We start from the raw sequence: 62,704 nt of genomic DNA on the forward strand, positions 1-62,704 counted from the left end.
ACCATTAGACCATGAAAGTATCACACTCACAAGCAAATAGTTTATGAGCATTAGAAATGAAAGTATCTAGGAGTATCAAACTATCAATGACAACCTTTTGATTGCCTCCAAGCTATGATGTTTGGTCAAGAAAAATTGTGAAATGAAGGGTAATTTCAGTTAAATTTTCTATTTATAACTATTTGAATAAATATAACACACAAAAATGTCAATTACTTTTATATTTGGGACTTTGAAATTTAATGAAAGTTGACATAAATTGGGATTTTGATTAAGGTTCTTATCTGTCAAGTTTGGATTTTCATAAACATAGAAGAGTCCTATGCATTCTTTAAGAAAAGCAGGTAAACAAAAAAAGAGAACAAACCAATGGTTTTATCAATAGATGGATTCATGTGAGCTTCAAGTCATGTCGTTAGTGATGTAATTTATCTTCTTTGGTTTTGTGATATCTCTAACAAGTCACGTATGAGATAAAGGCCAATGACTTAACCAAATCAAATCAAACTCAACTACATCTCTAATCAACATCAAAGATAAGGTTATTTGCAAGTATAAGAATCTAATGAAAAATCAAGAATTAATATGGCGCTTTATATTTTCATTTCATGTACTGGAAAATGTATAGCAAATAAACATAGCAAGATGATGTGCACTTATGAAACATATGAATATGAAGAGAAATAGAACAAGTGTAAAAATATATCATTTTTCTCATAATCCATCTTTTCACTCAACCGGTGACTGATTATAACTACTACCTATAGACATCTTTTACTCAAGTGGCCTTTTTTATTTTTATTTGTACCTTTTATTTTTATTGAAAAAATAATTAAATGCAACAACATGGAATTAAACCAAAAACACAGTTTTCCCAAATGAAAATTAATCACATTGACAGTAAAATCCCCACTGAAAGTTGAATAGATTGGCAATTAGATCACACTTTGAGACATCATACATGTCCTACCAATGCCTTTTTTAGAATTTTCTAAAACAAATGAGCATATTCAAATATATTAAAGTATATGCAAAACACAAAGAACTGTAAGACCTGATTTCAATCTTACAACTTTGCATTGGATGCTAGAGTATCAGGCAAAATAATTACAGCATGTGGTCAACGGACTTTAAGTGGATGGGTGTCATTCCTAGATGAAAATTGTGGTTATAGGTAAGCAACAAGTGAGCAACAAGAGCGTGATCATTCAATAAACAAGAAACTGTGACTTAATGCATATCACCCGAAAAATAACTTTTCACCTAAATGGAAGCTTATTACATTAATAGTAATTAGCAATTAGCTCACTTTGAGACATCATATAATTCATAGCAATGCCTTGTTAGAATTTTCTAAAACATGAATACACATTCAAATGCATTAAAATATATGCAAAATACATAGTATTAAAACAAGACAACAACATTGCACCTGAATGAAAGTTAATTGCATAAATGGTAAAATTCTCCTTGAAAGGCGAATACACTAGGAATAAGACCACACCATCAGACATTATACTTCTAATGGTGAACATGTGCATCAATAATAGCTTTGTTAAAATTTTCTTTGAAAAAAAAGAAAGAAAAGAACACATCCATGAAAAACTTTCAAAAGAAATTAAAAAAAAATAATGGAAAAGAATGAGATGAGAACTTAGGATTCGTGCGTGGCAACTTGGGCTGGTGATGGATGGTTATGGGCAAGTCGAGAGAGAGAGAGAGAGAGTGAGTGTGTGTGTGTGTCGGGAGGGGGGAGGGAGGAAGGGGGGTGTTGGAAAGTGGAGTGTATCAGTGAATCAGTGATGGACAAGCGAACTTGAGAGTTGCGAAGATGGAAGCGGATGGGAAAGAGAGATTATTAGGGTTAGCTTTTTTTTAAAAAAAAACAAGAAGAAGTATAGTTACGATTTTTTTAATTTCAGTATTAAATAATATATATATATATAACTACTCAATTAGGCACAGAAGCACTCAAGTCAAGTATTAAGATACTCAAACTCGGCTCGCGCGACTACTCGAGCTCCAGCTCGACTCACTATGATCAACTCGAGTTCGAGTATTTTCCGAATTGAGCTCGAGTAGCTTGCGAGTAGTGATGTATCATTACACCCTTACTCCATCCGCACCCTACTTTCCCCCGTAACGAAACCCAATCCTGACCTAATCCATGCCACCGTCGCCACCGCATCCGGCTTTGTTGACATCGTCGCCATCTCCTCTGTGAGATCTGGTGGTAATCCCATTGTTTAATTGTGCTCTATTCAAATTTTTGATAGCATCATTCAATATACATTGGTCTTGTTTTGATAGAGAGTAAATAGAGGAAATGAAGAGAAGAGAAGAGAAATTTTAGTAGTGCATTTTCGTCCTTGGTGGTACGATGATGTGGTTAGAGTTTGGTGATTGTTCTCTACTGTTTAGGAATTTGAGATTCTAGATTAATGTATTTCTTTGTATCTATGATTTTCAATTGTTGAAGCATACTTTAACATGCTGTTTGTGTTGTTGAATTTGTTTCATTATGCATCCTTGAAGTTCTTGATATTATCTTTTATGATATGTGGTGCTTGTGTTGATAGAGAGTAAATAAGGGAAATAATTGAAGTGAATAGAATGGAAATTCTTATAATATATATTTCTTTTATTTATTTGTTATTTATTTCAATAAAGCAAGGGAAAAGAAACATCATTTCCTTCTCATATTATATTCTTGTCTTCTATTTTCCCAGTGTGCAATGCCATTATTTTTGTATAAAAATGTTAGAACTATTAATTTAGAATTTTGAGTTATTCATCAATGTTTGAGTTGTACATTATGATGGAAATCTAAATAAAGTACAAAGAGTACTCTGTGTTAGAAGTTGTGTTGTGCTCTAGACTGGTGACTTCAAAGTTTTGTTGAACCTAGGAAAGAAGCTACCTTGTTGCTTGTGAGTTGAGTTTTTCTTTTATGAAATAAATTTGTTTCAGAATCGCTTCATTTATTAACTTATTAAGGGTAGTTGAATCCATCTTCTGTCCTAAATTAGGGTTTGTTTCTAAGAAAGCACATTTGGCAATTTCTTTTTGGTGTATTCTGATTTATGAAACAGAATCTATTTAATGTATTTGGGTAAAGGAATGTGTTTGTTTTATGCTAAAGTAAATAGGTGTGGATTCTCCACTTGATGCATTTTCTAAGCCAAAATGTTAATTAGTTTTTTCCCCCTTTTGAATAATTTGAATAATGTGATATGATAAACATCCTAAAATAAATTATTTGTTTGTGTGATGCCATACATTTCTTTTATACTATATGTTTAAAAATAGCTTAATCGAGGTTAAAATGACAGCCATTTAAACAATATGTATGTTAATGTTTTCTTAGAGCTCAACTTCGTGCTAAAATTTAGTAGGTATTGTTTCGCTTGGATTATATCAATCTAGTAAAGTTGGTTTCCTAAAGCTTTTTAGAGGTCTATGATTATTTGTGTTTTTTTTAACACATGATTATTATTGTTGTATTTAGATTATTTTTTGCAAAAAAGGTGCAGAGGGAAGATTGCATACAATATCAAATTCTAAAGAACTATTCTGTGAGTTGATTCATTTATGATAATTTTGAATTTTTTTATTACCTTATAGTCATATTTGTCTCTTTAGAAACTGACATCTAATGTAATAAATTGAATAACTTAATTCCTCTTTTAATAGCCCACATAGCGCTAACTTTGTGAAGAAGAAATTTAAAATAAAACTTATCTTGCACATGGTTTATTTCTTACCATCAACAATTAAATACCCTAGCCCAGATGGTCCTAAGCTAACAATATAATATAGCGATAATTAATAAACTAATAAACACAATTAAATTGGTTGGTATTTCTAAATTAGGAGGAATTAAGAGGTGAATTTGGCAAAAAGAAAATGTAACCAAAACCTAAGATGCTTGTAGCTGTGGAGATTCAGAGTGTGAACTCAGTTTGTTTTTCTTAAAATATTTTCAATTTATGCATTTAATAAATATTTTTGGTTGTTTGAAGCATAGTTTTTTAGAACAATTTGCATTAAACCCATACAAATGGTTTTAGAATATTCAATTTTAATTTCATGATTGTTTTATTTCCTAGGTTATTTTTTAATTATTGATTGATGACATTTCATAGTAAGTACTTTTCTTGAGTGGTAGACATAACTCGGTTTTTATTTATTAGTTTTGTGTTTATATTAGTAATCAAATGGTCATTATAGGTGGTAGACATAACATAGACACACCAAACAATGTGCTGCTTCTTCTATTTTTTTTTTTTTGTGAAATTTGTGTTAGAATTGAAATTTATTTATTATAGATATTTAACAAATGAATGCTTATTGTTAAAATAGAAAATCAGATGGCACACGGTCATCCAACATTATTTTCTCAAGCAAGCCAATTGGGAATTAATTTCAAGGATGCCACTACAATAGATGGAAGAGAAGAAGATGCATAAGGAGATTGAGATGACCCTTAAAATGGTGCTGTTACCATTTGTTTTGTTGGAGTACCTTTACATCTATTTAAATTTTTTTGTTGATTGCTTGCAATTTTATAACTTCTAATACTTTACATATGTTTTTGGATTGTATTATGAATTTAAGTTTTTTTGGTTGTGATGAACAAGTGATTATATTATGGTTGGTTGGATTGTTAAATGCATATGGTATTATGCTCATATTATGCACAATACATGTTTAATGTGTAAAATTTGTATATATAACACATCAATAACATTTTTCCCGACTGAAAAATATATTATTTACAGATAGAATCGCAATATTTATCGACAAAACAATTAATTTTTGGTGAAAATAAAACACGTTTACCAATGGAATTCCCATAATTTAACATTCTTTATCGACGGAAACTTATCTTTTATCGACAGAAAGGTTTCATTAACGATGATCACCACCGACAAAATGAATTAAAATTTTATATTTAAATAATTATTGCTGACCGAAATATAATCATCACCAACACATATTTCCATTGGTACTTGTGTATTTTTACCAACAAAATTTATTATTACCAATCGAAGAGCAGTACCGACATGATGTTTAGTGACAGATTATTACCGACTAACATTCCATCGGTAATGAATTTCACCGACGGAAAGTCTACCATTACTGACAAAAACTTCCATCAGTAATGAGTTGTTTTCTTGTAGTGTATGTTTCTACAAATGCGCTTTTAATGTAATGCATTTGCATCTTTAATTAGAGATATTAATGATTGTTTTGTAGGCTATTTTTTTTTAAAAAAAAATATTTGCTTTGAATTTTTAAAATTTACAATAAGTCAAATACATTGTTGAATTTTTATGGAATAAGCCAAAGAATTTTGTATTGTCATTGGATGGGCATTGATAATTAGAATGCATAGTGTAGTGATGAGGGAAAGATTGATGTAGAATTGAGACGTGATGTGCTTTGTTGGTGTTGAATATCTAAGTTAAATTTTCATTTTCTTCCTATCAAAACAGTCTCTCTATCATTTACTTATTTTGTGGCAGCACTTTTTTATTTATTGAGAATCGTTTGATACGTAAAGTTTTGAGGTACAACACAACACAAGTTTTTTTTATTCTTTGTTTGATTTAAAAATTGGCTGAGAGTATAGCACAAGAAGTTATTATAGTACAAGACAAGTGGATAAAATTTTTGTACCACCAAAACCTCGGTACAAAAATTCTATCGTGATATAACACAACCAAAAGACTAAATCACCCTCAATAAAAAATAAAAATCACAATCATGACATACCACATCCCATGACACTAATTCTCTGACCTTGCACATCCTTCACTTCCTCTACAGATGCACGCCCTTCTCCATTTATATGATCCTCTTCTATCTCTCCATCTTCTTCTCTTCTCCCCTGTTTTATTTTTTTTTCCCCTCTCATCTCTCAAAAATTTTAGGCTTTCCATAGAGTTTTATCAAATAGAGATTTGATTCGTAACATCTATATATTTTCAAATAAATAAAAGTGATCATATTTAAATATTAAAAATTTAAACCATATAAAAAATATGCATAAATCTTTTTATTTTTCTATCCAAAAATTTAAATTTAAAATTTTGTTAAAAATAAATATAAATCCTTTTATATCTTTACCCATGAATCATGGATAAGATTTTCTTGAAAATATCAAATATATTAGTGAACTTATATAAAAAAATATTATATAAAAAAATGTGTGTTTATTTTTAATAAGTAATTATTTTGCATATATTTTGAAAATACACAAATATAATTATGATTTGATAAGTTTATTAATTATAAAAATTTAATTATGTTAATATTGATAATGAGAAAAACTTCAAAATTTATTTTCTCGTGAAGTTTTTTATTGCATAACAAACATATAGGATAGTAGAAAGGGTATCATAAGAATTTATAATATATTGTTTAGTATTTAGTGCAAATCAAGCGGGAACAACACAAAAAATTTTGTGTTGTCTATAGAATATCAAATATGGTACAGAACAAACAATTGTGCTGTACCACAACTCCCTGTCATGTACTACTTGTATCGCTTTTAATTGTGTATCAAATGGACCATAGTGTAATAGAGTAACATTGCTCAACTCTGTAGTTCATGAATATTTATGAATATCAAGTAATTCATGAATATTTATGGTTGTTGATGAATATTTTACATGAATAATTATTATTTTATATTTATTGGAATATATTTTGGATTTGATATTGATGATTTCATAGTAAGTTGTGCAAAGGGTTCTATTCATTATATTGTTCGAAATGTTAATGAGGATAGAGACTTGTTGTGAATCCACAAAAAAAAAGAGGAAAAATACCAAAAATAGTTTTATTAAGGAGTTTTTAATAACTAATCTCTATATACATCAAATTATTTTTTCATTCAAAACTATAAACAAAAATGCGAGTTCACTTATATAAATCTTTCATTTTGATTAATTAGACAGTTGTTTTGGTGATTAAAATAATGTTTTAATATATTTTTTAAAATAATTTTGTATATACATCAAGTTAATTCTTAAAAAATTACATAAAAATATTTTGAGGTTTAAGGTTTCACGGAAAAAAAGGGTAAATAATATTTGGGATTTATCGTAAACAGATTGTGTTTTAAAAAAAAATATTTTAATTAAGGAATTTTTAATAACTAATATCTATATACATCATATTATTTTTATTCAAAGTTATAAATAAAAATGCGAGTTCACATATAAATTTTTAATTTTTTACTAATTATACAGAATGCTTTGGTGATTAAAATAATATATTTTTTAAAATAATTTTGTATATACATCAAGTTAATTTTTAAAAAATTACATAAAAATATTTTCAAATTTAGAATTTCACAAAAAAAATAATATTTGGGACTTATCATAAACAGTTTGTGTTTTTTTATACAAAAAATATTTTTATTAAGGAATTTTTAATAACTAATATCTAAATACATCAAATTATTTTTATTGAAAATTATAAATAAAAATGCGAGTTCGCATATATAACTTTTTCATTTTGACTAATTATACAGAATGCTTTGGTGATTAAAATAATGTTTTTATATATTTTTTAAAATAATTTGTATATACATCAAGTTAATTTTTAATAAGGTTTCACAAGAAAAACGGTATATTGTAAAAAATCCAGTGTAGTTTATACAACCAACTGAAAACAAGGAGGAAAAGAAAGGCTATTAAAATAACAAAATCCTGCCTCTCCTCTAAAACACAATCAACCATCACTTAAAAACAAATGCCCCTAAAAATAACTGAAAAAACCCCTAGAATCGCTCTACGTTGGGTTAGAAGTAATTAGTGGTGGCAAAAATCAGGATCAAGATAAAATCTGGTACGAACAACTACTAATATAAATAAATAAACTTATGTTCGGACACATCCCAGTTTTAAATCCGGACAAACTTAATATGTTCAAACCTAGTTTATTTTAAAACCGGATTATCCGAATGTCCAAATTTGTCCGAATTATAAAAGTTATTTTTAAGTTCACTCAAATATTAAATTATGTAAAAATAATTTAATTCACATTAAATGCAAAAAAATAATGCCAACAATCCAAAACTCAACTCAAATCATATAAAAATCTAAGTCTTAATAGAAAAATATATATGTTTGAAGCTTTTGGAAGATTAGGCTTAAAATTGTGGGCTTTTAAAATTTTAGAAGGTATAAGGGCCCGGTTGTCCGAATTTTCATGTCTGAATCCGACCTCGATTTAAATCCGAACAACCAAGTCATGTTTGGACTTAGCCTGTATTAGCAAAACTTATGTCCAAACCTTTTTTATTCCGGGTCAGACAGACTCGGACCGGCAAGTATTACCACCTCTAGAAGCAAGGATGGGAATGATGGGAACCTCTAATGCAAACTCTTGCTTTGGATTAAACTCTCGACCTCTTATTTTGGGGAAAAAAAACCAACCCTCGAGCTCTTTTTTAGCAAGAAACCAAGCTTTAGCTTTGGTGAAAGGTTCGTTCTTTCTTGCTTATTAAGAGTGTTTCTTTAAGAGGGTTGTGCTTCTTTATATGATGTTATGATCCCAAGGTTTTCAAAAAACAACCAACATCTGTATATATGTTGGAAACAATTAAAAAAAAATAAATATAAAAAATAAAAAATAAAAAAACCCAATCACTCTGTAGCAAAAGATTTGTGTTTCTTTAATATGTTATGATAGTTCCGGTAAATAGTGTGATTTGGAGAGTCACTCAAAAACTCACTAGAATAATGAACACGCACACACAATCAAGCAAGAGAAAGAAGACACACAAGATGATAACCCAGTTCGGCACAACCTTACCTACATCTGGGGGACCAAGCCCGGAGAAACAATCCACTAAAAGAGATGATGGAATAAAGAGTACAACTCTCCCTTTCTCTCTCAAAACAAAAAAAATACCCTCTTAAGATTCCCCGATGCCCACTCTCCTCAACCTTCAACGAAGGGTCTCTCACTTGCTAACTTGGACACTTTCCAAAGTTAGATGTTGCAACACCCAGTTGCAACATTGTCCACCTTACTGAACATGACTGAGTTCTAGCGAGTTACACCCGAATCTGTGACCTTCAACCTTCTCGATTCCTTCAGTCCGCCTCGTAGAAATTGACTTGACCCGAGCTCCTCCTGCCTGCAATCGCTTCCTTCCTCACATCATTTCAGTAGGTCTCCTTTCCCGAGGAACGCGCCTACCAAGGCACATGCAACCATCTCACCAAAGATGGTCACCGAAGATCTCCTGATCTTCTTTCCAAACTTAGTCTGAGTTTGATCTTCCCAAATGATTTTCATTTGACTCATGGAAATATTGTTACTAAACTTGATCTCCTCTCATCCAAGTTTAGCCTTCAATATCTTTAAGCATGATCTTCAATCATCCATGCTTAGATCTTCAAATCTTCAATCATATCTCAAGTAATCTTCAATTAATCTTCCACATGATTTATCTCCTTCAATAGCTCCGCTATAATTAGCTCTTAGATCTCCTTTCAAATTGTGTTGTTAAATATAGTCTTGATAATCACCTTGGCTTCTCCTTGTCTAACTTAGTTTGTGTCTTCAAATAGCTTCATACCAATCTAAGCTCCATGCAATGTTCATGGTGATCTTTATTCTTGCAAACAATAGAACATTCCTCTCACTCTCTTTAAGATAGATCTTTCCTAAAAGGAGTTTTACCAAGAATATGATTTATCATCCCGGATCTTACCAAGGATAGATAAACATTCCTAAAATAAAACTTTCCTTTCTTGAAGAGATCATTCTAACTTGATGCGCTTTCCAAAATTAGTTAATCATTACATGAACCATTGAGAGGAATTTCTTCTAAACAAAGTCTCCAAACATGATCTTCTAAGCTTCATATCTTCATATGCCATGACACCAAGTTTCTGCCACATCATCATCCTAGTCACTTCTCCTTTTTGCCAAGTCATCATTGCCACGTCATCTTCTTTTGCCATGTCACCTCTAAGCTTGTCATATAATGCCAATCCATGTCGTTAGACTTAACATGTTATAATCTGTTAAGTCTGATGATGTGGATTGATACTATTTAACAAGCCAAGTTATGACATGGCAAGGGCAAGGTGATGTGGCATGTGGTGACTCATCAAAGGAAGCATTGACTAGGATGATGATGTGTCAAATGGAGATATCATGACATGTGAAGCTACAAAGTTATGAAGATCAAGGTGGAGATTTTATTTAGAAGATATTTCTCTCAATGGAACCATGTGATGATCAACTATTTTTGGAAAGTGCATCAAGTCTAAAGGATCTATTCAAGAAAGGCAAGTTTTATTTTAGGTATGATTGTCTATCCTTGGTAAGATCCGGGATGACAATTCATATCTTTAATAGAACTCCTTTTTATAAAGATCTATTTGAAGGAAGAGAAATATTCTATCATCGGCAAGAATTCAAGATCATGAAGATTGTATGAAGCTATTAGAAGACACATATTAAACTTGGTATGAAGCTATTATAAGACACAAGGTTTAGTTTGGTGTGAAGCTATTTAAAGATACAAAAGGTAAAGACATGCCAAAGAGATTATCATGACCATATTTAGCATCACAAATTGAAGAAAGATCCAAGAGTTATCTATGGCGGAACTATTTATGGAGACTTATCATGTGTGGAGATTGATTGAAGATTACAAGAGATTTGAAGATCCAAGCATGGATGATTGAAGATCATGCTTGAAGATATTGAAGGCTAAACTTGGATGAAGATGGGATCAAGTTTAGTAACAATATTTTCATGAGTCAAATGAAGATTATTTGGGAAGACCAAACTTGGGCCAAGTTTGGAAAAAAGATCAGGAGATCTTCGGTGACCATCTTTGGTGAGATGGTTGCGTGTGCCTTGGTGGGCACATCCCTCGGGAGAGGGAGACCTTCTGAAGTGATGTGAGGAAGGAAACAGATGCAGGCAGGAGGAGCTCGGATCAAGTCAGCTGCTACAAGGCGGACTGAAGGAACCGAGAGGTTAAAAGTCACAGATTCGTGTGCATCTGGTTAGAACTCAGTCATATTCAGTAAGGTGGGCCATGTTGCAACTGGGTGTTGCAATATCTAACTTTGGAAGGTGTCCAAGTTAGGAAGCCGCGGAGAATTCTAAAAGAGGCAACTGTATTAGACGTCAGTGCATCTATATAAGAGATCCTACTTGAAGGTTTAGGATGAGTCAACCAGTGAGAGACTCTTCGGTGAGAGTTGAGTGGCCGTCGGACAATCTTGAGAGGATATTCTTTGTATTGAGAGAGTGAGAGGGTGTTGTACTCCTTGTTCTTATACCTCTTTTAGTGGATTGTTTCTCCGGGCCTGACCCCCAGATGTAGGCAAGATTGTGTCGAACTGGGTTACCAATTTACTTGTCTCCTTTCTCTTACTTTGATTGTGTGTGAGTGTTTAATCTCTTGAGTGAGTTTTTGAGTGAACTTAGCACATCACACCCCACCGGAACCATCATAATCCCAAAAATTTTAATAGAACCGATAGGAAGGGAACATCTAGATATATATGTCGGAAAAATCTAAAAAAAAAAAAACACAATCACCTACACCTAATGGTGTCTGTAGAAGTATTCATGCACTTTTAGCCCAAATTAATAGTACTAGTGTAAAAAACCCATGCTTAGGATGCGGGTTTCAACCTATTAAACAAAATTGGCTTTAAAATTGTATACATAAATCATTTTTTTTTTATTTAATTAAATTATAATCTTTATATATTTAAATAGATTAAATACTTTTTTAATAAGAAAAATGGATTTTTAATTATACAAAGCACATTATTGTAAGTTCGAAAAAAATCACATATTTAAGTAGGATTTATTCATATATGAATAAACTGTAACAAAATTTATTTCTTTTTTACATTCAAATCATGCACGAGTAAAAAATCATTTATAGTCAACTTGGTATCTTGAATTTTTTTTACTGTATTATCTTGATATTATAGGAACACCATTTTGTCACTATTTATAGGAATATCTTTCTCTAATTCAATGGTTTAGGATTCACACACTAGATTTATATTCTCTACTAAAACTAAAAGTTCAAGTCACCAAATAGTGTGATGGTTCCATTGGGTTAGTGTGATAAGATAAGTCACTCAAAAACTCACTTGAAGATTGGACACACACACACTCACACACACAATCATGCAAGAGTAAGAAAAAAAAAATTGGTAACCCAGTTCGGCACAACCTTCTCTACATCTGGGGGACCAGGCCCGGAGAATCAATCCACTAAAAGAGGCTTAAGAATAAAGAGTACAACACTCTCTCACCCTCTCCAGACAAAGAATATCCCCTTAAGATTAAGCGACGCCCACTCTCCTCAACCCTCACCCAAGATTCTCACTCCGTGGCTCATCCTAAATCATCAAGCAGGATCTCTTATATAGACTCACCAACGTCCAAATAAACCTTCCTCTTTTAGAATTCTCCGCAGCTTTCTAACTTGGACACATTCTAAAGTTAGATGTTGCAACACCCAGTTACAACATGACCCACTTTACTGAACGTTACTGAGTTCTAGCTAGTTGCACCCGAATCTGCAACCTTCAACCTTCCTAGTTACTTCAGTCCACCTCATAACAGTTGACTCGACCCGAGCTCCTCCTGCCTGCAGCTGCTTCCTTTCTCACGTCACTTCAGTTGCTCACCCTCTCCCGAGGGACGTGCCTACCAAGGCACACGTAACCATCTCACCAAAGATGGTCACCGAAGATCTCCCGATCTCCTTTCCAAACTTGACCCAAGTTTGGTCTTCCCAAATGATCTTCGTTTGACTCATGGAAATATTTTTACTAAACTTGATCTCATCTTCATCCAAGTTTATCCTTTAATATCTTCAAGCATAATCTCCAATCATCCATGTTTGGATATTCAAATCTCTAATCATATCTCATGTAATCTTCAATCAATCTCCATACATGATTAGTGTCCATGAATAGTTCTGTCCATAATTAGATCTTGGATCTTTCTTTAAATAGTTTTTGCTAACCATGATCTTGATAATCACGTTGGCTTGTCCTTGCCTAACTTAGTTTGTGTCTTCAAATAGCTTCACACCAAACTAAGTTCCATACAATCTTCATGATCTTGAATTCTTGACAATAATAGAATATTCCTCTCCCTCTTTAAAATAGATCTTTCCAAAAAGGAGTTCTATCAAAGATATGATTTATCATCCCAGATCTTACCAAGGATAGATAAACATACTTTAAACAAAACTTACTCTTCTTGAAGAGATCCTTTTAACTTGATGCACTTTCCAAAAATAGTTGATCATCACATAACTTCATTGAGAGGAATATCTTCTACACATCATCTTCATCATGATCTTCTAACTCTTGTAGCTTCACATGTAATGACATCAATATTTTGTCACATCATCATCTTAGTCATTACTTCTCTTGCTGAGGCATCATAGCCACGTCACCTTCCTCTTGCCATGTCATTACTCAGCTTGTCATATAATACCAATCCATGTCATCAGACTTAACACAGTGTTCATATCAATTTTGAAATTTTCTTGTGCCTTTTGAAGAATTACATGTAATTACTTTCTTTGTACCTCAATTTTCATATTTAGTTCATTATGAACCTATAGAATCAGGGGGCAGTCAATTTTTTTTCCAATTTAATACTATTGTCTAAAAACTAATATTTTGACAAAAAAATATTTACAAATATTTTATTATTTGACCCATTAATATTTTACAAAGTAGTTTATGTAATAAATTTTTTTTTAAATGTATTATTTAGCACCTTTGTTTTTTAAAGATTAATTTATACAATATAAAAATTATATTTTTAGAAAAATTTTGTTAAAATTTATTATTTGTTAAAATATATTGTTTATTTCTTTGACTTTTTACTTTGTCGATTTTTTTAAAAAAATATATAACTGTGTCTATAGCTCTTATTTTATTTTGTTAAATTGGATGGATCAAACAGGAATGACATGCTATTTGACCAATATATATATATATCAATTTTTTTAGGGAGAACCTTCAAAATTTGTTTTTAGTTCATTGAGTTAAGCACCCTTTCATCGTTCTCCTACTAAAAAGTCATGAGTAAAATGCTATTTTAAATCAAATTAAAATGATTATGCTAACCTAATAATAACAATAAATAATTTTTGTTTTGCATTTCATTCAATATATGAAAAATATTTGTTTGAAAATACTAACAATGATATAAATAAATATTTTTGAAAATTTTTTCAAAGTCAATTTCGCTGACAAAGGTATTGTGAAATTTTCAAATATATTTAAAAAAACTTATATATATATATATAGATTCATGAAACAAAATTATTAAAATAAATAAATTAATTAATAATCTCAATAAATCTCCTCAAAAACAATAATTAAATGCTCAATGCAAAAAAATAGATTTTAATTTATTATTTTCTAATTCTTTCAAAATTTTGGGTAAAAAATATTATTAGTAATTATGTTATATTTTAAATTGAGGAATTGCATGGAGCATCCCTCCCATTTTGTCAATGGAGTAAAAAGTCTTTTGACTTTTCCATATCCCTTATAAGTCCTTCCTTTTCTATAGAAATACTTTCAAGTCCAACAGTCCACTAACGGTGTTAAAAACAGAGTAAAATGACGGGATTGCCCTCAGTTGGTTATAAAAATTTTTGAAAATGTAAAAATAGTTAAAGTAACCATCACATCACATCCCCATACTCATTTCTTCTTCTCCCGAGAAAAGAAAGGCTTTTCGTCTTCCTCCATTGAACGACCATATCGCAGCTGGCCGGCGTTCGTGTCGGTGCTACCGGAGAAAAGGAGAAAGCTTGAGAGCATCCTTGCCTTATGTTTGGACACTGAAGGGAAAAAAAGGTTCGAAGGCCGACGGTATTGGAGGCCAACACCCTTTGGTTAGTCTTATCTTGCATTTATAGTTTATTGTTTGTTAAATTGGATTATCATTGTTCATAAGCCACGAAATTCCTTGAAATCTCTTGACGAAGACATGAAATTTGAGTGTGTAGTTAGTTTGTACAATAGGTTTGTGCCCTAATTTCGAGTTGTAATGAATAAATCCATACGAATGCATGAAAACAAATGTCTTATGTCTGCAGAATCTCTCTAATAACGTTGATATCAACATGTGGAATTTATTTTAGGGCCGATGTTACAAATGTATTTGATGTTCAATTTTGCTAACAATCACATTACCGATAAGATTGTATCTCTTTAGTTGTATTATGAATGGATGATTAACATTTAGAACCAAAGAAGATGTGAATGGATCATTAACATTTAGGATTCATGCATTTTTTTATTATGAATAGGATTACTATCGGTGGTTATTGTTTACATTTACAGTTGTTACGTTCAATTACTGGGATGACAATTGCTTGCACTGTGAGTTATTGTTGATATTATGGGCAATTTATATTGTTTGGGAAAGATATAGTGGGTTATTACTTTGTTATTCAATAAGTATATGTCGCCTGACCAGTTTGTTTTGTTTGTGTGATTAGGAAGATTATGGGTGACAATTCAAGAAATCTTGTGAACAGACGTTGTTATTTAGCACCAGTTGTTGATACCATCAACCAGTTGAAGAAGATGATGACACGAAGGCATTGGGATATACTTCGAAGGACACCATTCAGCCCACCTCATGGACATTGAGCCCATAGTCCAAGAGCGCAGTGTTTTGGATGCATTAATGCGGATGTTTGATGAAAGGAGCAACACATTCCATTTGGGGGATAGTTTTTACGCAATTCAAGGCCGAAGATGTTTCATTAATATTAGGATTACAATGTGATGGCACTGCCATTGACTTCAAAAGGAAAAAGGAACATTCTGTATTTGAAGAGGAATACTTCAGTAAAGGAGTAGACCGAAACAGGGACTGCCTGGTGAGGTCATTAATGAACATGGTGGTAAAAAGAGAAAGCAAGAAAGAAGAAAGCTTTGTGAAGCTTTTATTAGTGTACATTCTAGGATTTGTCCTTTTCCCCACAACTTCATGTTCGTTACCGGCATGGTTACCCCACTATGTGGACAATCTATCAACAATAGGATAGTACGCATGGGCACAAGCTACACATAAATGGATAATGGATGATATACCTCTCGCAGCCTCTCGTGTGAAAGAGAGATGTGCCGGGAAGCAATCAAGGATAGGATACGTAAGGGGTTGTACTATGGCATTAATCATTTGGTTTTATGAAGTCACAGGTAACGGGAAGAAGATTCACTTTGGAAGGACACCACGCATTCTCTGTTATGGTGTTGGTAGTTACAAGAAACAAGCTGCTGTTAGTGCCTTGATTGATTCACTAGAGGGCAAGAAGGTATGCATAGTTTAGTATGTACTCGTGAATATTCTAATTTCGGTTTTAATATTACAATATAGTACTCATAAGTATCGGTATGAAATAAATATTTACAATTGTAATGTTGTTTCACACCAATCTGTTCACAATTTGGCAAACTTATTTACTTATTTATATAAATGTTCAGTATGTTATATAAGATGTTTATTTTATGCAAAGATTTTTTATGTATTAATTTCTAATGTACATGTTTTTGTTGATGTTTGTTATCTTCTGCTAGTTTGTTCCACTCATGGCCGACAGAGAATCTGAAATTGAACTTCTCGGATATGGAAAGGTTTAACGGAATAACTCATTGATGGTTTCAGAGACATCCGATGCTATGAAAGCACCTAAGTATATGAGGACAAGGCGAAGGAAATTAGATGGGAAAATGAAGGGGGAGCCCTCCCAGACGAAAGGTCAGCATAGTAGGCAGTCAGATAGCACACAGTTGGAGTCTGGCCAGCAATCGCTATCCTCAAGTCCATTGAGGAAGGCCACAAAAGACGAGAACTATGAAACTTTGATGGAAGAGTTGATAGCACTTCGTGCAAAGGTAAGAGTTCTTGAAAGGAAGGAAGATGTCATCAACAGGAATGAGGAGCAACCACCCCATGATGATCCGTCTGAACCCCTGGCCAAAAAGTTCAAGAAAGTGGCGTCCAAGACACGAGTACCGAAACCCCCATTGGCAGATGTATCTGAAGCGTCCCAGTATGAGAAACCAGTCTCGCGAGCTACAAGGGCAATGAAATCCTCTTGCCCAACACTTGCTCCCTCAACAAAAAATGTCAGCACTCGAAAAGGAAAGAAAAGGACAGCGACAACTCCATCACAAATGAGTGTGCTTAATGAGCAAACAACTGATGACATTGATAATGCCATAGAGTCCTTAACCCAACTGAAAAACGATGAAAAATTATTTGTAAAAGAGGGGGAGAAGGAACCATCCCCAGTAGAGGAAATACAAGATATCCCCACCAGTTTAGAAGACACTGGGTTACATATATGCCATGAGAACGTAAAAGAACCTCCAAAAGATTTCATTCCAGAAAAAAAACGACCCGCAGGTTTTGGCCGTCTGAAAAAATTACAACAAATGGCATTGAGTGTGTTTCTCAACAGCAGAATAGACGAGTAAGTACCTCAACAAAATTTCACACTGTGCTGGTTCAATTTGACACTATGCTTATTGAATTCAAAATTAAACCTTCACTATCATGGTGTATTGATCGTTTTTCAAATTTTCTCTGCAAGTTTCAATTTGTGCATGCTAGTATTACAAATAGCAATTTAGATATCATTGTAATTGTTTATTTTTATTGTTAAGTGTTTATATTTATTATATGTTGTTCATATGCTTCCTTGATATGATACTAGGACTACTGTATGGAGTAATGTATGGGGCCACACGACCCGATGTCATCTTCATGCTTTAATCGATGGTAAACTTATGGTGCCGGATTACATCATCGATGTGTTCGTCCTTATGTTACTCGATTCTTTGAAGAAATCCCCCACGAGTTCGATAGACACGCCACAATTTGTAGACCCATGGCGCTTGCTCCATCACGGCAGGGAGCATTCGAGTTGATGGTCTTGATAAAATGATGTCCCCGACTTTAGAAGATTATGGCGAGTGAAACTTGTTCTCATGTCGGTTGCTTTTGAACAAACATTACCATCTTATTGTACTCGACAAAGGCGAAGGCATATTTTTCATTATTCATCCGTCCGTAGTCCGGTTTATGATCATGCGACAAATGCCATGGTAATATTGATACCCATTTTCGAGTTTTACGGTACTTTTTTTGTAACTATGTTTTCGTGTTTTGCAGCGTTCCTTGTTTGAAGGTCGTTTGCAAATAAAATTCAATATCAATGAGGCGGCATCGTATACCCTTACCCATGTTCGTGACGCCCAGCGGAGGGAGGGCGAGTGTCGATTGTCCAGTGTACCTGATGCGCTTCATGGAACAGCTTCTGCATGGCGAGGAACTCAGTGTACCCCAATCAGATGTTGCCTATCTGCGACTAGAATACGCTGTACGCATCTTGTCAGATGGCATTACACGAAACACACCCCAGTTAGCATTGCCTATAGAAGCGTCAGAGGCAGATGCAGGAGGATGGGGGAAAAAAATGGATGATGCGCCACCACAAAGCCACCGGGGAAAATAATCGACAACCAATAACCACGCCACCCATCCCGGAGATTAATGCGGTAGCGCTGACCGTCTAGTGATTGTCTTTGAAAAAGTCAAATGCCTAACATGAAATGAATGTCCTCACTTCTCATCTTGTCTTACTTCCCTAAGAGCAGTCATTCTCGTGTTTGAATATTTACTTTAGTAAAAGCAGGTCATTCTTTGATCTTGTCTTATTAACTTATGCTATACAAATTAACGACAAAAAGTCATTTTTTTGTCTATTCTGATCATATATGCTAGCTCAAATGACTTACTCAGCTTTATACATCGCTTTCAATGCTTGCGACCAATAAAAAGCTTACTCGTATCCAACTATTGTGTTTGTTGTTTATAAATTAAATATGCAGCTCATTAATGTATGACTACGTTTATATGTGTGGTTTGTTGTTTACTTACGAGATATCAGTTCATTTTTCATTAGCTGCTAACCGAAAATACCATTTACACTTCAAAATTCGCCATCCACGGCCCGATGATTACAAATTAACATATATGGTTGGATAGAGCGATTTTTCAAAAACATGTTACCCTAGTTCATTGTTTAACAAAAAAACATGCACACCACCTAGTGTTTAGATCTGCGATTACTTCATTACATGTTGCCTGTTATGTCCGATTGAGTGTAGCGGCTATAATGTATTTCATGCACATGCCATGCTTGTGACTCAATCCGCTTGCGCCTCGGATGACCAGGCCTTTTCTTTGAGATAGGTGGTCGAATACGGAGTTGGCGAGAGTCATCCAGCAGTTTGTCATGATGCAGTGCAGGGGAATATCGATTCTTTGTATGTCAACTTGTAGGATTTGACGATTGTAGTATGGTTCGATGAAGCGATGGACATTTGTATCGGTTTGCATAATCAGCTAGCAAGCATGCTTACATGGTATTCAGTAAACCCTGCCGGTGACGACAAGAGCATGTTCGAGCACACAAATTAGCGAATTACTACGGTGGTCAACAACCTCGAGCTGATTCTCCATCCGAACAACCTATCGATAGCACCTACTTTCTTCGACTATCACTTCAATCTTCTTGTGTATCACTTTGGGCAAAAGATGAGATTCCCATTTCAAGCAACAATTACGTCGGTTGTACATCATGTTCATCATCTTAAACCTAACAACATGAACATGGGTTGTATCAATTGCACCGTGGAGCATACCATTACGATAGTAAATGTAAAATATAACAGGATTTAGGGGTAATAATGCAAGTACAAACTGTAGAACACATTGCATAATTTGTAAACACCAACTACTAATACTAAATAGTAACATGATAAACGAAAGGGAAATATAAAATACAGAATTCAAACCTCTAATAGTAAATAGATTAAGCGAAATCATAACAGTAAAGAACAATATTAAAAGCAAATGGTTGAAAAAAAACATGAATACGGGAAAGCATGTAACAACTTTGCATTCTATTATGGGTACCACCTTATTCCATCTACCATCTTACACACAGGAAGGTGTCGTGCTTCTCTTATCCATGCATTAAAAGATTCTGCGACGTTGGAGTACATTTCACCCCACCGCTGGCCTCTAAACAAGTAATTACACCAATGTGACATGTCCGATTTCTGGAACATCCAATAGTGTGCTTGTCTGATGTGGCCAATAGGGAGCGTCTGACTTCATCATATTCGAAAGAGCGTACATGCATATGCAATCTTCATAATCAAACTCCAACACTCATCTTTTTAATGACTTTCCTAGCTGCCCATTTGATTTAAGAAAATTTGCATGTAGATGTCGCAAGCAATAAGCATGCGGGGATGAAGGAAAAACCTTCGCAATAGCATTTACAAGTCCTTTCGACCCGATCCGAGATGAATGTGATTATGTTGGTGTAGTCGTCATCACCGTATATTGCATCACCCAAAGTTGATGTAAACCATGTCCGATTATCATCGGTTTCATTATCCACGATAGCAAAACGCCAAATGAAAAAAATCCTTCATTTCCATATTTGGCTGTTGCACCAAGAAGGATACCGCCATATTTTCCCAACAAGTGAGTTCCATCTAGAAAAAGCATAGGCTTACAACCCCGCTTGAAACCATCAAGAGAAGCACGAAAATAGAAAACCCATGCTTGAATCGTTCTCCATCAGTGTCAATAATAACGACGCTACCTGGGTTAGTTTCAGAAACTTTGGCTGCATACCATACCAACAGATCATAGCTTGCTATATCAACGCCATGAAGAATTCCCTTTGCTAACTCTTTACCCATCCGAGGCTTGTTTATACTGCGAGGGCGAACACCGTGGTCACGTAATATATCTCGTTGTATATCCACTGCTTCGGTATAGAGGCCGATCACGTAATTTCATTACTACCTTCCTACTAACCCATTTCTTTGATGCTCTCAGGTGAAATGGTGTGTTGATGCTCCCACCGCATGTGTGTTCATGCTTTGTCTTTGTTTTAATCTCGAATGTAGGAAGGTTTCCGTCTCTTGAGGCATGAACACGCCATTGACAATCTTCATCGAGCACATGTCACGGTCACTCTATCTTTATCGTTCTTTATGAACCGAAAGTTGAAATTGCGTTTGACGGCTAAGTCACACAATGCATCCTTAAAGTCTTTCGCATTTTCAAAAGCGATGACCAATCATAGTAAACTCGACTTATGAATCTCTTGTCGGATTACTTATTGTTAAAGGTCCTCCATGTAAAAGCTGGCGGTAGCATTGACAATGTTTCTCTAGTATGATGGAAAAAAAGTAAGTTGTTAGTTCAATAAATAAAGCAGAAACACTGTAAAAATTGAATTCTTACTACCAAAATCTTAACGAAAGCAAAAAAATCTAAACTAGAAAACCGAAAACTAACTACAATCTAAAGTGAATAAATACGAAAATGTTTTAATGTGCAAAAAAACCAGCATAACAATCACTGTATCACATGTGTACACCATTAAAAATCGAATAGAAGGACAACATCTATCGCGTAGCGTAGATTTACAAAAAAATGAAAGAATAAAAAGATATATGATATTTACGATGGTCTCGATGACCCCGGAGTTGTCTTACGTGTTACTATCCACGGTCTCTACCAACATATCAACCACGTTTATTTGAATAACCGGTGAATGTTGCACATTGTTTGAAGTCATCTTCGAACTAATGGAAGCCAGCATCTTACGCTCATCCGGAATTATATACTTAACTTTGACCGATGAAGCTTGAAGGTGCCAATACGTACATATTTCTTCCAATAATAATTCCCACCCACTCAAGATGGTTAAATCTAACACACAACCCTCTCCCTTATATTTCTAGCGATTAGTAAAAACATGTCCATTAAGCCACTGCGAGCAACAAAACAAAAAAACCTTTAGTCATAAAAGCGCCACCTTCCGAACATGGTGGTTGATAAAAAAATAAGATAATAATATGAACAAAATCTTTAGGTAGACGATATCGTTAACATACGGTATGCTCAAGATGAGATCCCTTGCAGGTGGTGTAATGTTGCATCTGGATAGCTTCTCCGGGATCTGGGGAGACGGAGGCGACGACGAAGATAGAATTGGTTCTTTACATGAAGAGGCTCAAGAATGGAAACAATATGGACCGAACACCGACTTCTTCATCAAGATACAAGTAGAAGAAGAATGCAACTTCCAAAGCAAGTTTGCAGTACAATAGCCATGCTGTGATTTGACTTGACGCCATTATTACCTCCAAACTTTTTCAAGGGTAGTTTTGGGATTAAACAAAAATATCACAGATTGGGGTGACGGAAGGGATGAACGAGTACAAAAACTATAAATGAAGGGCGGATGGGGACTTTAATTTTGTCAGAAGGACCTCAGAGGAAGTTTAAAAAGTTTCAGGGACTTAAAAATAATTTTCCCTTTTAAATTTTTCTAAGCACATTTTTTTATATTCAAATAAATTATTTAATAATAATATTTTAATCATTTTTACAATCTAAAAAAAATATGTATTTTATTTTACGTTCTAAAGTTGGACGGTTATATCTCATGCTTTATCCCAAAAAATATATATACAAAAGTGATAAATATTAATTTTTTCCACTTCCTCTAAACTAAACATATTTTATTTTAAGTCGTGTGTATAAAGAAATTTCAATTTCATTAAATAAAAATGTTTTATATATATAATGGTGGAGAGAGAAGTAGAAGCATAATAATCAGGGATATAAGGGTTAGGGATCCAAGTGAGGCTGGGAATCCCCGTTCCCCGTGAGGACCAAAAATAAATCCCCCGTGGGGTGGGGAATGGGCGGAAAATCTTTCCCCGACCCACGGGTGGGGCGGGGACCACTCTTGCCGAGATACCCGAGGGGAATCCCCACGGGGAGAAGGATTCTTTAATTTTTAAATTAAATATATATTATATATATTTAAAATAACTTATATAATTAATTTTATTTATTAAAAAATTAATTTTGATATAATATTATAATCAAATATTTGGGTTTTAAAATTTTTATTTTTGGTAATTATTAATAATGTTTTAAATTTTTAATAAAAATTAATGTTACATCAATGCAATACTTTGAGATAATTATATCAAAAAATATTTTTAAAAATTTTAATCAAAACTTTTTATTTCTTTAATAGATAAATATTTTATATTAAAATTAAGATTAAATTGATTAATTTATCATCTTTATTGAAATCTCCACCTGTAAATAGAACATCTCTTATGAAATCCCAACTTCCACAATTCCCATTCTTCAATTCTTCGTCCCATCGATTACTTCGTTAGTTTGTTGTTTTCTCATACATTAAATAATACTTATTTTGAGAAATATTTTGTTTATTTTTTTTAATTTCATATGTGATGTGTTACATGTGTAATTAGAAAAAAAACCATTTGGTGGGGTAGGGATTTCTCGACCCCGTGGTGATTCCCCGACCCCGAGGGAATCCCCGTAGAGGAGTGAGTGGGGGGATATTCTCCCCTGCGGGGAATTTTGAAGCAGGGAATCCCCGCTCCGTGGGAAGTGGGGATGGAGATAGGGATCCCATTCCCCGCCTCGCCCCGCCCCGCCCCACTCGCATCCCTAATAAGGGTGGACAGAGACAAATGCGGAAGTGCAACTATTATCGAGAGAGAGCATATATATATTAAATAATCACATACACTCTCACCATCTCTATCTTGCCATACAACTTATTTTTTCCATTCAACTTGCAAATACTTACAAATTTATATAAAAACATAAATAAAATAGATTAAATGAAAAATTGAATGATAAGATATAATGGTTAGTGCTTGGTCAATTAACTTTTACCCACAATAATCAAAGGATTAATTAATTATAAATCTATAGAATGTCAAGTCATGTTATGATTCTTGGCTACAAAGTTGGATGTTTGATGGAAATTATCTAACTTAATTAATTAAACAATTAAGCTTATATTCATTAGTTATCGATAATTCAATACTAATAATTATATGATAAATATAAATTTGGTTAATCATTACCAGACACAAAACGTGTTGTCTCCTTCACATTCAATAAATTCTTTCCAAAGCTTTCCACGTAATAGTAGGTGTTTCACCATCTCTTTACCTCTCATGTCTATTTTTGTTGCAATTAATCAACTCGTGCATCCAAAGATTATTAAATCTATGAATTTTTCTAATTAATTTTTTTAAAAATAGTTAATCACCCCCATGTATGCCACCATTCCTTTGATCGATTAGTAATTACTACATTAACACCTGTATTTTTTCACACGTTGTATGGTGATCTTTCCTTAATATTATGATATTTTTTTCTTGACCTGAAAAAGGAATTCAATACCAACGGCCTTTGGGTCAATTGGTATTGGGTTCCTTGCCTATGGCGTTCGTTTCGAGGAGGACCCGGGATCGAACCTCATAACTTGCGCAAGATGAGGACACATGGGTCGGCGTTGAGCCTTACTCTCCCTCCCCCCCCACCCCACACACACATGCACGTCCCTAGGTTTTGGTGCTTCTCGCCTTTCTAAAAAAAAAAAGCATCTCATTCAATGTTTGATCATTTCTGTAGGAGTGCTAGTGAAAATAATGGTACCAGAAATATATTTGGTGGCACAACTTCAGCATCCTCACTGCTTCCTCTTTTTGAGGATGCAAGCTTTCCTCAATCTCATGCAAGAAAAACTGAGAAGGGGGCAACTTTAGGGAGAAGTCCTGATCATGCTGAATTAGATTATTCTCTTGCACAAAGAATTAAGGGAAAAATTGCAACTCATGATACCAGTCTTGAGTTAGCTGGAAATATTCCAGTGAGGCATGGTAGATCAAATCAATTTTATCAAAGTAGAAAACATCCCATCAGGAGTTCTTGCCCATTTTCTGGAATTGCAAGCCTCAAATTTGATTTCTCGTCTTTGATGTTCCCCTGGGATCTGAAAAACAATGATAATCAAGTGAAATCTAATGTTTCTGATCATGAAAAAAAGGAACCCATCTTGGTACATGGATCTCATGGAGATAATTCTGATGTTCGAGGAATTGAAACTCATTTCAGTAAAGAATCCCTATAAATTTTAATATCTTTATTACTGGACTTGGTTTGAACTTTTGAAGTCAATGATGGAAGGTTTTATTATACTTTTTATAGTGATTTTATAGCCATTTATCATTCCTTTACTACTTTATTATTTTCATGGACATTATAGATAATGGCTTGGATTGCTTGATTTTGGTGAAAGTCTAGAACTCCATTGACTTGAATATTACTTTTCATTTTTTTATTTTAGAAGCCATCACTTCGATTTGCTATCTATTCTGTAAGTTACTCCCAAGGTTGTCAGACCCGGCTCGGGCAATGACCCGGCTAAGCCCAGGTGTCAGGGGTCAATGGGTTCAACCGGGTCGAACCGGGGTCGAACCGGGGTCACTAATTAAATATAAAAAAAATATTATAATAATTAATAATAAGAAAATATAATATTAAATCCATAATTATATTATAAAAACCTACTCAAATTTAATATTTAAATTGATAAATGACCTTATATATAGTAGAGTTTTCTAATTTTGTCATTTATTTTTACATTTTTTAAATATTTATAAATTTAATATATTAATATATAATTATCGAACTTCTCTCGGTGTTATTCATTTATTTATTTGTTTATTGGTTGATTTTGTTAAAATAAATAAGAAATTTAATTCACTAATTCTTATATCTCAATTGAGTTTTTATTTTGTTTTAAATTTTCTTATATTTTTTATTTAATTAGAATACTTTAATTTTATATTTTTATAATAAAATTACACTCATTTATTGTTTTATTTTCTTAATAAATTAAATTTTTAGAAAGTACTTACATAATACATTAATATATTTTATTTTTAAATGTTAACTTTTGTTGGTATATATATATATATTGTAATTCTATTTATTGATTATAAATTATAAATTAATATTAATAAATATACACGATTTTGTGGTTTTTAATGAGAAAATAATAATAAATTATTAAATATTGTAAAAAAAAAAATTAAACATTGTGACCCGATTGACCCGGCCGGGTCAACCGGTTCCCGGTTGAACCGCCCGGGTCACCGGGTTAACACCGGGTTTTTTAATACTCGGGTCAATGGGGTATACCCGGGCCGGCCACATGGCCAGTTCCCGGTTTTTCAGGTTGAACCGGCCGGGCCGGTCCGGGTCTGACAACATTGGTTACTCCTTAATGTCCATCTCCACTGTGACACTAAGTTGTGAGACATGTAGGTCATCATTCAAAAAGGAACTTCTTGCTTTGTTATTTTCCTAGAAAATAACCAGTCAGCTGGACTTTTCTTGCATTTGGCTGTTAGAGCTATCAGTGAACCATCTTTAAGAGGTCCATGCTGTGTAGGAAATTCCTAGACTGCTACATGTGGATTGTTAATGATCTTTCCATTTACATATAAATCTTTTTTTTTCTTCAAATTTTCAGTGTACCCTATGATAAAACTATAAGATCAGCAATCAGAGTGAAAGTTCCTGATTCAGATGAGGAATTCTTACTTCACCCTGTAAGGGTGAGAAGTAATGATCGGTCTGCTCAAAGTGTGGTGAGTATAGCATTTTGGAAGCAGTTATCTTTGTTTTAGTTGAGAGTATCTTTCAGCTTAAATTAGGACCTAATTATAGAACTTCATAAAAAGCACATAGTTTTATATATAAATTTATTCACAATGGGTGCCAAAAGAACATTATCATGTAAAAATCTTTATTCTCTGTTCCCTGGTTTTAAAAAGTAAAACTTTTTTTAAATGAGACTTTTTGTCACTGGGATGGTGTTTGGCAATCTGAAACATTCATGATTTTGGTCATTAGATTCTTGGCGACATTTGGGTATTACTTATCTGTTACACATTGGATACACAACAATTTGATTTTATCCTGGCTTCGCAACATTATTTCTTGTGTTCTTTTCTCTCAAGATGTCAACAAAGTCTACTTGTTGAGAACCTCATATAAGTTTTGTAATGTTTTGTGAGCTAGTTTTGATGTTTTTATTTGATACTTTGTTCAAGCAACTGTATGAATGTTTAAATAGGACAAGCAGCAAAGGTGGGAAAGCCCTCAAAACTTTCCAGGTTTTTATATCATTAATTATTTCTTATTATTAATTATTTTTTCCAATGTGATCTTGAGTGCCATGTTCCTTTTAAAAAAGTTAAAAAGAAAGTGTTTTTTATTATTCTGATCTTTTTCAAATTCTAAAACCTGCGAAACTTTGCAAAGAAGGCTGCCGAAACTGTTATTTTGGTGATTGATGAGGAAGGAGTAGAGTCCTTGATTGCAGAACTTCTTAAAGGAGTTGGAGATAGCCAGGTTAACTCAAATTGGTCTAAGTAATATATTGTTGTTGTTTATTTTCCCATTAATCTACTCATATGGACTTCTTGCTGCAGATGGCCAGGTACCTCTAATCGATTTCCTAGTAGATTTCTCTAGTTCTCTATAATGTATTCGTTGAACCAAGTGTTTGGAAATATTCTGTGCAGGTGCAGATCATGTCCAAGCTGCACAAAACTACATCATAGGCTTGGATGCAAGAAGACTATCAAAATTCTCTGAGAATAGGCACATTTTGTTTGGACCCTTTAAGGTCTTGTTGGCCTTGTGCTAACTGCAGCTTGCAATCTTGGTAATATTTGCATTTTGTTTTTCACAAGTTTACCAGAATCTCGAGGTATTCATGTAAATTTTGAGACAACTCCTTGTACTTCTCATGTTCTTGCCAGGACTGAGAGTCTGCTTCCCATGCCCTCACACTTCAGAGGATGTTGAACAACCTCAGCATGTCGATGATATTGCAACAAAAAGAATGTGGTGTTTTGGATTATTACATTAGATACTTTTGACTTTTACATTTTGGACTATTATATTTTGTATTTGTTTGTGATATTAGATGTTTGAACTATTATATTTTGTATTGCATTGTTATTCTAGATATTTATCGATTGGAATGTTTATTTTGAAAAATATTATAAAAATTATTATTCAGGATTGTAAATTAGGCTTTAAAACAGGTTTGTAAAAATAGTTAAAAAATTATTATAAATAATCATGGTTATGAATAATTAATTTGCGACATAATTTGCAACAATAAAATTGTGTCGCAGAATATCTCACCAAGATGCAACACAATTTGCGATACAATTTACAATAATCGAAATGTGTCTCAATTTTTTTTTGCTAAACATAGCACACATTTACAACACAATTTGCGACACAAAAAGTTTTGCGACAAACAAAATGGGTCACAAAATTTGTTGCAAAAAGACTCAATATTTGCAATAAAATTTGCAACACGTAAAGTTTTGCGACAATCAAAATAAATCGCAAAGAATGTTGCAAAAGTTTCAAATAGTTGCAACATTTATTGTGACACAGAAATTGCTTCGCAATAAATTATCGCATATCGTTGCAAATTGAATGACAATTATTGTTTCAGAAGATCCATAAATTGTGATTAAATTTGCAACGTTTTTATTTTGTGTCGCAAATTTTGTGACATAGTCTTCAAAAGTGTTGCAAATATTTGCGACATCTGAAATGCGACACATTTTATTGTGTCACAGATTATGTTGCAAATTGCGATCTGCGACACATTTTTGATCTTTTGTGTCACAAAATGTATCGCAAATTGAATTTTTTATTGTAGTGTGTCACCTTGCCGGCTCATCGACGATATGGGTCTTACTCAAGCACGATCGGGTGTATGATGCTTGCCGATGAGTGTAGTTTCGTTCAACACCAATGTGGTTTTGGTTTCTTAGAGGTGGCGGTGGTGGTACCAACAACTCTGAAAAATTCATATTTCAACTACTTAAATCAAAATTTCAAAGAAAATGTAATAATTGACAACAAATTATAATATTTTCAAACTATTTTAAAAATATTTTTTTTCTAAATATATTTAATCGGGGCACATATCAAATTTTTTTCATTATCAAAAGTAGGGGTGAGCAAAACCGGGTACCGGATCCAGTTTTTAAAATCAGATCGGGTACTCAGTTTTTCGGATCGATAAAGCTCGACCCGTATCTGACCAGGTTTAAACCGGGTACCAAGAATCGGATATCTGATTTAAACCGAATCAGATATCGGATATCCGGATCCGAATTTAAGTTTATCTCCTTATAAATTTGCTTTATATAACAATATTACATAAAAAAACAAATATGAAAAACTTATAACATATTAAGAGCATTAAACTCTTATATTATTGTTCACACAACAAAAGTCATACCAAAAATAATAAAGAGTTTTATCAATCTTAGTCATTAAAAAGAAAAAAAATGTCTACGAAATCATCAAGTGTCTTATCAATAATCATCATTGGTTGCTAGAGAGAGAAGATTCGGATGGAGACTTGAGAGAAGAGGCAGGATGATGGCAGTTGGGGAGTGGGAGGCAAGGATTTGGGATTTTTTTCCTTTTTACTTTTAATCTATATAGTATTTAAATTTATTAATATATATACATAACTATATAAATATATAACTCTTTAAGTTATTAGATTAGGCATTTGGATATTTTTTTTTTAGTTTTAGCCCTTGTAAAATTTAAATTTTTTAATATATATATATATATATATAACTCTTAAAGTGTTTAGATGTGGGGGATTTGGAATTTTTTTTTATTTTTTACTTTTTGGACCATATAAAATTATAAATTATTATGTATCTATATATATAAGAATATACTACAAGTAAAAACCGGATCATATTCAGTTACCCGATTTTTAATTTCTCCCTACCCGGATCCAACCCCGTTTTCATCTAAAAAATTCGGATCGGGTACCCAAAAAATTAAGGTAAAAAATTCAGATACCGGATCGGATCATCTGATCTAGATTTTTTTGCTCACCCCTAATCAGAAGGGATAACAAAAATAAAACATATCAAAAATGGGAACTATTGAAATAAAAGAAATTCATGACAACTGAAAGCAGAGAGGAGGTGATCGTATTCAGACTCTTAATGAACACCTTCAACGTGCATCCCCACAATTGAGCTCTCACCGGAGCTTGCACACATCACACCATCAGAGGAGCGCCAGATCTTAAGGCTTTTGTCCCAAAAGGCCTAGTCGAGGAGGCATTGGTGGCCAACAACTGAGAAGACGACGTCAATATGCTCGAACTAGAGGTCATTAGAGTGCCAAGATTCTAATAAGAAGGTGATGAAGGTTTTTTTTTTAATTTATTTTAAAGAGAGAGAGAGAGAGAGAGAGAGAGAGAGAGAGAGAGAGTTTAGATGAATTGAAAGGATAGATAAGATCAATGAAGTAGAGAAAAAAAACCAATCAATTAATTATGAATAAACAAATGACCCTGTTGGGTTTGCAAACTTGAGTTAGTGATGGTTCTGATGGGTTAGTATAATAAGATAAGTCACTCAAAAGCTCACTTGAAGATTGGACATACACACACACAATCATGCAAGAGAAAGACAAACAAATTGGTAACCCAGTTCGGCACAACTTTACGTACATCTGGGGAGTCAGGCCCGGAGAATCAATCCACTAAAAGAGGCTTAAGAATAAAGAGTACAACACTCTCTCACTCTCTCAAGACAAAGAATATCCCCTTAAGATTAACCGACGCCCACTCTCCTCAACCCTCACCCAAAGGTCTCTTACTCCGTGGCTCATCCTCATCCAAATAAACCTTTCTCTTTTAGAATTCTCCGCAGCTTCCTAACTTGGACACATTCCAAAGTTAGATTTTGAAACACTCAGTTGCAACATGGCCCACCTTACTGAACATGACTGAGTTATAGCTAGTTACACCCGAATCTGTGACTTTCAACCTTCTCGGTTACTTCAGTCTGCCTCGTAGCAGTTGACTCGACCCGAGTTCCTCTTGCCTGTAGCTGCTTCCTTCCTCACGTCACTTCAGTAGGTCACCCTCTCCCGAGGGATATGCCCACCAAGGTACACATAACCATCTCACCAAAGATGGTCACCGAAGATCTCCCGATCTCTTTTCCAAACTTGTCCCAAGTTTGGTCTTCCCAAATGATCTTCGTTTGACTTATGAAAATATTGTTATTAAACTTGATCTCATCTTCATCCAAGTTTAGCCTTTAATATCTTCAAGCATGATCTCCAATCATACATGCTTGGATCTTCAAATCTCTAATCATATCTCATGTAATCTTCAATCAATCTCCATACATGATTAGTCTCCATAAATAGTTCCGCCCATAATTAGCTCTTGGATCTTTCTTTAAATAGTTTTTATTAACTATGGTCTTGATAATCACGTTGGCTTGTCCTTGCCTAACTTAGTTTGTGTCTTCAAATAGCTTCACACTAAACTAAGTTCCATACAATCTTCATGATCTTGAATTCTTGCCAATGAAGAGATCCTTTTAACTTGATGCATTTTTCAAAAATAGTTGATCATCACATGAATTTATTGAGAGGAATATCTTCTAAACATCATCTTCATCATGATCTTCTAACCCTTGTAGCTTTACATATCATGACATCAACATTTTGCCACATCATCATCCTTATCATTACTTCCTTTGCTTAGTCATCATGCCACGTCACTTTTCTCTTGTCATGTCACTACTTGCCTTGTCAAATAATGTCAATCCACGTCATCAGACCTAACAGTTGGCATTATATGACAAGTCAAGATGTGACATGGCAAAATAAGATGACGTGGCAATGATGACTTTGCAAAAAGGAGAAGTGACTAGGATGATGATATAGCCAAAGCTTGGTGACATGGCATATGAAGATATGAGGCTTAGAAGATCATGTTGGAGACCATGTTTAGAAGAAATTCCTCTCAATGGTTCATGGGATGATTAACTAATTTCGGAAACCGCATCGAGTTAGAAGGATCTCTTCAAGAAGGGCAAGTTTTATTTTAGGAATGTTTATCTATCCTTGGTAAGATCCAAAAATGATAAATCATATCTTTGGTAAAACTCCTTTTAGGAAAGATCTACTTTAAAGAGAGTGAGAGGAATGTTCTATTGTTGGTAAGAATAAATATTATCATGGAGATTGTATAAAGCTTAGTTTGGTGTGAAGTTATTTGAAGACACAAACTAAATTAGGCAAAGAGAAGCCAATGCGATTATCAAGACCATATTTAGCAACACAATTTGAAAGGAGATCTAAGAGCTAATTATGGGCGGAGCTATTCAAGGAGACAAATTGCATATTGAAGATTACTTGAGATATGATTGAAGATTTGAAGATCCAAGCATGAATGATTGAAGATCATGCTTGAAGATATTGAAGGCTAAACTTGGATGAGATGAGATCAAGTTTACTAACAATATTTCCATGAGTCAAATGAAAAATCACATGGGAAGACCAAACTTGGACCAAGTTTGGAAAGAAGATCGGGAGATCTTCGATGACCATCTTTGGTGAGATGGTCGCATGTTCCTTGGTAGATGCGACCCTCGGAAGAGGGGACCTATTGAAGTGACGTGAGAAAAGAAGCAATTGTAGGCAGGAAGAGCTCGGGATGAGTCAACTGCTACGAAGCAGACTGAAGGAACAGTGAGGGTTGAAGATGTCGCAAGTTCAGTTGCAACTGGCTAGAACTCAGTCATGTTCAGTAAGGTGGGTAGTGTTGCAACCGAGTGTTACAATATCTAGCTTTGGAAGGTGTCCAAATTAGGAAGCCTCGGAGAAGTCTAAAAGAGGAGGATCTAATGGGTCATAGGTGCGTCTATATAAGATATTCTGCTTGAAGATTTAGGATGAGACACAAGTGAGAAACTCTTCAGTGAGGGTTGAGTAGAGTGGGCATCAGGCAATTTTAAGAGGGTATTCTTTGTCTTGAGTGAGTAAGGGAGTGTTGTACTCTTTATTCTATAATCTCTTTTAGTGGATTGTTTTTCCGAGCTTGGGCCTCCAGATGTAGGCAAGGTTGTGCCGAACTGGGTAACCAACTTGTGTGTCTTCTTTCTCTTACATGATTGTGTGTGTGTGCTTCATATTCTTGTGAGTTTTTGAGTGACTCTCCTAAACATACTAACCCACCGGAACTATCAGACCCCACCAAATGAAAGCTTGGAAAGAAAGATATTTGGGAATAGAATTAAAAGGAAGTATATATATGTGTACATAGGCGGAGCTAGGGGCCAAGGGGGTGCTCCATGATATATATATATATGGCTATACTTTATCTAGGAACGTCCCTAGTTATCAACTCTGGGGATGTTCCTATCACAACCATTGGATCCTTATCCAATGGCTTTTTCCAGCTCTTCCCTGATTTATTTTCTTGTTTCCACATAATAAGTCTTTCCCCGAGCTCCACCGGCACTGCCTAGCCAGTGCTAACCTCCTCGAGACGAGCTTCCATGCAGCCAAGTGCTCACCAGCCCTCCAATTCTCATCCTCTCCCAATACGATGTTGTAACTAGACTCATTCCGGCAGCTTCCACCTAATTAATGAGTTCTCTGAGGCCAACTTCTGCGTCTGCTGTGATTGTTCTTTAGGAGGGATTAATTTCGATGATGGTGTTAATGAACTTGATTTTCAGGTTGGATTTGGTGCCCATAGCAACAATGACGAGGAGCTCCTACTCGAAGGTTGGGCAGAGGACCAAGAGGATGGAATGAGTTGTAGGTATTGAAGATGATATGTATAGAAACAAGGTCAATGCACGCAGCCGTTAAATGATGATCTAACCAGTGTGGCTGGGACATCCCTAGAATTTAAATTTATGGACATCCTTAGATGATTGACATATATATATATATATATATTAAAATATTAATAATTATAATTCATATATGGACAGTGCTATTTTTTATTTATTTATTTTTTAAATTCTACCCCCACTATTTAAAATAAATTAAAAAAAATAAAATAATTATATTAAATAAATTTGATGTTAAGTGATAATAATAAATAATATGGCTAGCCAAACATGGATCTTTAAATATTTTTGTTTTTAAATTTTATGTAGATATATATTTTATTGAACTTATAGTTAAATATTGATTTTTATGATATTAATGTAAAAAAATTGTAATAAAAATAAAAATAAAAAACCCTAAAAAAATGCAATTGCTTTTCTCAAAATATCAAAATAAATAAATAAATAAGTAAATAAATAAATAAAATCATTGTAGTTTGCGTCAATTAGTGAGTTTACTCTTTGCTCAATGTTTTCCGAGTTTATTTTTTATCTTTCATTAAAAAGAATTTATCCTTTTTTTTTCTTGCTTTATACCTAATTTAATATTTGTTTGATTATTTGTTTATGAAAATGGTTGTGAAAAACTTTTAGATATTTGTTGTGATTAATTGCTATGGAAATTTTGATCATTCATATTATTTGTTGAATAATTGTTGCATTTAGTAATTGAATTAGATTGTGGATTTGTGTTAAATTACTTTTTTATTGTATTATTTGTTAACTTAGTGCTTTAATAGAGTTAAATCGCTAATTATGTAGATATGATAGGTTTTTTTACCCCTAAACCAATTTTTTTTTATAGATATATATTTTATATTTTTAGAATATTAATTATTATAATATCAAGTTTAAATTAATAAATGATTAAATATTTATGAATTTTTTAAAATTAAATTCAACCTCTTTCATTTTGTCTCTATTCCCCACTATATTATGTGTATATCTGTATTTATATCTATATTAAAGTAGAAAAATCACATACCATGTGTCAAACTCCCATTAAAATTTTTTCAATCAAAATCATATAATATTATAATAATATTAAAATATTTATAATTATCTTTAATTTTATACCAAAATTTTAAAAGTAAATTATAATTTTAAAAATATTTATAATTAAAAAAACATTGATAGTTAAAAAATTAATGAAACTATGATATAAAAATATGGTTGAAATACAAATCCAATTAATTATACATACATTAAAATTTAGACTAAGTGTGTTGTTTTTAAAAATTTACGTAACAATATACTTAGTTTAAATTTTAAATATTATTATCAGAATTATGACAATTATGTCGGATACAAATATTATTTTTAATATATGTTGATCTCTCCAATTCATAGTTGGGGGCTTCGGGCATAACACTAGTTATAATCAAAGGGCACAGTTCAGGAACTAATATGCAATTAGCCAAAGAATTGAGGGTTAAAACGGAAAAAATTCCCTTCCCAAATCCATCTAGTTTTCACTCCCCGCCTTGGTTTCTCTCAACTCTCCCTCTCTTTGTCCCCTTCAGCCTTCACCAACGCCATGAGTTTCATTCGCCAAGCCTTTCATGGTACTTCTCGATCCTAAGAACCCGTTGATTCCAGATATTTATCTATTGTCGAGCTTTGCTCATGCCTTTGGGAGCTGCTGTTAAGCGCTGTGAGGATCACTACGCTGAACTCTTGCTTAATTGCTGCCACATCTTTGTTTCTTATGCTATTGATGAGCTCTTTGTCTGTAAAATTGGCGAAAAGGAATGCCTTTTATGTTCTCAAGTTGGTTTTCACTGTTTGTGTTTACTCTTGGCTCGATTCATGAGCTTTCGGTAACTTAGGATGCTCTGGGAGTGAGAATTAGTAAGAAAAGTCTGAGTTTTTTTTAAATCACATTGTGAAAGATTTCTGTTTTCCTGTTGAGTTTTTTATGTTAATTTATTGGGTTGATAACTTGTTTATTTAGTTATTTTTGCATGCGTTCAAACTGTTTGGTGATATGCCTCAATCAATGAGCATTGCTTCATGGAACAGTTTGATTGCCGGTTGCTTTAGAAGGAAAGAAAATGATAAGGTGTTATATTTGTTTTCAAGTGCTATAAGAGAGCACCGAGATCTTGGTGTTTTTGCTTTTGCCAGTGCTTTGAGGGCTTCTGGTGCAAGTAGAAAGAATTGGCACCTTGTTCAACAGATTCATGGTAGGCTTGTTCGGCATGGTTTTTGCAGTGATCCTATCATAGGCAACCCTTTGATTGATTTGTACTCTAAAAATGGAAATGTGGAATCAGGGTGGTCAGTGTTTGATGAATTGAGTTCGAGGGATAATGTTTCTTGGGTTGCCATGGTGTCTGGTTTTTCTCAAAATGGACTTGGAGAAGAAGCTCTTCGTCTTTATCATTGGATGCATCAATCTAGAGTTTCTCCCACTCCCTATGTGCTTTCTAGCGTTCTAAGTGCTTGCACGAAAGTCAAGTTTTTTGAGCATGGCGAGCAGGTCCATGCACAAGCTCTTAAGCAAGGATTCTGCTCTGAAACATTCGTTGGTAATGCTCTTGTCACCTTGTACTCCCAATGTGGTTATTTAAATATGGCTGAACAAATTTTCGGAGAAATGCCTTGCCGTGATAGAGTAACATACAATGCACTTATGTCAGGCCAGGTACAGCTTGGATGTAGCGAAAGTGCTCTGCTAACCTTCAAAGAAATGCGTCTTTCAGGTTTTGAACCTGATCCTGTGACTATCTCAAGCCTTTTGACTGCTTGTTCATCTACAGAAGCTATCCAAAAGGGAGAACAACTCCATTCATTTGCACTAAAAGCTGGTTTATCCTCAGATTACATTATTGAAGGCTCTATTCTCGATCTTTATGTGAGATGTGCCAAAGTTGAAGATGCACATGAGTTTTTCAATATGACTGACAAGACAAATGTGGTATTATGGAATGTGATGCTTGTGGCATATGGTCAGATGGGTAATCTTCAAAAGTCTTTTGATCTCTTTTACCAAATGCATTTTGCTGGCATGCAACCTAACCAATATACATATCCAAGTATATTGAGAACATGTACGTATGTTGGAGCACTTGATCTTGGCGAGCAAATTCATACATTGATTATAAAGACAGGATTTGAGTTGAATGTCTATGTTAGCAGCGTCCTGATTGATATGTATTCTAAATGCGGAAGACTAACTAGTGCTAGGGAAATTCTTGATAGAATATCAGAGGACGATGTTGTCTCATGGACTGCCATGATTGCTGGATATGCACAGAATGAGTACTTTGTTGCAGCTCTCAGGACTTTTATGGAAATGCACATTCATGGGATCCAATCTGATAACATAGGGTTAGCTAGTGCTGTTAGTGCATGCGCGGGAATAAAAGCAATTGAGCAGGGACTTCAAATCCATGCCCGGGCTTGCACTTTTGGTTATTCGAAAGATCTTTCAATTGGAAATTCACTAGTCAACCTTTATGCTAAGTGTGGCAGGACAATGGAGGCATTCTCTGCATTTGAGACTATTGAACTGAAGGATGCGATATCATGGAATGGATTGATTTCAGGATTTGCACAGAGTGGACACTGTGAGGAAGCACTAAAACTCTTTGTACAGATGGGTCAAGCAGGTGTGAAAGCTAACTTATTCACATTTGGGTCTGCAATCAGTGCATCTGCTAACATTGCAGACATAAAACAGGGGAAGCAAATTCATGCGAAATTAATAAAAGTCGGATATGATTCTGAGATAGAGGCTGGTAATGCTATAGTTTCCCTATATGCCAAGTGTGGGGGCATTAATGACGCAAATATGGCATTCTCTGGTATGTCTGAGAGGAATGAGATATCATGGAATGCGATGATCACTTGCTATTCTCAACATGGTCTGGGCCGCGAATCCTTGAAACTCTTTGAGCAAATGAAAGACAATGGCTTTAAACCAAACCATGTCACATTTTTGGGTGTTTTAGCTGCATGTAGCCATGTTGGATTAGTAGCTGATGGCCTTGACTACTTCAAGTCTATGAGCAAAGTGCATAATCTTGTTCCAAGACCAGAACACTATGCATGTGTTGTGGATATTCTTGGACGAGCTGGACAACTAGGTCGTGCTAAAGGGTTTATTGAGGAGATGCCCATAGACCCCGATGCTATGGTTTGGAGGACGCTTCTAAGTGCTTGTGCTGTTCACAAGAACATGGAAATTGGAGAGTTTGCGGCACAGCATCTTCTTAAACTAGAGCCATATGATTCTGCAAATTATGTCCTTTTATCAAATGTGTATGCAGTGACCAGGAAATGGGATCTCAGGAATCATGTGAGGCAGATGATGAAAGATAGAGGGGTGAAAAAGGAACCAGGACGTAGCTGGATTGAGGTAAAGAATGTAGTCCATGCATTCTTTGTTGGTGATAGATTACACCCACTAGCTGATGCAATCTATGAATTCTTGGAGGATTTGAACAAAAGAGCCATTCTAAAAGGCTACAAACAAGATAAATATTACCTTTTGAATGACATGGAGCAAGAGCAGAAGGACCACACTGCATATGTTCACAGTGAGAAGCTAGCTGTTGCATTTGGACTAATGAGTTTGTCTTCTGAGGTTCCTTTGCGAGTTATTAAGAATCTCCGGGTCTGCAATGACTGTCACAATTGGATGAAGTTTATCTCTAATGTCACTGGCCGGGCTATCATTTTGCGGGATGCCTATCGTTTTCATCATTTTGAAGGAGGTGCTTGCTCCTGTGCAGACTACTGGTGAAGTGCTGCTCTCTGAATGAAGTGGTAATTTTATGTACACAATTACATTGTGATTTATATTTGTTTTTCTGCTGATGTTGGAATAAATTATATTAAATTTCATGCATTAGTAATCTCTTTTGTAGCCCAAATTTCCAGATATTATCAAATTGCCTGGAAGAATAACTCATTCAGTAGCAATGCAGAATTAAAGCGTTTTGCTATTTATCCACTCGGCTGCTGTCAGTGACATGTTCATCTTGATTATGCAGATCTCAGATAAGGGGAAGCAGCACTAGATCACAATAATTTCGCGCCAAAACTAGAATTATGGAGTTGGTATGGATGCTGAAATTCAATTTTTTTCTCACAAGGGTTGGACTTGCACTGATCTTGTCTATGATACTAATAGGAAATTACTTTGTTGACCATTTAGATATTTGATGGCAAAATCTATGGAAGACATTGTCTGAGGTAAATGTTGTTTTAACCTGTTCATTAATTTTAAACTCTAAACTATTTTCGTAGACTCTCAAGCTTGTTTTTCTCCCTTTCTGTAAATATGTAGGCATGCCCATAGCCATTTGAGATGCAGTTGAATGGGGAGCATTTAACAGCTGATCTTTCTCATGCAAGGCATTAGGATTATATATTATCAGTCTTGTACAATTCACTTTGATGATCAAACTTTCAAGAATGGGCTGAAGTAATGGTTAGTTTTTTAAAGAGATGAACTTGGGCGCTACGCAAGGTAATCTTCAGCTACCTATACAACTTCAAGGATAAATTAATAACAAAATTTTATGAGCATCTTCAAGAATGGCATATTCAAAATCACGGAATTATCATATGATTTTGTAATATTACTGTGTCTTCTGTTCATATATAATTGAGAATATTTAATACAAGAAAAGAATTATATTTGCTTGTCTAGCACTTGTAGCCAAATTAGTTGGTCATGGTTTGCCTTTATTATACAGGTGTGGTTGCGAGTCAATTTATATACAAGTAGCTTGATATTAAACATTATAAAAAATAAAAAAAATCATTTATATGCAAATTGACTATTGGTATACACCTAGGTAATCAGAACTGGATCGGACCATTGAATTCGGAAAGTGTAAGGTTCAAGGGTTTGAGAGGTTCGACCGTGGTTGAATCGGGTTGAACCGAAATTTATAAAATAAAAATAAAAAATATAGTAGATTAAAAAATAAATTATTTTTTAAACCAAATGCATGTAATATATCAAATAAATATATCAAATAAAGAAAGCCATATCTCATTTTTAAATCAAAGTCTCATTACATATAAATTAAATAAATTAAAATTGAAAAAAACTTTTAATTGAATATATATATATATATATATATTAAACATTATGTTTTCACTACCAAAGTTTTCATGTGTATCATTTTAGGTTTTGACTACCTAGGTTTTAAAATTTTAATATTTTATACAAACCGGGCCTGGGTTCACCCATGTTTATCATTTTAAATTTTTAAAAACTATATTGAGTCCGGTTCAACCATGTGAACTTGGTGTGGTTCATCCGGTTCACAATTGAACCGCCCAGTTCACACCGGTTCATGCCTGTTTTTGGTTTACTCAGTTTTTAAAATGGTACCGGACCGTCTATACTCCCGGGTCTGGTTCAATCCGGTTCTTACTACACAAGTATACACCTTACTATGAATTCGTTGGCCACTCTCTTTTAATTTAATTTTATTTGTTACCATACAAAGATCAAATGGACCTTCTCTATGCTTTTATTTATATGTATATTTTTTTCTTACATAACCCCTACAAATTTGCCTAATTATGTGTATATCTTTCACTGAAACCAAATATTATGCATCTTCCTTGAAATCCTATTTGTTTGCATGTATACTCATGTATTCCATATACATCATTAAAAATATATTATAAATTATAGTGGTAATTGCCAAAAAAAACCCACAAAGTTTGTAATATTTCCAAAAACACCCCCTTAATTTTGGAATCCGTAAAAACCCCTTCTTTTTAATTTCATTCTCTTCTAAACCCCCAAAGCATGTAACGGTGGTTAACGGTGTGATTTTTAAATTTTATGGACGAAATTGCCCGCGCATGGGAAGTCGTGGCATTGCCATCATTTCGGCGGTTAGAGAGGAAGTGGGGGTTAGGGTAATCCCAAGAGATAACTTTGCTGGAGCCGTATACTTGATTTTTATCAACTCGCCTCTTCAGATTTTTCTCTTTCGTCTCTGCCGGAACATCCTCTGTAATTTCAGCTTTTCCCTTTCCACCGATGTCTCAAAGGAGAAGTCCCGTGCAAGTATTCGACATTTCATCAGTTCGCAATCTAAGGTATTGAAGAAGTTGTGATTATGGTTTTATGTTAACTATTCTCATTACAAAGAAAGATTTTTTTCGATTTTTGTTTTTGTGGTTCCGTTTTTTATTGGAAGACATCAAGCTCGCAGGGGGATTTATCGGTACGGGGTTTTTGTTAGCCCTCGCACGGAGATTTCTCGGCTAGGGTTTTTGTTTTTGTTTTTATATTTTCGTCTGCCTACACGATCGAATTAGTTTTTCAATTGTTATGATTTGTGTAATGTTTATAATGTACGTTTCCCCTTTCATTTGATATGGTTGCAGTTGTACAAATGAGGTCTCCGTTTAAGATATGAGTTGTGGTTTAAAAAAATGTCACCACTTAACTATTGTTGTCTCTGTTTAACAAACTACGCCTCCAAAATGATATCTCTGTTTAAAAATTGACATGTTACTGTTTAAAACTTTTCTTTTCCCGCTTAAAAATTTGTGAATACTGCTGAATGTGTTGTCATTGTCACAGGCTAGTGATTATGGCGGTCAACTTAGTTAATGGGCGATGCTACTTGACACCGGTAGTGGAGACCTTGGCTGAATTGAAAGTTCACATGATCCCTCGACACTGAGAGATCATCCGAAGGACAACGTTTGCAGCATTTATTGAGTTGGAAGCTGTATTCCAAGAGCGGGCCCTTCTTGATTCTCTGTTGCAAAGGTACGATGGCCGTACCAATAAATTCAAGATCGTGGAAAGCCTGCTGAGTTTCAGGCCTCAAGATGTGGTCCTCATTCTTGGTCTGCGTTGCGATGGCGACGCAGTCGTGTTTAAGAAGAAGAAAACCCGCTCAGCTTTCTAAGGGAGGTATTTATCAAAAACCTATGAGAGACACAGAGACTCCATCAAGAGCACTCTTGTGCAACTTGTTCGACAGAGGGAAAAAAAAAAATTTGTCAAACTCCTGATGGTGTACCTCATGGGTACAATCCTCTTCCCAAATACATTATGCTCGGTTCCGAACTGGATCGTTGATTATGTCGATTATCTACCCGCCATGGGGCAATACGCATGGGCGCAGGCGACGCACAAGTGGCTTATGGAGGACATTCCACAAGCAGCCGCTCGAGTGCAAGATAGATGAGCGGGGAAGAAGACCAACACAGGGTACATTAAGGGTTACTCGATCACGCTTAACATCTGGTTTTACAAGCTAATCGGAATCGGAAAGAAAGTTCGTTTCGGCAAGATCCCAAGGATGCTGTGCTACGGTGAAAGTACTTACCGGAGCAAGCGACGATAGAAATCAGCTTGTCATCGCTCGAAGAAAAAGAGGTAATAAATCATGAACAATGTTTAACAGAAGTATTTAATGTTTAAACATATTATTTAGCGTTTAACTGTATTATTTACAGTTTAAAACTTATTCATAAAAGTTTAAAGATTTTGTTCTCCGTTTAAACATATTCTATAATGTTTAAATATATAAATACTCTGTTTAAATATAGTTTTTATTGTTTAAACTGAATGATTTCGCTGAAATTGTTTGGTTTACATATGTTAGTTTCCTGAGCTGGTTCCGGCGAATGCTGAAGAAGATATATTTGTTCGGGCCAGCTGACGGATGGATGCTATTGCTTTGGAACCACTTGCTCGAAGGCAGGATGAGAGGGCAGCTTCTTCCGTGCGCGCTCGACACAGTTCTCCTACTTCCAGCCCACCACGCGCATGCATTCCTTGAAGCCAGACAAACCCTCCCCTACCCCGCCGGATTGCAACAACCCCTCCCCCCCGACCACGACAACGAGCGGTCCCCCGATTGTGGCAGCCCCCCCGACCATGGCAGCCCCACCGACGGCATTAGGCGAAGATGTCACTGCAACTCTTATGCAGGCGTGCCAGATATTGATGACCGAGTTTCCTCGGCTTGTCGCTCGGGTTGAGGCATTGGAGCATGGTCACAGTCGACTGCGCTGTCCCTCCAAAGAAATGAAGCACCAGGAACACCATCGGAGACTGTCACCGACCATTGCCACGGTTGAGAAGATTGTTTACTCTGTTGTTAACGAAATCCCGACTCGATGGAACCGGCGGCCGAGAATACGACATCAAAGATGGACACAATCCCTGAAGAACAAGAACAAGTTGTTGAGGGTGTGCCTCCAGTTGATGCTGTTGTCGTAGCCATGGTTCAGAAAATCGTTGACTCTGTTGTCAAAGAAAGCATAGGGACGGTGGAACCAATGGCCAACAATACCGCATCGAAGCCAGACACAATCCCATAACAACAAGAAGCATGTAAGGATATGTCTGCGGTTGATGCTGTCGTCGTCCCTGCATCGAAGGAAGATGCTGCTGGTGCTGAACACCGTCAAAGCTCAACAACAGTGTCGCATGATGACCCCGACCAAGCAACGAGAGATATGATCGAGGCCAATAAAAAATTAGATGAGAAGGCTCGGAAAGTCTTTGTTCCGAAGAAGAAAAAATGGGTTGGTCAATCGCGTCTTAACAAATACGTGCAGGAGTTGATAAGGATCTTCTTCAATTGCCCTATGGACAGGTAAGTTTGAAGTTTTTATGATAGTGTTTAAATGTTTATATATTCTCACTTAATTTATCTATGTAACGTTTAAGTATTTATAATATCATTTAAAAATTATGTATATCATTTAAATAGTTATAATATGGTTTAATTATATCTGTTATCGTTTAACCTCAGCACTGTCGTGTGGAAGAATGACGCTGTCAGCACCACACGGGATAAACTATACACTCTGCTTGAGGGGAAGGAGATGGTGGACGCTTTTGTGTGCATAATACAAAAGTCGCTGAGCAAAATGCCGTATCCTTATAAGAAGCGCGCCTCTATCACACGACTACTGCCGCTGTTTATGTCGAAGCAGGACGACGCACATGAAACCACTATGGCTATGATCGGAGATGCCGTGTGGAAATTGCATGAGGTTAAAATTGTCATCCTCCCGATAATCATGAATGGTCACTTCCATGTCGTTGTCCTTGACAATGAGAAACAAGAATACAGGCATTATTATTCATGCCAAAGCGCGGGGTATGATAAAGACGCGTTGGACATGGTAAGTTCTTTAATAAATTGTGTCCGATTAATAGTGTTTGGTAAATAATCGGTATTCTAATCTCAACTTGTATACCTCGACATCAGAATCTATTCGACATTTGTGTCGATATGGAGTTCGGCGTGTCGGCGACCACAAAGTACCCACTAGTTCACGACATGGAAACCCCACGACAAAAATAAGGAAGTGTCAACTGCGCCATCTATGTCATGCGGTTTATTGAGCAATTACTCGCCGATGAGAAGCTACGGCTATCGCAGACAGACGTACCTTATCTGAGATTAAAGTATGTTTCCCGCATACTTAAGGAGGGGAGGGCAACCGGCGTCCATGAAAAAAGAGGGTCGGCGCAAGCGGGTTGATAGAATTCCTTGTTTTTTGTTTGTTTTCAAATGTAAACCAGTTCAAATCCAATTCATTGTTTTTGTTTTCGAAGAACATGACAAATTTTCTCAATATAAATTTTGTTTGTTTTCAAATGTAAACCAGTTCAAATCCAATTCATTGTTTTTGTTTTCGAAGAACATGACAAATTTTCTCAATATAAATTTTGTTTGTTTTCAATTATAAGCAGGTTAAATTCAATTCAGTTTCATTGTTTAACTTATAGTGTCATTGTTTACCTTTCAGTTTCATTGTTTAAATTTACTAATCATCATTTAAATATCAGTGTTAAATGTTAAAAATTACAATTTCTCTGTTTACAATTACACTGTCTCTGTTTAAATAAATGCGTTCATTGTTAAGAATAAGAGTTTCTCTGTTTAAATATGAAAAGTTAGCACTCAATTAAGTTTGTTTATCTTTAGAAATCAGCTTATTTACAATGCCTAGTCGGTGACAGTTTCATTGCAAGATCTACGATTGTGACCGGAGCCGTGGCAGCGGCTGCAATGTAACTCACGGACATCAAACGCTTGCGACTCGATCTTTTTTCGTCTAGGATGCCTAGGCTGCCTTCTCGGCACAGGCGGTCGCAAACGAAGCTCACGATTTCCGTCCGAAGGCTTGTCATTGTCGGGTATGGGGAATATAGCTTCTTTATACGCCAGTTTGTAATTATCGACGGTGAAGTAGCCGCTAATAAATCGATGAATATTGGTGTCTGTCTGCAATATTGCAGAGCAAGCGTGTTTGCAAGGGATACCATAACTTGCCACATTCGACATGAACAAGTTCTGATGGCAAGATCTACAGAGTTGCTACACTGGTCGATCACTTCGTAACGATCATCGACACAACGACCAACACGAAGATTTTGGCTATTCTCGACAATTATCTTTACCTTCGAATGTATGTCTGGGCATAAGTAGGTCTCCCATTTGTTCGCTTGCTCACGACGGTTGCATAACATGTACATCAACTTGAACCTGTACAACATAGAACACAAATGTCAAACAAGGTTAAACAAAGACAGTGATGGTTAAATAATTAGTAAAATGTTTTAAACAGTAGGATAAATATTTAAATAATGAAAATAATATTTAAACAATTATGAAACGTTTTAAAGGATAACACCAAATGTTAAGTGTAAATCAACATTCGAAGACCTTATGGAGTCGACCATTTTCATCACCGGTAAATGGCGAGCTTCTTTGATCCAAGCATTGAACGACTCCGCGACATTTGAATACATCTCACCCCAAAGATCACCTCTGAACAGATAATTCGACCAATGTGCCATATCCGATTTATTAATCAACCAGTGATGGACTTCGGGTGATATGGCCTGCAGTTCATTCACGGTATCATCGAATTCTTTAGCCGTGGATGCCCACGCAATGCGAAAGCATATAGACCAGCACTCCTCCCTCAATGTTTTCCCAAGTCTGACGTTAGCTTTCATAAAATTGGCCTCCAAATGTCGAAAACAGTATGCATGTGGCGAAGAAGGGAAGACTCTCGCAATTACGTTCACAAGGCCCTTGGACCTGTCCGACACAAAAGTAATTATCTCATGATAATCTCCTTCATCGTATAAAGCATCGCCTAACTTGGATATGAACCAAGTCCAATTGGGCATCGGTCTCATTATCGACAATACCGAAGGCGACGTGAAAAAAAACATTTTTCCATCTTTGCCTGTGGCACCCAGTAGAGTATCCTGATATTTTTCAAGGAGGTGGGTACCATCGAGAAACAGCAGTGGCCGACGTGAAAAAAAGAATGCACGTTTAAAACGATCACCGTCTCTTTCCACGATCGCAATGCTGCCGGGGTTTGTCTTAGCCATCTTATCCACGTACCAAAGCATCAAATCGTAGCTGGAGATGTCACTGCCGTCGAGGACCACCTGGGCATGCTCTTTTCCCAACCAAGCCTGCTTGTATGGTATGTGGACACCATGTTCCCGCAACATTACCTTCTGAATGTCGATGGTCTTGTACAAGGGCTGGTCCTTGACCTTCTGAATCACTCGTGCGCTTACCCATTTTTTGGACGCTTTCGGATGTGACGCCGAACCTATTCCACCACCGCAAGTGTGTGACGGGTTGATTGCCTTGATTTTGAAAGTATTTTTATTATATTTTTTTGATGCATGAAGGCGCCATTGACAACCATCGGCAGCGCATTCCACAGTCACCCAATGTCTTTCGTTCTTTATGAATGTGAAGTCAAAATTCCATTTGATTGCAAAATTTCAAAGTACATCCCTGAAATGTTCAACACTGTCAAAACATTGTCTGATATCCACCGACAGACTTCAGAATGATCTGACGAGGAAGGAAGACATCCCACACCGTCAAGGTCACCATGGGGTTGAACGAGAGCGTTCGTAGAATCTAAATTCTTGCCAACACTTCAGTTAAATGAAAAAGATCAATATTTTAAGCAAAGAATAAATTGTTTAAGTGATAAATTAAAAATTTAAACGTTAAATTAAATAGTTAAATAGTGAATAATTAACTTAAACGAATAATACAAGATTTTAAACGGTGACTGACATACTTAAACAATAATGAACCTATACAACTGGATCAAATAAAAGAGAAGAAACTTACAACGAGAAAAACTCATTTTCAGTAGGATTCGACAATGACACATTGTCTGTCTCGACAACAAGATCAACTACAGCGCATTTGAAGATGGAGTGCATGTGACACATCCGCTGGAAGTCAACATCGTTTTCTATTGGACAAACCGTTTTATATCCATCGGGTGTGATAAACTTTACCCTGACCAGGGAAACTTCGAACCCCATCGCTCATATATCTCAGCTAACACCAACTCCTAAGAAGTCTGAGCCGTCAACATTAGCACTCTTCTCTCCCTGTTGTATCTAGTTATACCACAAAAACTCTCCATAATATATCGGCCGAAAACCAAATCGTACAAACCACATGAAGTGAAGAACAAAAAGAAGAAGAAGAAGAAGAAGAAGAAGATGTAAAGAACAAACAGCAATCAGAAAGCCAAACAATAAAGTGCACAGTTGTATGCATAAAAATTAGACATGATGTGATTGGGTGGTATTTTTCCCTCCATCCCAAGGGCAAAAAAAGAAATAACTAGTGTGGACCCACTTGAAGTGACAGACAAGGGGTAACCCCTAGAGACAAATATTACTGGAGACATTGTACTTTTTTCCTCTTCTTTCCGTATCTTTAGCTTTTCTTTTCAGCCGGGCATCCTTGTCTAGAAGTTGGCCTCCGCTTTCCACCATTGTCTCGAGGAAGCCATATTGTCATCGCTCGAAGGAAAGTTCTCACCTTATCACGAGTCTCTGTTTAAACGTCAAGCTTTTTATGTTTAAACCATTACATATAGTGTTTAAAGTAACAGTTAACTATTTAAATGATTTCTATATCGTTTAAACCAATATGTAAACCGTTTAAATATAGTGATTTAACTGTTTTAAAATATATGTTATTATTTAAATTGAATGCTTTCACTGACATCGCGTTAAAGATGGATATTTTTCTAAAACCTACGATATTTTTCCAAAACCTCCTGGGTACAATCCTCTTCCCAAATATGTCCTGCTCGGATCCGAACTGGAGAGTTGACTATGTCGATGAGTTACCTGCCGTGGGATGATATCCATGGGCGGTATATAGTGCTTAATTAATCACGTCACTGTTTAAACATCTTTATGTATTTGTTTAAACACCGTTGTCACTGTTTAAAGAGTAAATTGATTTTGTTTACAATGCCCTTTTTTGTTTCTCAAATTGATTTTACTATGTCTCTATTTAAATATCACAAGTTATCACAAGTTGACACTCAAATAAGTTTGTTTCATTTAAAATATTTAAACATTTACATTGGCCTCTAATTAAATATCAGAAGTTCACACTTAGATAAGTTTGTTTCATTTAAAATAAAACATTTACAACATTTACAACATTTACAACGTCTTCTCGGACTTCGGACACTTGCGAGTCGATCCTTGTTCCTCACCAAGTATCTGTACCTTCAAATGCTCACGGCGGTTGCTTAACATGCGCATCAACTTGAACCTGCACAACGTAGAACAAAAACAGTCAAAAAAGTTTAAGCAAACAAATTGATAAAAACATCTATTAATCGATGTGTCATGGTCTAACTTAAGCGAAGATCTTGAGAGTTAAACACAAAAAATAATATTTGCACACTAAGGAAAAGTTTTTAAAGGATGAGGACAATTCTCAAGTGATAAATATCAACTCCGTCTTAAAGGATGTTTCATGATCTTCCTCCTCTGGAGAATCCTCCGCAATCAAGCAATAAGTGAAAACTTTCTTTTCTTACCCAAGACGAAATACCCGCTTAATTGCTTGCCCGTCATCCACCACTGAAGAATCCTCCGCATTCAGGCAATTACGCGGGAATTTTGACTTGGCCAAGAAAAGATAGTTTAACTTGTTGCGTGATTACGGCTGATTGATTCTCAAGATGAGGAGGATCATGAGACATCCTTTAAGATAGAGTTGATCTTAAAATTTTGGTCGGACTCCAGCGAATATCCTGGACAAGAAGCAGAGGAGGAGGACGACGAAGAGGGGTTGTCCAGGGGAAGGGTTCTTCTTTCTCATTTATGGTGTGAAGTCCACAAGCCGGTTGACGCTTCAGATCTAAGAAAAAAAAAGGGAAATACACGGTGGACCGAGCTTAACTGATCACGACGAACGGGTCTTCCGATATTTATGTTAAAATTTAGAAAACTTAATGCCGTCATTAATTCTTCTGCACGGGATACCATAAACTTGCCATCTGCCACATGCCAACACTTCAGTTCAAAAGAAAAAGATCAATATTTTACGCAGAGACTTAAAGAGTTTACACGTTAGGTCAATATTTAAACGTTAGTATGAATAGTTAAACAAATAAAGACAAATGTAAACGGAGATGATTCTTAAACAAATATGTCATATATTTAAGCATAGAATAGCACAGTTAAACAATATTTAACATATACAACTAGATAAACATAAACGAGAAGAACTTTACAACGAAATGAACTCATTTTCAGTATGATTCAACAATGGCACATCGTCTGTCTCGACAACAAGATCGACTACAACGCATTTGAAAATGGAGTGCACTTGACCGATCAGCTGGAAGTCAACTTCATTTTCTGTTGGACAAACTGATTTATATCTATCGGGTATGATAAACTTCACCCTGACTATTTTTCAGAAACAGATTTACATCTATCAATACCACAAAAACTCTCTATAATAAACCTGCATTGTTTATAAATTCTGTTACTCCCTCCTTCCCTCCCGCAGAATGGTCAAAGTGATAGCAACAAAGAAATTCTCACCGTATTACAAAAACGGCAGAACTGAAATCGAACAAAACAAATGAGGAGAAGAACAAGAAGATGTAATGCAACTTCTAAACATTATCTGACAGAAAGCAAGCAGAAATCCCCACATAAAGGTTGGACATGATGTGATTGGGCGCTTTTTTCCCCACCATTTTCAAGGGCAAAAATGAGATTTCACAACATGTACCCATTTGAAGTGAACGGTAGGGGGTAAAAGCGAAGTTAAACAATAACAGAAGGGCTGTCCGGGGTTTGCCAAACTTGGAGGGGCTATTTGGGAATATTTGAAATTCACGAGGGGTAAACAGTAATTTTCCCTAAATTATATAAATATTAATTTTTATAAGAATAAAAGTATAATTTTTTTTAAACTCGTAATCTAGCCGTGGTAATAATTTTTATTTAGATGTAATGAATATGATTAAATTAATTTTAAAAAAAAAGATATATAGATGAAAAAATATTGGCTTAATCACTATTAAATTTTTTTTAAGATTTAGATATAATGAATAAAATAAGTTTATTTTTAGAGGTATATATTTTAAAATATTAATTTAATGACCATTAGAAATTTTAGGGGTTTATATCCATAGTTGTTTTAGTCATTTAACTTGGTCTTAGTCACATCTTTTTTATTATCTTATTATCACTCTTATCCACCATCATTATCATTGTCATTCGCATTCGCCACCACCACCATCACGTATCACCACCAATATCATCATTGTCATCCACCACTATGGCCATTCTCATTTATTATTGCCACTTTCGTGCCTACCGCTACCGCTACCACTAGGTCCACTACCATCCTCATACATCCCTACCATCACCAACTACCACCACCATTATCACTCTTGTCCGTCACCACCACCGTCGTGGCCGCCACAACTATCACCATCATTACCACCATTGTAACTTACATCCATCACCATCATCGCTACCATCACCGCCACTCTCATTTGGCGGAACCATCATCAACAACACATGCCACTCTCATCTATCATCAACATTACCGACATGGACACAACCACTACCACTACGTTCTTCTTCTTCTTCTTCTTCTTCTTCATCATCCATCAACACACTTGCAAATTGTTAGTCAAAAAACCATTATAGTTCTTTGAACTGCTAGGTTGAGATGCCAACCTACTAGATAATGACGTTAGTTTTCAAAGTAATAAACCATTGAAGTTCACCGAACTGCTAGATAGTGGAAGTAATTTGGAAAAATCTAAGTCCATATATATATATATATATATAAACATAAATATAGCATATAGCATAATTTGGTGGTTAAGGTGTTGGTGTTATAATTTTTTTTTTTTTGTTAAAAAAAAAACCACTATAGTTCACTGAACTGCTAGGTTGAGGTACCAACCTACTAAATAGTAGATCTAGTTTATAATGTAATAAACCACCGAAATCCGCCAAACTATTAGGATATGGATGTGGGGTAATTTTATTTTATCATTTACTGTAATACCCTGAACCTTTGGATAATTACTGAAAAAATATATTTAGGGTATTACTACAGTTGCAGTAAGATTTTTCTACAGAGTAATCTTGTTGAGAAACCCCAAGTGGAAAGAATAAGGACCTAAGTGTAAAACTTTTTAAAAGATTTTGGGTTAAAGAATAAATGAAAAGGGTGGACATGAAATGTTTATGGAAACCGAGGACTGAAAGGTAAGATGGAAGGGATCTTTTTAAAATGTTGTGTTATAATCCAGGGACCGTTGGGTAATTTGAAAGGACCTTTTGAGAATAATATTTCATAATTCAAGGACCATTTGAGAGTTTTTCAGGGACTGTTTTGTAAGCAATTATCTTTTCAGGGACTAAAAGTGAATTTCGGCTGAAGACTTAATTGAGAGAAAAATCTAGAGCTTGTGTTGTTCATCTTCTTCTCCACCATTTTGCTACAGTAACCCGAGAGTTAAAAAAAAAAAAAAATGAAGAAATGAGAGAAATTAGAGGTTTTTAAAGAGAAAGATTTGGAGATCGTCGGAGGGAGCTCGCCGGAGGGATGACTTGGCTTGGTAAGAGGCTTCCTTGTATTATTTTTGGCATGGATGTATGTATGCATGTATATATGTATATATTGGTTATTTGATGAAGAAAATGATAGATTTGAGTAGAAATAATCATGGTTTGTTGTTGATGGATGATGAATGCTTGAAGTTATTTGGAAAAATACTTGTATTTGTGATGAATCTAGCTTGAATGGAGGATGAGATTTTCGGTTTTACTGTAGCAATTACTGTAGCACCGAGATTAGGGTTTGGTTTGATTAATTAAATTGATGATTAGGAGGTTAATGATAATGGTTAGATTGAAATGGGTTGAGTTAGCCAAGTTGATTTGGTTGGATCAAACCAAGTTGGAATTGAATTGGTTGAATTGAATTGATTTGGTTGAGATGGGCTTGATCAAATCAAGTTGAGATAGTTTGGGTTTTGGTTCAGTTGATTTGGGTTAAGGGTTTTTGGACTGAACCAGAGTTGGTTCAATGGATTTTTGAATAAGAATTGAGTTGGTTCAAGCTGGTTCAGTTTGATTGAGTTTGGTTCAGTGCAATTAAAGCTTGGTTCAATGCAATTGAGCTTGGTTCAATGGAATTGAGATTGGTTCAGATTGGTTTAAGCGTGTTTAGTCTAAATTGAGTTGGTTTAAGTGCAATTGAAAGCCGGTTGGATTATGCAAGGTCGGATTTTTAACCGATTGGAGTGAGTGGGCCCAATAGAGAGTTGATTATTATTTTTTTGTATTTTCTTTTGAGTTTAAATATATTATTTATTTTTATTATATTATTACGTTAGGTGTTGTTCGATCTTGGGAGGGAGTTCCAGGGTCTAGCAAGCAACCCAAGGACACAGTGTGAGTTGCTAGTGGCTATTATTTTTAAATAAATAAATTATTATCATTATTTTGAAATAATTGTTTAATGGCTAGTATTTTGGAAATAAATGTTTAAGTATTTCATTTTTATCATGTTTAATTGCGTATAAAGGTCGAAATATACTTATATTTATTTTTCCCTACGATGTGCCATGATAACCGTATTGATACATCGGTTTTTGTATAATTATACGTATTTGTGAATAGTGGAAATACATGTATACGTGATTTAATTATTCAATTCATGTATTTATTTTTTTGGATGGGTACATATCTTTGCTTTGATTTGGAATGATTTGGGAAATCATATGCGCGTATTAAAATGTTTTTTTCACCGACAATATTTGTGGAATTGGTTTTCATTCTCGGTATAGGAATGGTATCATGGATCTTTACTGGTATTATGCATTGTTATACTTTTGGCATTGGCTTCGTGGAAAATAATGTTTATTTCCGTGATGTGAATACTTGTCCCGGAAAAAGGATCCCGTGTTATGATTTATACGGATGGTATTATTCATTTGTATTTACTTGATGGTTTTGATGGTGACGGGCTAAGGCCCGACCTCTGCGATGAGTGGGTCCCCACGGGCCGACCCTTTAGAGGTGGCGTGGTGGACCCAGGTGTTGATTTCTCACGAGGGCGGTTCGGTGGGAGCGTAGAGCCCACGATCGGATATTCATCGGGTAGCCGGGGGTCACCGACCGGTGAACCGATGGGTCAGCGATCAGGGACATGAGTTCCTTGACGGCTCGAACCTAGCCGCGCCACGGCGAAGGTTTAGAGAGTTTTCTAGACCATGTTATCTTTGGGTGAGTGTTGGGTATTGCTTTATTTTTGAATTTGAAATTTATGTTATTTTTTTGAATTGTGATGAGGCGAGTCTCTCACAAAATTTGTGTTTTTTCGAGAAAAATCAAATTGATGTTGATTTATGTTGAATTTATGTTTCAAAAGTTCTCTAAAGATTGTATTTTTGCTAAAAATTCGGTATTTTTGGAAAAGTTGGAAAAATTATTTGAGAAGTTGGTATTTATATACTATATATATACTTGCTTTTTTTAAGTATTTGAAATTATTAAGCCACTACCGACCAACTCGAATGTCTCTGTAGCTGCAGGGGAGGCGGGACCCTAGATTGCACGATCGACTATAGAGCTAGTCAGGTTGAGTCCAGGATTGCAGTGGGTCCCATATCTTTCTTTCTATTTATTGGTGTCGTGATCTTGTAGCGGTTGTACCCGCAAATTAGAGTTATTGTATTCATGGTATTTATGTATTTGAACCTGTAGTTGGTGTGAAGTTGTAAAATGTGATTTGTAAGTTTGATTTGGTTTTTGAGAGGCGTCAGTTTCCAGTTAAAAAGGATTTTTAACTGATGGGTGCCACATTTACCTCGGTGGAAGGGGTGGGTGTGACATTTACTCTCATTTTTCATCATCATCATCATCATCATCTTTTCCTTCTTTTTTCTTCTTTCTTTTTCTTCTTCCTTCTCACCACCACCCACCACCACGTCATCATCGCTATCATCCACCACTATTGCCACTCGCATCCCTCACCACCACCGCCAAGCTTATCACTACCACCAACGCTCTCATCCCCCGCCACCACCAGCACTATTCTCATTTACCACCACCACCGCTACTCTCATTTACTACCGCCACCTTCACCACCACCACTCTAATCCATCATCATCATTACCACCACAAACTTGACCACAACCACCTTCTATTTTTTTCTTCTTTTTCCTCCTCCTCCCCTCACCATCCACCATTACCATCATTGCCACTCTTTTTCATCACCGTCACCACGACCACCACCGTCATCACTACCACCACCACTCTCATTTGCCACCGCTGCCATCCCCATTACCACTCTCATCCATCATCACCATTACGGGCATGGATACGACCACCATCACCTTCTTCTTCTTCTTCTTCCATTCATCACACTTGCATTTTTTATTTTTTGGTAGAAAACCACTACAATTCACTGGACTGTTAAGTTAATCCAACAGCCTGCTACCATCACCTTCTTCTTCTTCTTTTTCCATTCATCACACTTGCAATTTTTTTTTTTTTGGTAGAAAACCACTACAATTCACTAGACTATTAGGTTAATCCAACAGCCACTACAATTCACGTGCCAATTTACTAGACAATGGTGCTAGCTTACAAAGTAATAAACCATTGGAGGTCACTGAGGAACTAATTTGCAAAAATCTAGGTTTATGTATATAAAAATTTAGATATCAACAAATCATATAGCATAGCTTAGTGGTTAAGGTGTTTGTGTTCTAATTCATTGCCTATAGTTCAAATCCGTGAACTTATATTTTTAGTTCACTGAACTGCTAGGTTAATCCAACAGCCTGCTACACAATAGAGCTAGTTTACAATGTAATAACTAATTTGCAAGGTAGTGGGGCAATTTTATTCTATCATTAACTCTTGTTTTTCATCAATATTATAATTTTCTTCTTCCTACCCACCACCATCACTCTCATCCACCACCATTGCCACTCTCATCTGTCAACGCCATCGCCATCTCTCATTTGCCACCACCGCCATCAACATCATCACTCTCATCCTTCATCATCATTACCAGTATGAACACGACGATCACCACCACCACCACCTTCTTCTATCTTTCTTTTTTTTCTTTCTTTTATTGTTCCTCCTCACCATCACTCACCACCACCACCACCATTATCATTTGCATCTAATACCGTCACCGTCACCTCCACCACAGCCACCACCACTACCACCATCTTTTTTATTTTCTTTTTCATCCATTAACAAACTTGCAATTTTTTGGTCAAAAAACCACTACAGTTCGTTGAACAACTAGGTTGAATATTGGTGCTAGTTTACAAAGCAATAAACCACCGTAGTTTGCCCAACTGCTAAATAGTAGAACTAATTACAAAAATCTAGGCCCAATATATATAAATTTAGATATAAACAAATCTTATAACATAACTTGGTGGTTAAGGTATGATATTGAAATGCAGTATTTGTATAAAAAAAATTAAAAAAAAAAAAACTACAATTCACGGTGCTAGATAGTAGAGCTAGTTTACAATATAACAAACCCCCAGATTTCACCAAACTGTTAAGTTATAACTAATTTGTAAGATTGTGAGGTATTTTTTTTCTATCATTTACTCTTATTTTTCATCCTCATCATCATTATCATCATTTTCTTCTTTTTATATATTTATATGAAAGAGAAATCGAAGAAAAAAAAATACGATAGTTTTATGGCTCAATATTCAATGCATTTGACTTTTTTTTATTATAAAAGGACATGATTAGCAATATTATTTGCTAATGCATTTAATACCTATTGTTCCTCTTGGGAAATATTTTTAAAATTAAGATCCTTAAGGTCACCTGCAAAGTAGTAACGACTTCATGGCCAATTGCAAAACTGAGAGGACTATATAGGTCATTTCCAGTGATTAATATTTGATAATATATGTGAGTTAGAAAAATATATATATAAACTAGTCAAATTTTAGGGGCATACATATCATTTTGTTTTATTACGAAGTGCTCAATTAGACGAATTTATTAGCTTACATGTAAAAGCAAAGCCCCAGCTTTTGTATACATGTCATTATATATAAGAGATATAATTAATTGTAAGGAAAGAGTCACTATAAATAAATCATTTATATGCAAAATGATTATTGTTATGCACCTTATTATTATTTCATAGGAATGTGATTAAATTCTGGACTGTGTATTGCTAGGGACTACTACTTGACACCCTCAAAATACCATGGTTTTGCAATCCTTAAAAATCTATGGTAACACAGCAGGAATAAGGTTGAAGACTTGTTTAGTCTAAGAATACCCAAGTCAACAACAAAGTAACAAATCTAAATCCTGTTTAATCTAAAAATACCCAGGATTTTAGAGAAAAAAAACTAAATTTTATTTCATCCCCAAAAAAACTCTCCTTCATAGCCCAAAGGTTTACAATTAAATAGACCAACAAGAAAATCCTAAAAACATAAAAAGAGAAACAAATTAAAAATTTACCAAAAAAGGAAAATTCTCAATTGACATTATAGAAATAAAAATCATAACTAAACAAAGCGAATGCCAAAAATGTCGTCTCAATCAAAGATTCATAGCCTAATATATGGTTGGACGAATTCTTTCCATAAACGGCAAAATTGCTGTTTTCGAGGCCCATATGATGGAATTTGACCGAAAACTAATATGACTCAAGAGCTTTGCGCAGGTAGCTGTGACTTGTGTTTGTTGACCTGTTTTTCATCTAATGGGACCCTCTGATCACCAAAATTAGCCATTCAGGGAAATTACCAAAATAACCCTGCTTAGGTCATGTCCCTCTTGTCCATGTAGGCATATGCTAGTTCATCAATCCGGCCCGCATCATCCGGCCACTCCATTTCAATTTTATTTTATTTGTTAGTGTACAAATTAAATGGATCTTTTTTATACTTTTATTTATATAATTTTTTATACATGTCATTATTTACTTAGGGGACAATTAATTTTAATAGAAATACCACAGTTTTCTAATTGTGTTTTGAGATGACAATACACCAATCTATTTTTCAAACAACCATTCAATTCCTTGTTACTCTCATCATTCAGCTCAAAGCCCATGCCAACCCACGACTTGCCTAACCTAGTCCACAAACAACATTTTGCTGGCTGTCCTAAATCTAATTTGTACAAATTTTACTTTTGATATGAATCTCATTTTTAAGTGATTGGCCGGTCTATGGCCTAGCCCGTTTGGGCTTTTATAGGCCAATTCAAGGGGACGGGCTGATCGGCCCATTGGTTTTTTTTATAAATTTTTTTTACTTTTCTAATTTAAAAACTAAAATGTTATAAATTTTAAATTTAATATAATTTAATTTTAAAATAGGGAAATTGAAAATATTATAACTTTTTAAATTTAATATAATTTAAATTTAAAAGTTCAAATATTGAGCTAGTAAGTCTTCTAGAGTTTTTTAAATAAATTAAATTAAAAGAGGATCCCAAGTGTAGTGTCAAAATTGGCTTTTGGTGTTGGTAATAAAGTTTTATTAGAGACAACGAGCAACTTAGCATTTTTCAGAGATTAAAGCACTGTATGTTTTAAAATTTAGATTTGGCTAATAACAAAATACAACAAGCAAAAAGAATCGAAGCATTGAAACAAGAAATGAAAAATTAAGTTTGTATAGAATGGGATTTAAGAATTATTGTTTTCCTCAAGACCAAGGGGGTTTTTTTTTATGTGTTTTTTATAACATGAGAAAAATTGCGCATGGTTGACAAATGAGTAGGTACCAATGAAGTTGGGATGTGCTCATATTGTAGTGATGCAATTATTTTTCTCAAGTAAAAATGTATAAAAACTAATTATCAATAAAATTATTAGTTTTTACCCTTATTTTACCTCTTCATTTTTAAATCATCACAAAATTTAATTAAGTAATAAAGTAGAAAAAACAAAAAATATAAAAGTTAATTTAAAATTTTAAAATGTTCAATTTAATTTTAAAAAACTAAAGTTGTCATTGCAACCGTCAAATACAATCTAATTAAAATTTTATAAAAATAAAACTAAAAAACTTTACTTAAAATTGATCCAATGGGCCGTAGGGCATGGGTTTGACATTTCAGAGCTTTGGTCAACCCAACATAGCCCCAACCTGTTTACTAGCCCAGTCAAGCCTGGGCTTGGGCAAAGACTGGGCCTCAAATGAAAGTGACTTCTTCCTCTCTTAAGACTTGCTTTCTAATCCCTATATGATAGTAGTTGCCAGTTGGCTACTATAATTGTTAAGATTTGTGACAAATAACCTCACTGAAAAAGCTAGTTGTACAATTTATTTCCCATAGGATAGTAATTGACTGCTAAATTGGGATAATTACACTGGTGGCCACAAATGTTTTTAAGTTATAACACAATGGCCACAAGTCTTTTTTTTTGTAACCGGGCGGCCACAAATATTTCTTCTGGGAGCACGAGAGGCCACAAGGGCCTGTTTCTGGGCTGATTCCGGTGATAATGCTGATGTGGCTGGCAGGTCAACATATTAAATTCAGAGAAATATGTGACGTGGCAGTCCAGCACACCTCAAGTTAAGAAATTGCCATGTCATCGCCAACTCATCGCCAGCTCAGTTAAAGTCTTCTTCACCACATCCCAATCCTGACCAACAATTCTAGGTTTCCCAAAACCCCTCTTGTCCGAGCTTCCCCATTTCCATCCCCAAGTCAGTGTCCTCCTTTCCAGTAAGCTTGCCTCTTGGCGTCGTCATCTTCTCCCATCCGTCAAGCTTCACTGTCTCCGACATCATTGCAAAGATTACCCTCTCTGTAAATCCCACTAAACCCCGATCGAAGGTACCTATCTCACTGCTTTCACATGAAACCGATACTTAAACGAATCCTTGTTAATCGCTAAAAGACCTTATTTTGTGGCATATCTATTACTTTTTTACAATTGTTTCCAGGTTTTATCATAAAAGCATTCTGCTTCTTTATTAGGGATTTGTAGTACCAAGTGATTGTATTTAATGGTGTTTTCCTCTTTCAACACATAAAGGGTTTGCCTTGCTTTATGAAGAAAAATTCTACTGCTTGTTTAATATAGTCAATGAATGAGTGTATTTTGTGTGTATATTTCTATAGACTAAAAGGCTTAATATCTGACCATTCTTAATGTCTGAAGGAGATATCTTTCCTATTTTCCTCTAGCTTTGTTTAAGTAAAAAGTTAATGGTTTCTTTAAACTGATTTCATATTATGTTTGATTTCATATTGTTGTTATCAGTTATGTTGTATATTATAATTCTAAGTACTTGGATGCAACATTTTATTGGATAAAATGCAGAATTGTAAAAGGCTTGATTTATAGCTGAATTTAATAGTTTCTTTATAATGAATCCATATTTTTTTTTATTTGATATTGTTGTTATCAAATATGTCCTGGTATGAGCATACTATAATTCCTTGTACTTATATGCATTGAACATGGAAATTCTAAGATTTATCTATAGATCTTAGTAGAATTTAAAATGCTTGACTTAGAGATGAATGTAATGGTTTCTTTAGACTGAATTAATGTATATTTTGTTTGATTTCATATTCTTGTTATCAATTATGTCCTGGTGTACACCATATTATAATTCTTTTTACTTAGATGCATTGAAAATGGAAATTCTAGATTTATCTATAGATCTGGTTAGAATTTAAAATGCTTGATTTAAAGATGAATGTAATGGTTTCTTTAACATGAATTCATATTTTTGTTTGAATTCATATTAATGCTATTAGTTATGTCTAGGTTTCAATGCATTTAATTTTTTGTGCTTGTTACCAGCACTGACCTAATATGCCATTTTTTATGATTTAGAATCCATCAGGTTTGATATGGAAGAGGTATTAAAAAGTAATGTTTAGCATGAATCTCAATCAGGAGAGGATTTACATGATTCTGATTATGACTTGCCCTCGGGTGATGAGGATTACCAAGAAGTCATGGAAGAACAAAGAAAAAAAAATAAAGGAGGCAGATTAGTTGGTAACCCAGCCTTTCCACAAAAGAACTGTGTAACACAAGGAGCTAGTGGTGAAGATCTAAGTGAATCAGAGGCTGATGAATCTGATGAGTTGTTGTCAGAGGATGATTCAGATGGTGATGATCATAGGAGGTTTACAGAATTTGATGAAGAGAAGGAATTATATAACCCAAGGTTAAAGGTTGGAATGGTGTTTAGAGATTTTGACCAACTGAAGAAGGCATGCAAAAACTGGGGGATTAAGAATAGATTTCAGCTATGGTTCCCCCAAAATGACAAGAAACGAGTCATTTGTGCATGTCACAACAAACAATGTTCATTTAGGATATATGCAGCTCACATGAACAAAAACAACCCATCTGTGCAAATTAAGAGTACCAATTTTGATCATAGTTGTGGGAAGGTCTTCACTAATTTTCATGTGACTTCAAGATGGCTTGCAACCAAATACTTTGACAAATTCAAGGCTGATCCAAATTAGAGCTACAATGGAATAATTAAACAAGTCAAGGATGATCATGGCTTCACAATATCTACTATGAAAACATGGAGAACCAAAAATTTGGCTATGAAGTGGGTCAACGGAGATGAGGCTGAGCAGTTCTCAAAACTTAGCAGGTATGCAGCTGAACTTATGCAGAGTAATTCAGGAACCACAGTGATTTTGTGGAGGGATCAAGGTGTTTTCAAGGGCTTTTATGTCTGCATGAAGCCCCTGAAGGATGCATTCTGGTCAGGCTGTAGGCCATTTATAGGGTTTGATGGATGCTTCCTGAAAGGTCTATATGGTGGGCAATTACTGTCAGCAGTAGGGGTTGACCCAAATGATTGCATATTTCCAATTGCATATGCAGTAGTTTTGACTGAGAATGGAGAGACTTGGACCTGGTTTATGGAGCTTTTGAGGGATGATTTGGAGATATGGAACAGCAAATATATCACAATAATGAGTGATCGCCAAAAGGTTATGTTTTATACTTAAAACAAGTTCATTTTATGCTAGTTGTTAACTAATATTTGTTATGTACTTGCAGGGCTTAAAAAGGGCTGTCCAAGAAATATTTCCAAATGCTGAACACAGAAACTGTGTTCGGCACATTTACACTAATTTCAGGGAAAAATTCAAAGGCAAAGCCCTAAAAGATTATCTTTGGAACGTTGCAAGGGCTACATATCTTCCAAGGTTTAAGTATTGGCTTGGAGAAATAGAGAAAGTGAGCCCAGAAGCCAGAAAATGGCTTGATCATGCAGACAGACCCCATGCAAGTTGGACCAGGTCATTATTTTCAACCTCAAGTCTGTGTGATATTCTCCTCAACAATATTTGTGAGTGTTTTAACAGGTACATACTTGATGCAAGGGATAAAGGAATCATTACAATGCTTGAAATGATAAAAGTGAAATTGATGAGGAGGTTGAAAAAGAATAAGGAGAAGATGCTGAAGTTTAAGGGAAATATATGCCCAAAGATCCAAAAGAAGATTGATAGGATGAAAGAAGAGAGTCAATGCTACACCCCAGAATTTTTAGGTGGACCTAAGGTACAGATTATAGGTGTGGGAGGCACCTTCATTGTTGACATGGTAGAGAACTTGCACATGCAGGAGATGGGAGTTGACAGGGTTGCTATGCTCTCATGCAATCAGTGCAATATATGGTAATAATCAACAAACAGAAGAGTTTGTGCATGCATCCTACTTGGTGTCAACCTACATGAAGGTCTACAATCACTACATAAACCCAACAAACAATGAAGAGCTTTGGCCAGAAGTAAATGATGGCACAAGAGTGATCCCACCACCAGTTGGGAGAAGAAAAAAGGGAAGGAGAGCAATAGCAAGGAGGAAAGAGGCTGAAGAGATCGATAATGCCTCGCATGCACCAAAAGCCAGTGCTAATGCTTCTGGGACTGGGAAGCAAAAATTAAGTAGGAAAGGGTTAAGCACAGTTAAATGCAGTATTTGTCATGCAACAGGGCACAACAAAAGGTTTCATGAGAAAGTAAGTATTTCATACTTTATTTTATTTGCAATGCATAAGTTTAGTTAATTATGTTAATTATGTTTGGATTATATTATGTTTGGATTATTTCATACTTTATTGCAGTTGTATTAAATGAGGTTTAATCTGTTGCCATTTGTTCTTTTGTTTTATGATGGCAGGAAAGTGGGAATGGACCTGCAATGCATTGCCAAAAAAGACAAAAACTGCCTACTGTAATGTGTTCATATATATATATATATATATATGTATTAAATGTTTACTATCAGTTTAAACTCTGGAATAATTTAGTCTATCTTTTTTTTATTTACAGAGGAGAAGCATTGAAGCTCTTGTTCCAGAGAATGTCTCAACTGGGAGCACTGCAGCTCCCAATGAGAGTGGACAACCTCCTGATTTCAATACCCAGCAATCTCAGACACCGCAAGTCAGTGCTTAATGTCAGTGATTTCAATACCCCGCAATCTCAGACCCAGCAATACCCAGCAATCTCAGACCCAGCAATCCCAGCAAGTCAGTGCTTAATGTCAATATAAGTAGGTCTACCAATGTTAGTGTGACTAACT

General features: G+C 35.0%; 1 protein-coding gene across 4 annotated transcripts; it reads left to right on the forward strand.

Moving 5' to 3' along the window:
• The first annotated feature begins 35,267 nt into the window (after nt 1-35,267).
• Nucleotides 35,268-39,443, forward strand: LOC120255382 (pentatricopeptide repeat-containing protein At4g13650). 4 transcript variants are annotated; one of them, XM_039263216.1, is made up of 4 exons: nt 35,268-38,555; nt 38,783-38,849; nt 38,923-38,984; nt 39,079-39,443. In XM_039263216.1, the coding sequence occupies exon 1, from the start codon at nt 35,770-35,772 to the stop codon at nt 38,530-38,532; it is 2,763 nt and encodes a 920-aa protein (XP_039119150.1). In that variant the 5' UTR covers nt 35,268-35,769; the 3' UTR covers nt 38,533-38,555; nt 38,783-38,849; nt 38,923-38,984; nt 39,079-39,443. The 4 variants fall into 4 exon arrangements, with proteins under 4 accessions (XP_039119150.1, XP_039119151.1, XP_039119152.1 ...); XM_039263217.1 differs by having other exon boundaries at nt 38,947-38,984; XM_039263218.1 differs by having other exon boundaries at nt 35,268-36,313; nt 36,425-38,555; nt 38,783-38,984.
• Nucleotides 39,444-62,704: the final 23,261 nt, after the last annotated feature.

Source organism: Dioscorea cayenensis, unplaced genomic scaffold, assembly GCF_009730915.1.
Source record: "Dioscorea cayenensis subsp. rotundata cultivar TDr96_F1 unplaced genomic scaffold, TDr96_F1_v2_PseudoChromosome.rev07_lg8_w22 25.fasta BLBR01000980.1, whole genome shotgun sequence".
Classification (NCBI taxonomy): domain Eukaryota; kingdom Viridiplantae; phylum Streptophyta; class Magnoliopsida; order Dioscoreales; family Dioscoreaceae; genus Dioscorea; species Dioscorea cayenensis.

What these genes read in the sequence shown, in the direction of transcription:
- LOC120255382 (XM_039263215.1), top strand. Translation starts at nt 35,770, where the DNA reads ATGCCTCAATCAATGAGCATTGCTTCATGGAACAGTTTGATTGCCGGT.